Source organism: Nicotiana tomentosiformis, chromosome 4, assembly GCF_000390325.3.
Source record: "Nicotiana tomentosiformis chromosome 4, ASM39032v3, whole genome shotgun sequence".
NCBI lineage: Eukaryota > Viridiplantae > Streptophyta > Magnoliopsida > Solanales > Solanaceae > Nicotiana > Nicotiana tomentosiformis.
In genome coordinates, this window is record NC_090815.1 from 95,228,837 (window position 1) to 95,300,925 (window position 72,089).

The 72,089-nt window shown below is 37.1% G+C and overlaps 3 protein-coding genes and 1 long non-coding RNA gene across 13 annotated transcripts; 1 reads left to right on the forward strand and 3 right to left on the reverse strand.

Moving 5' to 3' along the window:
* Positions 1-24,537: 24,537 nt before the first annotated feature.
* On the reverse strand, positions 24,538-33,178 carry LOC104121198 (uncharacterized). Its single transcript, XM_009633132.4, has 3 exons — positions 32,760-33,178; positions 29,273-29,353; positions 24,538-25,278 (listed from the first exon to the last, which is right to left on the reverse strand). The coding sequence occupies exons 1-3, from the start codon at positions 32,916-32,918 to the stop codon at positions 24,883-24,885; spliced, it is 636 nt and encodes a 211-aa protein (XP_009631427.1). The 5' UTR covers positions 32,919-33,178; the 3' UTR covers positions 24,538-24,882.
* A 2,052-nt stretch (positions 33,179-35,230) lies between these two features.
* LOC104121199 (protein GIGANTEA-like) lies at positions 35,231-52,554 on the reverse strand. Of its 10 annotated transcripts, none has more exons than XM_009633137.4 (15): positions 52,335-52,554; positions 51,430-51,779; positions 50,694-50,765; positions 50,527-50,581; positions 50,234-50,394; positions 49,877-50,148; positions 48,580-48,635; positions 46,181-46,433; positions 45,954-46,104; positions 42,152-42,328; positions 40,500-42,032; positions 36,955-37,023; positions 36,360-36,578; positions 36,072-36,164; positions 35,231-35,950 (listed from the first exon to the last, which is right to left on the reverse strand). In XM_009633137.4, exons 2-15 carry the CDS (start codon positions 51,514-51,516, stop codon positions 35,651-35,653), a joined length of 3,498 nt encoding a protein of 1,165 aa, XP_009631432.1. In that variant the 5' UTR covers positions 51,517-51,779; positions 52,335-52,554; the 3' UTR covers positions 35,231-35,650. The 10 variants fall into 10 exon arrangements, with proteins under 10 accessions (XP_009631432.1, XP_070056128.1, XP_009631430.1 ...); XM_070200027.1 differs by having other exon boundaries at positions 50,234-50,418; positions 51,430-51,695; positions 52,335-52,553; XM_009633135.4 differs by having other exon boundaries at positions 50,234-50,418; positions 51,430-51,699; positions 52,335-52,553.
* LOC117273637 (uncharacterized) lies at positions 42,980-45,947 on the reverse strand. The gene is made up of 2 exons (XR_011415524.1): positions 45,014-45,947; positions 42,980-44,241 (listed from the first exon to the last, which is right to left on the reverse strand). It is a non-coding gene; the product is annotated as an uncharacterized lncRNA (long non-coding RNA).
* A 12,710-nt stretch (positions 52,555-65,264) lies between the features above and the next one.
* On the forward strand, positions 65,265-65,735 carry LOC138910176 (uncharacterized). The gene has a single exon (XM_070201397.1). It carries the CDS (start codon positions 65,265-65,267, stop codon positions 65,733-65,735), a length of 471 nt encoding a protein of 156 aa, XP_070057498.1.
* Positions 65,736-72,089: the final 6,354 nt, after the last annotated feature.

Below are 72,089 nucleotides of genomic sequence, written 5' to 3' on the forward strand. Positions count from 1 at the left end.
TTTTAGGGTAAGTTTGGTAGTTTTTTTAGGTGTAGCCGTTGTAGTTTACCACTTTTGGTAATTTGTGACCAATTTGGGTTAGAAACACATTAGTTTATCATTTTAATTTTGTATTATGGCTCTAATTAAAGTTTCTTCTTTATTTGCTTCCATATTGTTTATGAGTAGCTAGATATTTTCTAGGGTTGTAACCCAACCCTAGTGTGTAAACCTTATGGGTAATTAATCTAATACTTGTTTATTATTGGGTGTTGGTTATTTATCCTTGTTCATGATTTATTTCTAGAATTAATAGTTGCAAACATTGATTCATGCCTTTTTGATTTGGTTCTTACTTGAGAAAGATGGACCTAGTCTAGGAAAACTTGACTAACAAGAAATTGGGCTAGTTAAGGTTTTGGCTAGCTTAATTAAAGGGTTTGAATTAGAGATAAAGAAAACCCGACTTGAGCTCATATCAACTACTTGACTTGATACCCTATTGGGCTCGAGAAAGCCAATTTTAGGCAAAATCACTCTATGACTGAGGGGTATTGAGTGGGTAATTTAGAGTTGAGAGCTATAATACATCCCGATCACTAAAATAAGTGTTAACGTAATTAACCCATTAGGCTAAGACCTAGGCGAAGGTTACATCCCCAGGCCTTATACCCATTTGAAAAACAACTAAAACATTTACTCAATCTCTAGTTCTTTTCTCTAGTTAATCATTGCTAGCATAAATTGTAGATGTAAATTACAAAACCCTCTTGTTTGGAAGTGTAATTGAGCTATTTCATCTATGTTCATCAAGTGTACACCCTAACACCCATATTTAACTCCCTGAGAAAATCAACCCCGACTCATTGTTGGGTATTACTCTTGCAACGACCATTTTCACTTATTGATTGAGTGTGGATTAATTTTTGGCACCATTGTCGGGGAGTTATAACGGTGTTAGCTATATATGTAAGTGTGGTTTTTGAATTTATTCTTTCCCTTATGTGTTACTAACTTGTTGAAGAAATCATAGGTACAAACATGGCGAATAATGAGCTCGTCATATACATTTGGAGGACTTGGACGGTGAGGAGGAATAACACGATGAGGTACCTCAAGTGACACAACCTCATCGGCAAGGCCGGGTGCCACAAGATAATGTGCCCGTACCACCCCCACCTCCATCACATCCACCACAAGTGGGTAAACATCGGATATTATCCAATGAACGTTATGCTGGTGCAATAGTCCCTCCCCGTATTAGGGAGGGCAACTTTCAAATCACCAACGTGATGCTCACTTTAGTTGAGCAACGGGGTTTCTTCGCCAGTGCACCAACTCAAAATGCTTACAAATATCTGAAGGGCTTTGTGTATACATGTTGGGGATAAAGCAAACTAATGTTTCCGAGGATGCATTGAGGCTAAGGTTTTTTCCGTTCTCTCTACGGAGAAAAGCTTTAGATTGGCTAGAACATTTTCCAAACCATTCAATACACACTTGGGATGAGTTGGCGGCCAAGTTCATTGCTAAGTTTTTCTCTCCGGGGAACATGGCTACCCTTCGAGATGAAATCTTGGCATTCAAGCATGAATCAAATGAACCACTACACAAAATTTGGGAATGTTATAGAACAATGGTTAAGGAATGTCCTAACAACGATATGTCGGAGAAAATGTTGCAACAAACCTTCTATCATGGGATTAACACAACCAATCAATGTGTAGTGAATCAACTTGCCGATGGAAACTTCATGGCAATGCCTTATGCAAAGGCGTGTAACATTCTAGATAAGATGGTGGAGACGCCATCAGCTTGGCAATCCCTGGCCAATATCCTACAAGGTGATCAGAATATGATACACCTCTACAAAGAGTTGCATGACCATGGGAAAACCATAGCCGAATTGTCAACAACCATGACTCAATTAGCAAAGGCCCAACTCAATCAAGTTCAAGTTCCTAAGAAAGTTCATGAAATGAAGGGAGTTAATGTTTTGTTGAACAAAAAGAGGACCAAGGGTCCAAAAAATGCAAACCCGAGTGGAGAACTATGTGCAAGATGATGGCAGTTTTGATCAAGATGATTCTTATAATGAGAAAGAGGAGGAAGCTTAATATGTGAATAATTTTCAAGGTCAAAGAAACAACTTCCAAGGCCCAACTCAATAACAATGGCGACCACACAATAACCATGGAAATTGCAGTTTTAACAATCAAGGGAATTGGTATAGTAACAACAATCAAGGAAATTGGAGTGGAAACAACCAAGGAAATTAGAGAGGCAATAATCAAGGTGGTTGGGGAAAAAATCAAGGCAACCGGGGGTCGGGTTTTCAAAGATCCCCAATATATCAACAACCGAGCAACCCATCTATTTATCCTTCCCATGGTTCAAGTTCTTCAAATAATGAGATGAATGTATTGAAAATATGTTCAAGCAAATAATGGAAAAGAATGTCGATTGGATGCCCAACTTACCTCACACAACACATCAAACTGTAATCTAGAAGTTCAAATGAGGCAAATCTCTCAAGCTCTAAATTCTCGTTCTAAGGGTGCACTACCAAGTGACATGACGGTGAACCCAAAGGGTGGTAACAATACGGGGTATGCTATGGTGGTTATCATAAGAAGTGGAAGAGGCGTAAATGCACCCACCTCAAGTGAAATGTGACTTGTCGATGATGACCAAGTGATGCAAGAAGAAGAGATCCCAATCAATGTTGTTCAAGTAAATGAGGAAGTTCGGATGATATTGATGATAGTGTTGAAGAGACTCAGGATAAGGTGAACCTATCTAGGGAACACATCATTGACATACTGGAACCGGTAGTGCAAAAGGAAAAGGCACCATTACTTAAGCCTCTACCTTCATACCCTTAAAGACTTTCTAAACAAAATGGTGAGAATCAATTCAAGAAGTTCATTCAAATGATGAAGAGTCTTTCAATCAATGTGCCATTGGTAGACGATTTGGAACACATGCCTGGTTATGCGAAGTTTATGAAAGCTCTTGTGACAAAGAAGTGGTCGATGAATTTTGAAACTATTTAGGTCACTCATCAAGTGAGTGCAATTGTTCGTTCAATGGCTTCTAAGTTGGAAGATCCCGGTGCTTTCACGATTCCTTGTACAATTGGGAGTGCCGAGTTTACTAAAGCTCTTTGTGATCTTGGGAAAAGTATAAATTTGATTCCCTATTCGATTTTCAAGACTTTGGGAATTGGGAAACCAAGACTCACTTCTATGAGGTTGCAAATGGCCGATCGTACCATGAAGAAGCCGTTGGGTGTGATTGAAGATGTTTTGGTCTGAGTTGATATATTTATTTTTCCGACGGACTTTGTTATTCTAGATTATGAAGTTGATTATGAAGTGCCTATCATTATTGGGAGACCTTTCCTTGCTACGGTAAGGCTCTTTGTGATGTAGAAGCCGGAGAACTCACTTTCCGGGTTGGTGATGAAAAAGTGATATTCCATGTATGTAAATTCATGCGCCAACCAAATAGCAATGAGGTGTGTTCTTTCATGGACTTGGTGACCGATGTCACTGTTGATTATACAAGTACAACAATCAATGTTGGTGATATGTTGGAGGCCATTTTGCTCAATTTTGATGATAACGAAATGGATGGTTTCGTTGAATGTGTAAACTCTTTGCAAGAAATGGGTTCGTACAACTATGCACCCCGAAAATTATCTTTGGATATTGAGAATAGGAAGGCTCCTCCTACAAAACCTTCTATTTAAGAGCCCCTTACTTTGGAGTTGAAGCCAATGCCTCCACACCTTTGATATGAATTTCTTGGCCCTTGTTCTATTTTACCGGTTATTCTTTCCTCTTATTTGACTAACGTGCGGGTTGATTCCACATTGGCGATGTCACAAAAGAAGAAGGCTATTGGGTGGAATTTGGCGGATATTTGGGGTATAAGCCCCGGCTTTTGCATGCATAAGATGAAGTTTGAGGATGGTGCTAAACCATCCATTGAACATCAAAGAAGACTCAATGAGGCTATGCAAGAAGTTGTCAAAAAGGAGATTATCAAGTGTTTGGATGTCAGGGTTGTCTACCCTATCTCCGATAGTTCATGGACCCCTCCGGTTCAATGTGTCCCAAAGAAGGGGGCATGCCGGTGGTTACCAATGATAAGAATGAATTGATTCCTATAAGAACAGTGACCGGTTGGAGGGTTTGTATGGATTATCGCAAGCTCAACAAAGTTACAAAGAAGGATCATTTTACACTTCCTTTCTTAGATCAAATGCTCGATAGACTGGATGACTGTGCTTTCTATTGATTTTTTTTATGGGTTCTCGGGCTACAACCAAATTCTCATTGCTCTGAAAGATCAAGATCAAATAACATTTTCATGTCCCTATGGTACTTTTGCTTTAAAGAGGATGCCATTTGATTTGTGCAATGCACCTGTGACTTTTCAACTCTGTATGATGGCTATTTTCACGGACATGGTGTGAGACTACCTTGAAGTTTTCATCGATAACTTCTCAGTGGTTGGGGATTCTTTTGATGATTGTCTTGCCAATTTTGATAAAGTGTTGACTAGATATGAATAGACCAACTTGGTGCTCAATTGGGAGAAATGTCATTTCATGGTTTAGGAAGGTGTTCTCCTTGGCCATAAAATCTCAAGGAAAGGAATTGAAGTTAACAAGGAGAATATTGAGGTGATTTCTATGCTTCCACCCCCAACTTCGATGAAGGGTGTGCGGAGTTTCCTAGGCCATGCGGGTTCCTATCGGTGCTTTATCAAAGATTTCTCTAAGGGCTCCATGACAAGGATGCCAAGTTCAATTTCAATAATGATTGCATAAGGGCTTTTGAACTATTGAAGCTCAAGTTGACAACCACTCCTATCATTACCGCTCCAAATTGGAGTTTGCCTTTTGAACTCATATGTGATGCAAGTGACGTAGCGGTTGGGGCTATTTTGGGGTAGCGTATCAAAAAAAATTCATCATGTCTACTATGCTAGTAAGACCATGAATAGTGCCCAAGTCAATTATACTATTATGGAGAAAGAGCTCCTTGATATTGTGTTTGCAATTGAGAAGTTCCGCCCATACTTGATGGGTACCAAAGTTATTATCCATACGGACCATGCAGTGCTTCGCTTTCTTATAAGCAAAAAGGATTCCAAAGCCCGGTTGATGAGAAGGGTACTATTGTTGCAAGAATTTGATATTGATATCCAAGATATGAAAGAGAGTGAAAACCAAGTGGAGAACCCCTTGTCTTATTTGGAGGAGGAGGGGAGGCCGCATTATGGCCTTGAAATCAATGACTCATTTCTCGATGAGTAATTTTTGGTAATTTCAATGAAAGAGGTGCCATGGTTTGCGGACTTGGCAAATTTTCTTGTGAGTGAAATCATTCCAGATGAGTTCTTTTCAATCCAAAGGAAGAATCTCTAGAGAGATTGTCAAGATTATTATTGGGATAAACCATACCTTTTCCGGATTTATACGGATGGGGTGATTAAAAGGTGTGTACTGGAAGAAGAGCAAGGCGATATTCTTAGGGCTTGTCATTCTTAACCATATAGTTGTCATCATGGTGGAGAAAGAACGGCGGCCAAAGTTCTTAGTTGTGGTTTCTATTGGCTTACTCTTTACAAGGATGCTAGTGATTTAGTGAAAAAGTGTGACGAATATCAGCGGGCCGGTGGAATCTCAAAGAAAAATGAAATGGCTCTCACAACCATCTTGGAGTTTGATATTTTCGATGTTTGGGGCATGAATATATGGGACCTTTTGTGCTTTATTGTGGAAACACTTACATCTTGGTCCGGTGGATTATGTGTCCAAATAGGTTGAGGCTGTCGCCTTACCGAATAATGAGGTGAGAAGTGTAGTGTATTTCTTGAAGAAGAATATTTTTACAAGATTTGGTACTCCGCGTGCAATCATAAGTGATGGGGGGTCACACTTTTGCAACAAAGCTTTTGACACTTTACTTAGCAAGTATGGTGTTACTCACAAAGTCACAACTTCGCATCACCCATAAGCTAGTGGGCAAGTGGAAGTCTCCAACTGGGATATAAAAAATATCTTGTCTAAAATGGTGAATGCTAATCAGACGGATTGGTCTCCATACCGGTTAGTGTTCGGGAAAACTTGTCATCTTCCGGTGGAACTAGAGCACAAGGCAATGTGGGCTCTAAAAAAATTGAATCTTGATTGGGATATAGCTGCTAACTTGTGAGTTGCACACTTGAATGAATTGGATGAGTTCTGGTACCATGCATATGCGAGTTCGTCCTTGTACAAAGAAAATATGATATATCTTCATGACAAATACATTTGGAACAAAGAGCTCAAGGTGGTCGATCTTGTATTGTTGTTTCACTCAAGGTTGAGGATGTTTCCCGGGAAGCTAAACTCCAAGTGGAGTGGTCCATTTGAAATTGTTGGTGAGATACATTTCGGTGCATTAGACTTGAAGAACAAGAACAATAAAGTATTCCTAGTCAATGGTCACCGGGTGAAGTACTACTTGGGCAAGGTTGGAGATAGCCACGTGGTGGCGGTCATTTACTTTACTTGAGGATGATTTGACATTGCGGCGAGCTGCAACGTTAAATCAGGTACTTCCTGGGAGGCAATCTATGTTCTTTTTATTTTATAGTTAGATGTTATTTGTTATTCTAACTTGATTTGAGGTGTGATATATAATTGAGTGTTACATGCAAGAAGGGTGGACAAAAAATTGCTAACTGTTGATGGAACTGCGGACCACACTTTAATTGTGCAGACCACAAAATTCCGTGTGTTGCAGCAAAAGTGTATCTGTGGCCGCACATTTCACATGCGGACCACTCAATTGGAAGTTTTCCAAAGTGTCAAAATATAAACTCTCTGAAGTTTGAGTTTGTCAGTGCGAGGTTAATCTGTGACCGCAAGAAGAATTGTGCGGTCGCACTCAAAAATGTGCGGACCGCACATAAGGATCAGAAAAGTCGGGCCCAGGTGAAAGAGTGCGGACCGCACTTGGAATTGTGCAGCCGCACTCAGTCTTTTTCCCTCTCAATGACTCTAAGTATAAATAGGAGTTTTGAGTTCATTTTACACTTTTCACCCTCCTCACAATCACTATCTCTCTACAAGTTTTACTGGGAGATTTTCACTGCCCACCACATACACCTACTTGTTCTTACACACTTAGTGCACTTACTCTATCTGGTATGCTTCACTTCATGTTAATCTTTGTGTTAGTTCATGTTTTGAAATTTTTAATTTTTTTTTAGGCCATCTATTATTAGAGTTCATCCGTGTGGGGTAGATCTGTACTGGATAGTTGTTAATACATGCTTTAATGGGTTGGGTTAGTGAGATTTGATGTGTATACAATGGTTCCATGCCGATTTGTATAAGTAATTACAAAATCTAAGTGAAAAAGACTGATTGTTCATGAAATTTGTTAATCTGGGCAACTGGTGAAGGAGGGTGCTTTTGCGGTAGCATTTTAATTGTGTGGACCATAGAATTCTAAGAGGTCGCACTTAAGTCCGCATTGTCTATCAGAGGTCTACTTTTGGAGAAACCAAATGTGAGAACCACACTTTAAATCGGCAGACTGTAGATGAATTCTGCGGCCGTAGAAAGGCCATCACAATGTCTTTAGAGATGAGGCACTTGAGCCTCTACACTTTTTTGTTAGAAGCACGTCTGCACTTTCAATTGTGCGGTTCGCACTACCTTTCTGCGGCCGCACATCAGAAATGTGCAGACCAGAGTTCCCATTTTCCTGCAGCATATAATCTATAGTAACCCTACTGTGTCCACATTATTCTCCCTTGCCAACATGAGTCTTGACTGTGCTGAATGTTGACTTGTAACTAACAACCCTATTTGTTTTGATACAGATAATGGTTCGATCGCAAGGCTGCGGAGAAACTGCAAAAGGTAGAGGTGACTCTTCTATGGGTCGAGGCAGAGGTACCTTGCCCCTCAGCCAACCCAAAACTATCAATAAGAAAGCCACAACAGGAAGATGGAGGGGTGTAGACCTCTCTGAGTCTAGCTCTTATGTTCCGCCTTGGGAAGCTTCTGAGGGAAACTCTGTGTCTATTCAAAAGGAGCAGGCAGTTGCACAGCACTTCTGAGGGTTCGAAAAGTGCTATTCATGCTTCTGATCCAGCAACTATTCTAGATTCAGGTACGTAGAATGTTCAGGATGTCCCTGATGATGGTAGAGGGAGAGAGGATACATCCACTGGTGTTGAGAGGTCAAAGAAGAAGGAGATATAGGAGGGCAAATTTGTTAGTTTGACTGCTTTCACTGACTTCCCGACGTGGTGGCCAACGAGATCATTGACGCATTAGAGGCAGTTTCTTTTGAATGATCTAGATAGATACAACCTTACAGTGTTGAGACAGTTCAAATTGATGAAGGGTTGGATGGTGTTCACTGAGAGAGTAGTAGATGTCAAGGAGCACTTTGTCTGCGAGTTATATACCAATATTTCTCACATCCGCAATAGGACAAAGTGACCAAAGTATGCAACCTCAAGGTGAGGTTTGATCAGCACATGCTAAACGTGTACTTGGGGTTTGAAGAATTAGAGCCAAAGAGTACCTTGAGAAGTTGGCTTTGAAAGAAGAAGCCCGACCATGGCTTGCTGAGATCTTGACACCACCGAGACCAGCTCCACCATGGATTACTGTTGGGGTTCCCATTCAGCAGAACATACTAAGCTTTGAGGCAAAAGGCTGGAAGACATTTGTGTGTAGTAGGCTTGACCCGAGCCAGAATAAGAACATATGCATACTCCCGGTGCAGTTCTAGTGGATTCTATCATAGACGGGTACCCGATCAATGTGGGTGCCATGATGTCGGCCAATATCATATTGGAAGCGCATCAGATCATAGAGTAACTTACTGATACAGAGGTAGAGCCCGAAATATTTGATATAAAGGTGAAGCCGAAGAAGCCGTTTGAGTGGTACTTATTGAAGGATCCGACCAACCCAAAGAAGAGCGTTCAGCCTTCTACCACTACAGTCTATCTGATGAGCCATGAGTGGTAGTGTCTAACACAACTGATATTCCATCTACATCAGTTGAGCCCTCTTCTAGCACAGCTGCCATGCCCCCACCACCATCTCCAGCTCCATCCAAGCCCCCAGGGTAGCCCCTACTCGAATTTTGAGACTGGTGCCCATGCATACAGCTCTACTATATTCTCTACGAGTCTCCCAGACATTGGCGGGTCTCAACAACTGGATGCAGATGGCTACTTCAAAGCTGTCTGAGATATCTAGTACTGTTGCAGGGAATTCGTCCACACAGGCAGCAAAAGTTTCTACTGACTTTGATGAGAAATTGTGCAAGATTCTGGAAAATCAGAATTGATCATGGACACTTTGGTACAGCATGGGTCAGTTACTGAGGACTTGACCAAGAAAATGAAGAAACTGAGAAAGTCCCAGGACATCAAAAAATTAGTTGATAAGCTTAGGAAGGAGGTGATCTGACTTGCGACAGCTGGGGATTTGCTATTTGATAAACTGCTTGACCCACACCAATTTGTCCCATATACATCTGCACCGGTTGCACAAGCTAGCTAGTCTGATGAGCTATGCCTTGCTGACATAGTGCGTGCGATGTTTGCTACTCCCGGCACTCCCAGATATAATGATGATGAGATGCAGTTCGCTGAGCCAATGGGAGTTGATGCTGCTAGGGACACTGAGATGTCCGAGGATCCTTAGGGAGTTTCTTCACCCTCTCTCTTTTCACTCTTATTTTGTTAAGCATTGGGGACAATGCTCACTTTTATTCGGGGGTGGGGGTGGAGTTTATTTGATTGACACATTTGGATACATTTGGACTGTAATAATTGGATAATTTTATTTCTTTTCTTATTTATAGTCTATCTATCTTTAGTTAATTATTGCTTTCATTAACTATTTTAATTGTTTACTTTGATTTTTGTTTTGTTAGTAGCTTCTTTTTATGTTAGTAGCTTTCATGTTTTTCGTAGTAGTATAGATAATAAGCCTTTGGTTTTCTTAATGCCACGATTTTTTCCAAAGGTAGTTTTGTGTGAACCAGGTGACTCTTCACTGGGATAGATGGTGTGATAACTTTCTTAAGGGAATGAGTCTGTATTTGTGTTTAGGTAATAATAATAGTAATAGTAATGAATAAAAGCCCTAATCAAGTCATTCTCGAAAAAGAGTTATTCATGCTTCATTTGTCACCAACACACTTAACTACGTGCTTATTATTTGAAACAAGGTTTTTGAAGGAAAATAGCTCTAGTTAGTGACTTGACTTTGAGACTCTTGAATTGACTTTGGTAATCATTGAGTGGTTTATTGGACCATAGTGATCTTTAACTTGATTGTGGTTGTTGAATGCTCTCAACTCTATCCTCTTTTACAGTCTAGTTTCATGAGGGGTGAGGTGATATTTTGTTACTAGTCCAAGTATCCGTGTGAATGGTCTAGAACTTGCCTCGAATATACTTCAAGGCAAAATCCTAAGTTTGCTTGGTTTGGGAGATGATTGTAGGCTTTCCTTGGTCCGTTTGAGCTTTTTATTGCCAACCAATGTTGTTATCCCTAGTCAACCCCCTTTGATCCTTTAGCCTTTCTCATTTGGTAACCATGCTATAAACATTTACCCATTTTGTTGTTATCCTCTCTTGGCACCCAGGCATTCCTAAATACTCTTGTGATAAGTGGCTTACAGCATAAGTTTGGGGGGAGAGTTGAGGAATTTGAAAGAGGTATCAAGGCACCAAAAAGAGAAAAAAAATGATCTCTACGAAAAGAGAAAGCAAGAAAAGACAAAGAACAAAAAGAAAATGCCAAAAAGAGAATAAAAAGGGGTTGATAAAATAAAAAAGAGGTAACTATCTCTAGTATGAGCATCAAGGGAGAAATAAAATGAAATAAACAAGAAAGAGTGATGTCAAGTCTCTCTAGTCCCCCAAAAAAAGAAAATGCCTCTAAGAATTGATAAATATGAGCCAAGAAATGAAAATATGAAATATGAGCCAAGAAATGAAAATATGGAGTACTTAAGGAAGGGTGTAACCACTTACCCATATGGCATCCTACCCCAATCTAAAAGCCTTCATTACAACCAGAAAGAAGTCCTACTTGATTTTGAACCGAGTCAGCTTATATTAGTGTGATCTACATGATGGGCAAGCCTATGGTACTTGAAGCCTTACTTGTGATATTCTTTTGTGAGAGAAGAGTGAACCTTTCATTGATCTAAAGATTGAGTGCTAACTCTTGAAGTGAGCTTGGTAAATGGAAGGTAGAGGAGGAAGAGTCTAGAGTCCACCGTGATCTACAAGATAGAACAAGAGTCCTTGATAAGTAAAGTCAATTCTTGAAGCTCAAATATCACATTAGAACTATATGTGCATAATATGTAATTTGTCACCTATTTGAAAATGCATGAGTAATATAGGTAATTGTTGGTCCCAACTGAGTGTGAATGGATTATCATTGACTCTCTCAAATGACCTTTCACTCTGAGGAGGTGGGAACTAATCTATTTGCTTGAGGACAAGCAAAGACTTAAGTTAGGGGGAATTGATAAGTGTGGATTTTAACCACTTATTAGTACCTTATAGTTTTAGTTTTAGTCTGAAAGTGTTGATTTATGTTCCCAAAATTAATGAAATTGTGCAAATTGTAGAAATGTTGGAGAGTTGGACTTTAATGAAGAAATCTAACGCAAAAAAGAAGTGTTCCGGCTCATAAGGCAAGAAGGAGCGAAACATACCAAAGTGCGGTCCACATAAGTAATTTTGCGGCCGTAAAAGAAAGCGTTGACCGCATAATTCTCTCTACGACTGCAGATCTGGTGATTGATGCTCAGATATTGATTGAAGTAAAGTGCGGGCCGCACACGATTTATGCGGCCGCAAAATATAGTCGCACTGACAAGAATTCAAAAAATTCAAAGAGTTTGCAAAACGACCAAGTGTGAAGCCTTGCCAATAGTGCAGCTGCATAAGGAATAGTACGACCGCAGAAGCAGAAGTGCGGCCACATACCAAATTGTGCAGCTGCCGAAGTATTCAATGTGTAAAGTCAAGTGAATTGTGGACTGCACATGGAATTGTGCGACCGCCGAACCTCCCGAAGGGGCATTTTTGTCAGCGAATTTTGGGCCACTATAAATAGACGGGAATCACTTTTTAGGGTAAGTTTGGTAGTTTTTTGAGCTGTAGTTGTTGTAGTTTATCACTTTTGGTAATTTGTGACAAATTTGGGTTTAAAACACATTAGTTTATCATTTTAATTTTGTATTACGACTTTAATTAATATTTCTTCTTTATTTTCTTTCATTTTAATTATGAGTAGCTAGATATTTTCTAGGGTTGTAACCCAACCCTAATGTGTAAACCCTAAGGGTAATTAATCTAATACTTATTTATGATTGGTGTTGGTTATTTGGCCTTGTTCATGATTTAATTCTAGAATTAATAGTTGTAAACATTGATTCATGCCTTTTTGACTTGGTTCTTACTTGAGAAAGAAGGACCTAGTATAGGAAAATTTGGCTAACAAGAAATTGGGCTATTTAAGGTTTTGGCTTGCGTAATTAAAGGGTTTAAACTAGATATAGGAAAAACTCAACTTGAGTTCATATCAACTACTTGACTTGATACCCAATTGGACTTGAGAAAGCCAATTTTGGGCAAAATCACTTTATGACCGAGAGGTATTGAGTGAGTAATTTAGAGTTGAGGGCTATAATGCACCCCGATCACTAAAATAAGCATTAACGTTATTAACACATTAGGCTAACACCTAGGTAACTGTTACATCCCTGGGCCTTTTACCCATTTGAAAAACAACTAAAATATTTACTCAATCTCTCGTTCTTTTCTCTAGTTAATCATTGCTAGCATAAAATGTAGAAGTAAATTACAAAACCCTCTTGTTTGGAAATGTAATTGAGTTATTTCATCTATTCTCATCCAGTGTACACCCTAACAACCATATTTAACTCCCTAAGAAAATCGACCCCGACTCATTGTTGGGTACTATTCTTCCAACGACTGTTACCACTCATTGATTGAGTATAGATTGGGCGTGGATCGATAGGTCTGCCTAACATTAAGTTCAAGGAAGATAAAGTTTGTGAGGCTTGTTCAAGGGGGAAGCAGGTAAGATTCTCTTTTAAAAGCAAGAAAATGGTAAGTACTACCAGGTTGATGGAACTGATCCATATGGATCTGTTTGGGCCAATGAGGATAATGAGTAGAGGTGATAAGAGATAAGTTATGGTGCTTGTTGATGATTGCTCTAGGTTTACTTAGACAGTGTTCTTAACATCTAAATATGAAGTATTTGACATGTTCACTTCATTTGTTAGAAAAACTCAGAAACAACTAGGTATTTAACTTGCATCAATTAGGTTTGATCATGGTACTGAATTTGAGAATGCAAATTTTTATGAATTTTATGATGAGCATGGCATAGATCATAATTTTTCTGCTCCTAGATCTCCACAACAAAATGGAGTAGTTGAAAGAAAGAATAGGACATTGGAGGAAATGGCCAGGACTATGCTACCTGCTAGTAAATTGCCTCGCGGCTTATGGGCAGAAGTTGTGAACACTGCCTTTTATCATAAATAGGTGCATGACTAGACCTATTGTTGAGAGGACTCCCTATGAGTTACTTAAAGGGAGAAAGCCAAATATATCCCACCATAAGGCATTTGGATGCAAGTTCTTTGTGCACAATAATGGAAAAGATTCCTTAGGTAAGTTTGATCCCAGAAGTGATGAGAAAGTATTCTTAGGATATTCTTCACATAATAAAGCTTATACGATTTATAACAAAAGAACTATGTGTGTAGAAGAAAGTGTACATATTATTTTTGATGAAACTAACATTCTTTCTGAGAGGCACGAACCTGATTATGAAAAAATTGTTCTGGTAAGAAACTTAAATGAAGCAACAGTCCAGCCTAAAAATGCACCAGAAGAAGGTACAGGTCCTTCCACCCGGGGTAACCTGACAAGGGGAACTAAACAGGAGGAACTGATCCTCAAACCTCGAGGGAACCTGTCCATGAACGTGTTCCTCAGCAACAAAATATTGAAGGAACATCTAGAGGAAACCAATTGGTTATGAAGCCTTACAAGTATCAAAGTTCTCATCACATTGGGAACATAATTACTGATCCATCCTCTGGAATCAAAACCAGAACCTCTATGCTTTTGATGTTTTTCTATCTCTTATTGAACCTAAAAATGTTTATGAGGATTTGCAGGATGCAGACTGGGTAAATGCTATTCATGATGAACTCAACCAATTTGATAGAAGTTAAGTTTGACATCCGGTACCAAGACCCAAGGAAAGAATAATGATTGGCACTAAATGGGTCTTCAGAAATAAACTTGATGAAGATGGAACAACTACAAGGAACAAGGCAAGATTGGTGGTTCAAGGATATAGTCAAGAGGAGGGCATATACTATGATGAGACTTTTGCTCCAGTTGCAAGATTGGAAGAAATTAGACTCATTATAGCCTTTGTTGCTTACATGGAATTTACTCTCCATCATATAAATGTGAGAGTGCCTTCCTCAATGTTTATCTAAAGGAAGAAGTGTTTGTCAAGAAACCTCTTGGATTTGAGAGTAAGGAATGTTCTAATCATGTGTACAATCTTGACAAGGCACTTTATGGGTTCAAGCAGGCTCCAAGAGCATGGTATGAAAGATTGTCTAAATTTTTTCTTGAGCATGGCTACAAGAGAGGTAAAATTGATAATACTTTATTCTTGAAAGAAAAAGGTAAGGATCTCTTGGTATTTGAGATATATGTTGATGGTATAATCTTTGGAGCAACTACAGATAAATTAAGTAAAGAATTTGCTAAACCAATGGGGAGTGAATTTGAAATGAGTATGATGGGTGAGCTTAATTTCTTTTTAGGCTTACAAATTAAATAAAATTCGAATGGAACTATGATCCATCAGCAAAAGCATGTGAAAGAGTTGCTTAAAAGTTTTAAAATGGAAGATTCCAAAAATATTGACACTCATATAGCAACAACCACGAAATTGTATTTGGATGAACCTGGTTCATCTGTTGATTAGAAGATGTATAGGGGAATGATTGGCTCTCTATTATATCTCACTGCTAGTAGACCTGACATTGTTTTCAGTGTAGGCCTTTGTGCTAGATTCCAGGAAAATCCAAAGGAGACTCACTTGATTGTCAAGAGGATCTTGAGATACCTAAAAGGAACCACTAGTCTCTGCCTATGGTATCCAAAAGGTAGTAATTTCTACTTAGTGGGATATGTTGATGTTGATTATGTAGGTTTTCTTGTGGATAGAAAGAGCACTTCAGGTATGACACACTTTCTTGGCTCATGTCTTGTGTCTTGGGCCACTAAAAAGCAAAATTTTGTGGCCTTGTCTACTGCTGAAGCGAATATATGGTTGTTGCCTCATCTTATGCTCAATTGTTGTAGATCAAACAATAATTAATGGACTTTGGAATTAATGTAGGTTATATCCCAATCTTTTGTGACAACATTAGTGCAAATAGTATGACCAAGAACCCGGCTCATCACAAAAGAACTAAGTACATAGATGTTAGGCATCACTTTTTGAGGGACAACTATGAGAAGGGTTTGATCACTGTAGAATTTTGTGCTACTGACAAATAAATAGCTGACATATTCACAAAAGCTCTAAGTAGAGATCACTTTGAAAGAAGCAAGTTAGAATTAGGGATGATTAAGATCACCTAAAAGGAACCAATTCTAACTCAAAAATTGGTTAGATAATTTGTGAATTTTGTAAATAATTAGATTAGATATTGCTCAGTATCATACTTTCATTAATATACTCTTGTGCCATGTGCTAAAATATCTCACTGATCTCTAATGATATTACCCTTATTTTCTTGGATAATTCAGTCTTACACAAGAGAACTTTCACTGAAGAATCTGGTTCATCAACATTATAAGGTATGTATACTCCACTTCGCATATTTTGGAATAATTGTATTTGGATAATGATCTAAAAGAGTCCTACTTAATCCTACCTCGTTTTTGAACCAATTTGTTACCAACGAACCAGTTTCACCATAATCAATCACGCACCATAATTGCCTAAATACTTGGGGAAGAGTCCAACGTCTCTTCAAACTGATACTCCAAAGTTGATTAGACTTCTAAAGAATCCGTTACACACTCCATATGTCCCTCTTTAAATTGATTAGACCTTACCCGTTTCTTCACTCCTAATCTTTGAAAAATCAAGACTCAAGACTTCAAATTCTCTCAGCCTTCTCTCATCTCTTCTATATTTATCAAATGGCCAACCCATCTGAAAATTTCAAGATGATTGAGAATCCTTCTTCGCCACCCGAAGAACCATCACCCACACCTTCAACCACCCCTACTCACAAGAAAGGACGTGTTAAGATGCTTGCTCGTAAAACAGTTGCTGGTGGTGAACAAACCAAGAAAATAAATAAGAAGTTAAAAGCCAGTCAAGTAGAGGAACCCCAGAAATCAGATGAGTCCTTCAAATATACAACTGAGGGGGAAGAACTTGTTTCATCTGAAACAGAACAGGTAACTTCTGGGCTAAAAATATCTTCTGAGGTCGTTTCTGATATCGCTGAAAATTGGGAGAAAAGATTTATTCTTATTGGTACTATAGCTGGTGTAGAGTCCAAGTCTACTAAAAGGGGTGGAAAAATAAAAAGGGAAAAGAAAAGATGAGTGAGGGTGTAACAGGAGATGTGAGGGGAAAGGTAGAAGAAGGAGTAGTTGGATCTTCACCCACTCCTGTTGGGTTGACTGAAGAAACATGGGCAATGATGATATGGAGTGAGGAGGCTGTTTAGGAACAATAAAGTTTAAGAGAAGAAGGAGGAAGTGGGTCTGGAGATGCGAGTGTAACAGAGGGACTAGTTAGGCTGAGGAAAAGGTTTTAAGAACTTGTTCCGTCTGAGAAGGAGCCCCTCCATGACCTCATGAAAAGAGTGTCTGATAGCTATAATCTAAATAAAAAGAAGAGTCCAGGAGTTAAAATTCTTGGTACTGCTATATGAGGCAAGAAGATAAAGGTTGCATCTTTTTATCCCTATAGAGACTCATCTCCCAAGAGGAAAATCTACAAGGAGTCAGAGGAACTAGAGTGAGGCTTACCTAGAAAAGGCTTTAGCTGAGAGTAAAAAGAAAGTTGGTGCAAAAGGGAAGAAGAAAGTGGATAAACCAATTGAGACAATTGAGATTGAAGAGATGGACCTGGTCCTTCATGATAAGGACAAGGCAGAAAAAGTAGAGGTTGTGACTTCAAGTGCTCAGAAAAGAAAGACTTCTAAGAAAAATTCCCCTTCAAAGTCTGTTGATACAGAAAGCTCTGCCTTGGCAAAAAGAATCAGGTCTGCCAGGAAATCAAAAAAAGTGCAAATAGTGGAAGAAGATGAGAATGATGAAGAAAAAGACATGATGGTTAAGTTTAGAAAAATAACAATTTTGAAGGGCAGGCTCTTCAAAGTTTGGAGGAGGAAGGAATGGTGCTGCTGTTGAAAAAGCTAGAAATTCAGGGCTGGAAGGACATGGTCCTTCCGTTTGAAGGGAAATTAGCCCGAGCTGAAATTGTGGAGTTCTTTGTAAATTGTGAAATCAAGAATAAAAGGGTAAGCGGTGTAGTGAAGGTGGTGAAAGTGAGCTTTGATGATAAAGAATTAGGAGAGATTCTAGAGGTACCTGTTGAAAGGTACAACGGCTACAAAAAGTTGAAGTGGCCCAGCCTAGAAAACCTACCTACCTCACTTGTCATCACTAAGAAATTTGTTGACAAAGACTTAGAGTTACAACCCAGGGTTGTCTATAAGAGTGAAATAAAACATGCCCATAAAGTGCTTTTTGAATTTGTCAACAAGGAAGTTCTGCCTAGACAAGAAAGGAAGCATGTTGCTACCTTTATGGATCTGGTCCTTATGGAGTGTCTGGACAGTGGGAGGCAGATAAACTGGCCGGATTTATAATCCAGCTCCTTAATAGGGTGATTTCTGGCACTAAAACTCATGCCATACCCTATGGGTTCATACTCACCGATGTGCTTGATCACTTTAAGGTTCTCCTCAAGAAATGGGATGCTAACACAAGTAAAGATCATTTTGGGGCCAACACTTAGACTGATTATGACTATGAAGTCTTTACTACTCTCAAAGAACCCGATTCATCCAAGAGGGTGCCCATGAATAATAAAGTGAGAGCCTTGGAGCAAGAGAGTGGGGCTAAGGATGCTGAGATTGAGAGGCTGAAGAAGAGGCTGGCTGAAGTAGAAACTGAGAGGGGTGATCTCAGGTCTGAGCTTGCAAAGGAGAAAGAGAAGAGTGAAGGCATTCTTCAAGATATGTTGAAGCCGCTTCAGGCCAGAAACCAAGAACCTCGTCCTTCCCAACTCTAAACCCTTCCTATCCTAGTTTGTAATCATTGACCCGAGTGGGATATTTTTTAGTCCTTTTGTTCATGATTCAGTACTTTTATTTCTTTTTAAGTTTTGTGGATGAATCTTATTAATGATAATCATTGCTTTTTCTCTAATTGTTTGTTGATATTTTTTAGATGGCTAATATCCTTAGATTGAAAAGATAAACTTGAATCCATGATTGCATTTGAAGTAGCCTGAATGGACATGAGTAAGATCTGCTAAAATCTGGTTATATAACTTAATTATACAACTTTTTGATTATGCCAAAAGGGGAAAGATAGGTTGTGCTTTTGCTTTGGACTGTGATATTTATAACCTAATGAACCTGGTCCCTGATGATTTATGACTTGAAAATTAAAAGTGTTCTAACATTGTATTGATATTGAGCTTAGTTGAAACGGGTTTCATGCTTATAAAAAGCACATAGTTTGTCATCATCAAAAATGAAAAATTTGTTGGCTTGAGTAAGTTTTGTTTTGATGATTGACAAAGGAGCACATGCATGAATCAGGTCCATACACAGTGTGCACAGGGCACGGGCAGATTCAAGCACAAGACATGCACGTGAAGGAGATAAGCATAATTGGTTATATCTGTTATCTTCTGAACAAAAAGGTTGCATAATTGATAAGGAGTATGACTCCTTACTTAAAGAGAACTTTATCCTAGATAAGGGACGAGTTAGAAGTTGAAGATAATTAGAACTCTTCCACCATGGAAGAGTAAAGCATTAGAACTCTAGTTAATCCTTATTCTACTAACTCTATATATATCAGTTGTGTTCTCTTTTACAGGGGACGCAAAAACGCTGAAGTTAAGCAAGAATTGAGAGCAAAATAGCAAGGCATTTTGCAAGCAATTCTTGTATGTTTCAAGTGTGTGAACCTGAAACTACATGAACCAGATAGAAGAACCAGCTCCAAGTGTTTATCTTTTATTCTAGTTCAATTATAGTAGGGCTTTGGAGTTCTACCTTTCAGCTTTCTCTAGAAGCATTTGTACTTGGTACTTTGAGTTGTATTGTTCAGGTTAGAGTTAACTTGAAGCTGTCGTAACAGTCTGTGGCATGTGGCTGGTTGCTAAAGGGGTTAGAGGTAATCCTTAGGTTTACAAGAGTTTTGTAAACGCTGTTTGGCTCAGTGAGTTAGTGAAGTGTTTAGGAAAAATCCTACTTTCTGCATACGTGTTTTCCACGTAAAAATACGTGTATTATTTACTTTCTGCATTTATTATTCCGCAACTGTAGGGTAAGGAACTTGTAGAAGAACCAGGTCCTTATATAATCTGTGCACGTAAAAATTGGACATCACACAAATCACTCCCTCTTGTGTGGCATTGAAGTATAAAACATCAATTAAGAATCTAAATGTTGAACCCATTAAAAGTATATTCTGGATCCGCCTCTGATTTTAGACATGCTGCATTGTGCGTATTGTATTGGATCTTGATGAGGGTCCTAGAAATTAATATTACGACATTGTAACATTTCGCAAGAAGTAATGGAAGTATGGAACTAATATTCAACTAAATTATACTTTGAAAGAATGCATTTTTTTTGGGTATAATCATCTAGTATTCGATAATTTTATTGGCTTTATTAATTCATATTCGCACCGCATGAAATCCGATCCAGTAAAGAAGAAGTGCTCCTTACATGATTTTTTATATTTCTAGAGCTTAAATTTGAAACTTTTAATTAAGGATAAAAAGATCTCATCCATGCCATGTGAGTAATCCCTTACAAGTAATCCTAATTTTATGTAGAACTAATTAAGTCTCACGATTTTGAGTTTGACTAACGTCTATGAGCAAATAGCATAAGGAGAATAGAAAGGATAAGGGGACCTTAAATGAGGGGTACATATGAGATTGAGTAGAGAGTAAGTATAGAAGACTAGCTATAAGAAGATTACTTGTTGGTTGAAACAACAGTGTGAGATTTTTCCCCCACACAACCTTTTATGTTTCCTTATTACTTATCCCAATATACCATTTCATATGCTGAAGTGCACGTCTGGGAAATCTCACCAGTAAAAGATTCAGAATGTTTTAAAGTATTCAGTTGGAGGAAACTTGTGTAGAGCAAAAATAGCTAGCTGTAGGCTTTGCAGTCTTTTATCAGAACCTTGAAATTAGTATAATAAGGAATAACCATGGGAAAGAGTAAGGAGCAGCAGCACAAGCAAACTTTAGAGAATATAAATAGATAGGTATCTATTTATAAGACCCTATTATCCTCACCTAGATGTTTCAAATTTAAACATTAGGTATGAAAATAATTCTAGCGCTTCCTTATTTAATAGGTCTTACGGGGCATATGTAGTTGGATCTAATGCGACAAAAGAAATTTATATATAACTGGCACTAGATGTTAAACTAGCTAATTATGTGACTGGATTTACTAGTACGTACTACATAATTTTAGTTAATTAATGGAGTATTGGCTATGACAATGTAACTAAGAATACCAAAAAATTAAATTATTTTCTTTACTCTTATGGACGAGAACTACTCCCTCTATTCATTTTTAGTTGTCCACTTTTGATTTTGCACTCTCTTTAAGAAAAAAATGAAGCATGTATTTTATAATTTTACCCATAATAATGATAGCGTTTTCAAAAGTCTTGAAAAATGATTTGGGGAATGAGTAGTTAATGATAAGAGTAAAACATGAAATAAAGATTTTTTTTCTCTTAATTTATATAGTAGACATATTTTTAATATAGTAAATAAGTAAAATTGAGTAATAATTAAATTACATCGAAATAGTCAATAGTTTGATGTTCTCTATAAATGAACCTCAAATGTTTGAGATCCTATGGGAAACTGAAGTCTCGCTTTTACCCACGCGAGAACTAAGCTTGGACCAAATCTGAGTTATTGACAAGATCAATTCTCTAACTTATAAAATGCATAAATCCAAGAACGTCAAAATTTTCGAAGCAGTTAGTTTTTGAAGATTAAAAAGTCTTCACTCTAGAACTCCCAGATCTCTTATTTGTTTTGTTCTAGACTTAATTTGCTACGTAATATTTATGAATAACATGAAGTACATGTTACTGATGCCGTCTAGTAGCCTGTTTGGCTGAGCCGAAAAAATTAACTTATTTTGAAGTCTATTTTCTATCTTTTCGAGATGCAAAGTTGTTAATAATTTTTTATAATCAATTTTCTCTAATAATTCCTTTTCAATTGATAATATAGCCAAAACATTTAATCTATCTTGAGACATTATTAATGTCATGTAAGATTTTATCAATTATAATTTTGAAAAACTTCTTTTCTTTGAGACAATTGTTATAAAAAAACTCACTTTTGTATGAAAAGTACTAAATATTATTTTCTTAAATACCTATAAACCTATTATTTCTAAATAATGGGGCCCCCAAAATTCAGGGGCCCGACTCCTGAGGCAACGTTAGAACCGGCCCTGCCCACGATATTATAGTTGATTTTTTGCAGAATACAATGTTCAAATGTCCCATCTTTAATAAAAGTTTCTAAACAATATTTGCTTCCAAATAGTATTCTCTGCTAATTGTTATACACCACATCCAAACCTTGAAATTCATAGAAAAATGCTTTAATATGTTGTATATGGTTTCTTGAATGTAGCAACTTGCGATAGATGAGATAGGTGCAAGACAAAAGAAAATGAAAAACAAAGCTCTTCACAAATAGATAACTGATCACATAGTTTGGTCGTGTCAATTTTGCTTTTTATATTAATGTTTCCATAAATAAAAAGGTATTTGCTGGTATATTCAGATTTGCGAATTGAGGTGATAAATACTGTCTAACTAAAAAGTTTTTCAAATTATACTTCTCTAGTTAATTACTTTTCCAAATCGAGATCCGCTGATTAGAGAATATATACACATGAATATGATGTTATTATACATAGAGAGAAGAAATAAAACGAGAGGCAAAGAGAAGCATATTTTCTAGAAGTTTTACAATATTTTAAGTTGTCCATTAAAAAATTCAATTGTCTTTAAAAATGAAGCAAAATTTTGGTTCAAGTGTAAAAAGTTGGTCAAAAAATTAAAGGGATCATCAATAATTAAAAAGCCATAGCGCTTTCACTTTGTCTCAATGTACACTTTTCAAGATTGAAAATTTTGAATCTTTGTGAACCCGAAAATAGGTTATTGTCACAAGACTATCAGTGGGGCAATGCAGCATGTGACAAATGTTATTGTATTAGAATAAGTAAAGAAGTCCTACAAAATGCACATGAAGATAACCAAATTAGACACATCAATCAATTTTCATAGACTCGTAAAAGTAGCAAACAAGTTGCATGGGATTCCCTTAGTAGAACCAACTTGATTATGTGTAGGTATCTTGGATTTTTTGTTTCTCTTAGACCCTACTTGTTTATGCAATGCAAATAGGGGCGAAGCTAGGGGACGCGAGATGTCTCTATTTATGAAAAATTACACTGTATATATAAGATTAACTTTTTACGTATATATATTAAATATTGAATTTTCTTGATTTTTGTTTATTTTTCTATTATTATTATTTTTAATTTCCTTAGTAAAAATCTTGCTTCCGGTGTATGCAGATGCCATAAGATGCACCTATAGAAGTTGGAATTTGGACTGTTGGACCCCTCCATCTTTAATTTGCCTTTTCTGGCTTTAACTTTGTACAGTTGGTGCCGACATGCCCATGGATTGGATATTCTACTTTGAATGAAAGCTTCAATTCAGTTACCTGAATTTGGCTCGTCCTCTTTCAAAAACTGGATTATTAGAATAAAATAAAATAATCACTTAAGTAAATTTATTGGTCTAAAATCGTTCTGCTTCATTTATTTTTCTTTTTCGCCTTTTGATATATGAGGAAGAAATTTGTGTACAATCACCCTTTGACTTCATATACCACTCGTTCGACTTCCTCTTTAACAAGTGTTTGGTTGATGACAGACACGAACAGAACAGTGTCACATATAACAAAAAGAGAATACTGTGACAGAAGTGCTCACTCCACACTCAAAAGGCATCACAATATTCATCATAAACTAAGTACAATGAGGGAAAGTTATACTATTATTTTCACTAAGGTTAAATGAGGGCTAATTATTACCCAAAATGTCCTAAATTATTAGCAAGCTTCCAAATTTAAGATGGATGAAGTAGTTAGTAGTTACAAGTTCGTTGCTGCTTGAACTTTTCCTTGCTTTTGTAAATTAAAGCATACATAGATTATCAATTACGGAACATAGAATTCTGCGGTGATTCATGATTTCAGTGTGCAGTTTTAGGTAAAAATGTGACCCCCGCCCTCCAAACAAAATAAATAATAATAACTACAATTGCCGACCTAATCCAAAACTAAGTATCAGGTAATTGGTTGCTTGATAACTACTTGCATATTTTCCTCTTGAGGTTATAATAGTATAGGTACCTATGTTGATTGTATTAGAAGATGATTGGGATTTGTTCTAGTTATTCCCTATATTTTATCAATATTTTATGTCTTGCTTTCTATATTACGCTTTCCGATTTCAATTCTTGTTCTTCCAATTTGGTTGTCATCAACACCCCATTGTAGTTCAAGTCTCATGTTTAAATCAGGGGTAAATCAAATTTGTTTGGTGCTTATGCAAGCAAAAAGTTTAGAAGACGAAATACATAACAGTTTCAAAAATTACCGCGAAGCACTTGCTAGCTTTTTATCGACATTGTTATGTTATGACTTATGAGAGTTTTGAGAATCATTATTCTCTTAGTCATAGTCAGTTCCCAGACACTTTGTCCATATTGTTAGATTTAGGAAATTCTGAAATTTTAATATTCTGTAATGTATCGTTTGGCCAGATTAAAAAAATTCTTTACTAAAGCTTTTAAGTCAGTGTGTGTGGTCTGATACTGCTCAATTTTCCTGGAGGGGTGAGCTGAAACCCTGGTATATGGGGCAAAGTGGTCTCTAATGCTAAATTTTCCCTTTTGTACTGACGAAGTTCATTTTATTCACATTCTGACAACTTGGAGAATCACTGGAAACATGGTCTTGGCAAAGATGCCAGTATGTCAACTGAAAAAACATATGCAATCGAAGAATGTGACAAGTGAGCACAATCATATATATTTGTATTACTAAAGAAACACTTGACAATATCAATGAAGACCGAAAAGAACTAACTGGTTCAACAGAAAAGCATTGTGTTCGAGAACGAATGGTGCCCATCACATTGCGTTTTACTTGAGACCACATGTGCATCTCTACACTACGACGATATACGAGCCACAAGCGTGAACGCACCTTTCAATCTCTGCATCAAACAGCCAGTTCAACAATGCATTTCACTCCTTGATAACTGCTCAACACACGATAATCAATCAACCTGAACTTGCTGCTAGAACACCACGGTATGACAAGAAGCAGCTCCTGAAACATTTTATTTACAGACTACTTCAGTAAGTGAAATCATGACCTGGGCTATCAGAATGCATATCCATGGACGCATCAGCAGAGTTACTGCTATTGGACTCCCTATTTTGCTGCTGGACGTTCGTTTCGTTGTTTCGTGCTCCATTTAAAGGCTGAACATTGTTTAAAAGGAAACCTCCTTGAGCAATTTGATAGTTCTGCAGGCTTCGTCGAACAGGGCTTGAAAGAGCATTTGAGAAAACATAATTCTTCGATTGCAGATCATGATCTGATCGTACACCATGTCCTGGAGCTGCTACACCAATTGAGCCTGAAGAGACTGGAAAGCCTGAATTTGCAAAATGCATTGGTTGAGAGTGCTGGTTCTGCGGTGGTCTAGGCGAAATTGAATGGTCCTCTCCACTATAGTCCAGTTCCGACTGACAAGATCAGTAAATGCAGTTTTAGACACATAAAACATAGATCAAATGCAAAAAATTAATTAGAGGGTGGTGTAGGATTATTATGACCAATCATTTACTGAAGAAAGCAACCATAAAAGGACATAAAAAGGCGAACTAAGGAGTAAGGATAAAACATTTTGCAACCTCCACATAATTTTCAATTCTGTATCAGCATAGTATGAAAATAGCTTCTGCACAAAATACAGGAAACCTATCATCTTCACAGGTTGACCCCTTCAATGGTCAATTTCTCAGCCAAGGCATTTCTAACCATGGCAAAAGCATAGTTCACCACTGTCTTACTTCTATACAATCCGATAACAAACAGACCGACAAGGTGAAATTCAATTAGGGTATTATTTTCCCATTATAACAAGGACCCAGAGGTGCATGATCTTACGAATTGCTTGCAAAAAGATTTTAATAATATTATATAAGGACCATCATCTTTTCAGTATCTGATTAGAGTTTGTTCCACATTCAAACAAGATATGCACATATAATCCTCACAATATAGCTAGGCAAATGGAGAGAACTAGATGGAAGTATCTCAAAGAGAACTAGGAGCACGGAACGCCATCACAATATAGCTGAAAAGACGCTTATGTCTCTTGAAAACCAAATGATCACAATGAACATGTTATAGAAGAAATGAAATCATAAGCTAAAGCTGACACTTCCAGATCTATAATCCAGCAAATCACCTTTTTGACAACCATAATCTAGCAAACACCTTATCTCAAAAAAGCATTTCTTTGAAGTTAATTGGTTCAATAGACTGTAACATGAGCATCACATGCAGAGGCACAGAGCACATTCAAGCCCATTCAAAATTTTACAAAAGTTCTTGATAACACAAGTATATAAATCAAAACAGAAGAAAATCAGATTTAATCATAAGTAGCTTCTTATTGCTGTCTCAAATCTTCTCCAGGCCCAAATTTCCATGCCATATCAAATTCTACATGACCAGAAATCAGTAGGCTGATCTACTACAAACATATCGGTAGCACACCTATATTTCATTCCTTGAGAAATTTCATGATAGCAAGGATGGTGCCATCCAGCAAGGACGGTATCATCCATTAACGTAAAATAATACAATTTTTTTGCTCCCAGGGCTTTGGTCCAGTGGTAAAAGCGCAGCACATGATGTGCGGGTCAGACGCAAGTCACAGATCACAGATTCGAACCTAGTATTTAAGTGGACAAGGGTAGAGGACGGGCCCGCTATTGACCAAGGTTAGAACTGTGCGTCACTGGCCCTTGGAGAGTTCTTGATTATCGAAAAAAGAGATACAAATTTTTCACATAACCACAACGAACATGAAATATTCTTCAGAGTCATCTCCTAGTCATTAACCAATTAGGATGACTTAGCTTTACGCAAACTTTATGAGAAAGTTCAGATAACAAAATAAACTGCAAACATGCTGAGCTGATCAAACAGCAGGTCGAGAGCCGCTGAAACCATCTGAAGTCCTATATCTCCATTCTCATGTTTTTCTCCGACCTGGGATAATTTATGCACCCTCAAACCTTATTCATATAAGTGAGGTTGCTTGCGTTTCTAGTTTATTTTTTGGTGGGTTTTTTTTTTGGGGGGGGATGTCAGCAGGTTAGGCAGCTCTAAGGTTTTTTATATCGGCGAAGGGCCAAATATACCCCTGTACTTTCGAAAATGGTCTAAAAATACCCCTTGTTATACTATTGGGCTATATACACCCTTCCCGTCATACTTTGGAACAAATATACCCTTACTTTGGATGGAGTGTCACGTGTCAGCACCAGATGAAAATGACCCATTTCTTTTTTTTACCCGATCCGTTTTAAAAAACCCACCACCCGATCCTTTTTAAAATTCAGTTTTTTAAAAAGCATATATTTTGTAAAAACTGAAATTTTTTTTTGTAAAAGCTGAAAAAAAAAAAGGAATTTGCAAAATATATATTTTTAAGTCTTTTCAGTTTTTTTAAAGTATGTTTTTTGTAAAAACTAAAAAAAAAAAATGCTTTAAAAACTGAAAAATATATATTTTGTAAAAACTGAAAAAAAAAAGGAATTTTCAAAATATATATTTTTAAGTCTTTTCAGTTTTTTTAAAGTATTCTTTTTGTAAAAACTGAAAAAAAAATATTTTTTAAAAAAACTGGAAAAAAAAAGACTCTTCTAAAGCAGTGGACTACATATGCATTAGTTTTAAAAAAATAAAAATATTTTGCAAAATCTTTTTTTTTTCAGTTTTTACAAAAAAATAAATACTTTAAAAAACTGAAAAATATATATTTTGAAAATTCCTTTTTTTCCAGTTTTTACAGAATATATATTTTTCAGTTTTTAAAACATTTTTTAAAAAAATATTTTTTTTTCAATTTTTACAAAAACATACTTTTAAAAAGCTGAAAAGACTTAAAAATATATATTTTGCAATTTTTTTTTTTTTTCAGTTTTTACAAAATATATGCTTTAAAAAAATTGAATTTTAAAAAGGGTCGGGTGGTGGGTTTTTTAAAACGAATCGGGTAAAAAAAAGAAATGGGTCGTTTTCATCTGGTGCTAACACGTGGCACTTCATCCAAAATAAGGGTATATTTGTTCCAAAGTATGACGGGAAGGGTATATATAGCCCAATAGTATAACGAGGGGTATTTTTAGACCATTTTCGAAAGTACAGGGGTATATTTGGCCCTTTGCCGTTTTATATTCGGTGGAAGGGGGGGTAAATTTATAAAGCCTTAAGGGTTTTGCACTAGGCTGCTGCCAAAATGGCAGACTTAGCACCTAATCTACAGAGAAATACAACACTACACCAAACAAGCAAAGTAAATAAAACCATCTTGAGTTTCCATGCATACCCTTACTACCATTGACTCCGCATTGGTTCCACTTTCCTCTATCAAATCATCTCACTCCTTTCCTCCTACTCAGAATGTTCTCTTCTTTTTTCTCTTTTTTGGACGGGGAGGGGGGACTCTGGTCTAACGGCAAGAGCGTAGTTCATGATATGTGGGTTAGCCGCACGTCGCGGTTTCGAACCAATCCACACGTCATCGGTTCGAACCTTGTTGTAGACAAAAACTTGGTATTTAAGTAGTAGAAAGGCGGGCACATTATCCACCGAATTACGAATCGTGAGCCACATTCCTCGGTAGAACTCCAGAATACAAGAGGTATTCTCAATAATGCACAATAGTACAAACATAGTGTTGATTATTGTTTCGTGGGTTCTCATAACGGGTAATTTTGAATAAGATTTGAGAAGAACTACAGTAGAAGAGCTCAATTAGGACGCTAATCATGTTATATGCTCTACTAGCTGGTAGGTAACAGAATTGTGCATGAAAGGGTAAGTCGGAAGCTTTCCAAATGAATCTATTGTTACTTTTAGTGAAGAAAGATAGATCACCTAGATAAGGTGGGAGCATAAAACTGATGCATTTCAAGCATACAAACTCTCAAAAGGAGAATAGCTCAGCGGCAGCACCAGAGTGAGCAATAGTGAATTAAAGGTGTTTTGCTGATAGTGGGCAGTGAGTCACCAGATTGGCAGATTCTATGAACTGAGCGGTTTGTCAGCCAAATGAACGTTCAGGTCAGTTTGTATCTCTTTTTTTGATAAGGAGGGTCAGTTTGTATCTCTTTCCATTTCATAAAGATTTTTTTTCTCTTTTCTTATTCTAATCACTGGTTTTAGTTATGAATACCCCAAGAAAGATCAGTTTCCGGGTCTCCCCACTTTCAATGGAAAAGGAATGAATTTCCACTATAGGACCCTGAGCACAAAAAGATATTGTTGGACTAGAACATCTCAAACATCTAGATTTCATGATCATACTGCTCCCTTAACATTGAACAAAGTTCTCACGAACTATTTCCTGAGCAGATAAAGATCTCCACAGATAGACATGAAAGGCAAATCAAAGAAATCAACTAAAAGGCAGGCACAAAACTGAGAAGGTAGAAAAAGAACCTGCAGGTAGTTCATTATGTCAGCAGTTGTCACTCTGGATCCTCCATCTTGTTGTCTCAAGATCGATTGATACAGTTTCTCCTATAAAGATGTATCAGGTCAAAATCAAATGTCATGATTCATTCGAAACCAAATCCCCATAACACAAGATCATTCACTTTAAAACACAACAAACCAAAATGTCAAACATAAAAAAGCATCAGGAAACCTTAATAAGCACAAGGCATAATCAAAGCCTAGAAACGAGAAGTACTTGCACGTTCCTAGCTAGATTAAAGGCATAACTACATAGTTCAGTTTGGAAATAATTATCAGTTATCACCAAGTCCAATCTACAACAAAAATAGAACTGAGTGATTAAGACTTTGAATCCTAACTTTCTTTATGCATATATTTGAGAACAGAAAACCAGAAAATATTGTGAACAAAGGGAAACCAAAGTACCACTTTTACAGATGAGCAAGAAACAAAATGATGAATTACTTTTCTCTGACCTATTCTTTACTGACCAAGTGCATCATTATAGGAGACAAAAGTCTTGTCTAAATCAATGTATATAATTTCTTCCAGAGCTGCTATTCAATTTTGTTTATTTGTTCTCCTAGTAGGCCAACTAGGGTCGAAAATGCTATTCGACCTGTACAGATTTTCAAACAGAATTTGTGATGACTATATTTCTTTGGCTACAATCAAGTTCAATCTCTTAACTGAACTAAAGCTCAGTCCAGAGGGTGGGTTAGCAAGAGATCCGCTTTCAGGGAGCTACAAAGCATCTTTTAACATTCGAAGTTTTTGCCCCTTTCTTCTTTCTTCTTTCTTCTTCTATCACTCTTTACTCAGTACATTATTTCTTTCCACACTACCCTCTCGAGGGACCTAAAGCTTCCTTAAGAATTTAGGGTCGTTTGGTTGGAGGTACTAAGAAAATCAGCTCAGCATAAGATTCAGCATAAAATAATACAGTGGTCAATTTGAAGGATTAGAAAAAATAATCCTCGCATAACTTATGCAACGTTTGGCTGACCGTACAAGTTAAAAAAAAAGATACCCGCATAACTTAATGCAACGGTTGGTTGGAGGGATTAAATAATTCGCACTATATTATGTGGAAACTTATGCAATAATTTATGTGGGATAATGTGGAATATGAAAACGTGTAATAAACATAGATTAACAATTTTGAAGACAAAAATGCCTTTAAAGTAGGCAATACTTACATAATAATTTATACAGTATTATCCACCGCATAACAATCCTTACAATATTAGTCACCGTATAACAATCCAACAACAACAACCCAGTATAATCCCACTAGTGGGGTCTGGGGAGGGTAGTGTGTACGCAGACCTTACCCTACCCTGGGGTAGAGAGGCTGTTTCCGATAGACCCTCGGCTCCCTCCCTCCAAGAACTCCCCACCTTGCTCTTGGGGTGACTCGAACTTACAACCTCTTGGTTGAAAGTGGAGGGTGCTCACCACTAGAGCAATCCACTCTTGTCCCTTTGTTATTATTCACCGGATAAACAATCCATAAATCATAAGCCCAAACATAACTAGAATGTGAACCAAATGACCCCTCAAGGATTTTCCAAATTTTTTTCTTTTATCGCCTATCACCCATTACTTGGTGCCTTCAACAAACCATTCTTTATCCGTCTTTAACCGTTTCCGTATTACCTTCTATTCTTTGTCCTTGGAAGATCTTAACGATAACTCCTTTCGCCCTATCTTCCCGGGGATACCAGCTAAGTGCATCCTTTTTTGAGAACGGAAAGGGATAGAATGGTACAACTAAGTCATCCTTTTTTGAGTAAGAGCTTTTTAAAGTAAGACCAGCTAAGTGCCTCCTATGCATGTGAAACCTAACATACTCCTCCAACTTCTCTAAGCCTTAACCTCTTTCGGCACAAAGCATGCCTCTTCATCTATATCAACCAACCACGGCTCCTTTCCTTCTAATGCGGTTTTTTTCTCAATTGCCTATCCAAAAGCTATTGATGACAATGTTTATATTCTCCTTATTTGCATCAAAACCCTCTAATTCATGCTACCGATAAGGACTGCCTTGCATCAAAACCCTCTAATTCATGCTACCGATAAGGACTGCCGTATAACCTTAGCATTTAGGGTTTGCCCAACTTCACTCTTCTAATATCCTATCAAGGCCTTTCGCAATCCATTCTTCGTTTTCCTCTTACCTTTACCCTCTGCCTTTGCTTCTTAGATACTTCTATTTGGTTCTTTTTTTTCCCTTTTGTTTTTATAAGGACTTCCATTTGGTTCATCTCTAGCCATTTCTTTCAAGAGAACTTTCCAACTTAGCGCCTAATGATTCATGCTTTCCACTTCCATATCCTCCTCCGTATTCTCTAAAGACTCTAAAGCCTCTGCTTGTTTACGCACAAAATATACCTCCTTCATATATATCAATCACACAATGCTTTCTTTCCTTCTACTTTCCGCCTATCCAACTACTTGCTACTCTTTGCCTATCCAACCCACTATTGCCTTCTACATTCTTTCTCTCTGGTTGGTTCATCTTTTCAACTTCCTATCAATCTATTATTTTGAATAGATTATTTTCATTGTTTGCGTCAACCAATCAATGACTCTTACAGGCAAAGTCAATTACATACAACCTTCAGCGTTTAGGGCTTTTCTAACACTCCTCTTCCATCTCCTATCACCTATTACGCAGTGTCTTCAACAAGAAGTTATCCTCACACGTAGGAGTAGTCACCTTTCTTCTTTTCCATATTACCTATAATTTCTGCCTTTGCTTCCTATTATTGTCCAAAAAATAATAACTATCTAAATGCGACCAAAGGTCATTAGTTATCATCGAGAAACGCGGCTATTAGTGCAAGATTTTTACATGATAGTTGTTTAGTTGAGATTATCCAGTTAACCATTCTGATACAACAACTGCAAACAGCAATCAAGCTCCCACTAAGAAGAGTGGAGGCACCGAAAACAACTACGCAAAGAACTTGGCCCCATCATTCATACCATTCGTAAGCTCTCCACATATTAGGAAGCATTCAAAACAAAACATTTAGAGCTGAACCATCCCAGATACAAACCAGTTCACTTCTTTTAAACACCAGAATGAAGAGAAACCGAGTCCCTATTAGGATATTATTCACTTGTTAATGGTATATCAAAACAACGTTATTGTACTTAACTGAAATGAACATTTCTCGACAACTGAGGTGCCCTGGGGCTCTGGTTCAGCGTTAAGCATACAACGCAGGATATGTGGATAGGGTTTGGTATTGAGTTTTACCGCATCAAAAAAAAAAAAAATTAAAACGTATAAATTCTCTACATGAAAATCACAAGCCTCAAAAATACACAAAAACAACAAATCCTTAATATCAGCATTTACCAAACAAGTCTTTGTTACTTGTTCTTTTACTCAATTAATCAACCGTAAATGTAAATGGCTATAAAAATAAAATAAAAATATTTAACAATAAATAATTACCAAGCCGTGGCGTTCACCCGCCTGAAAGGAAAGCTTCTGTTGGTTCATAGCCTGAGTATAAAGCTGTGAAAGCGAATTCGCTCCGCTACAAAACGTCGAATACATGCTTCGATCCACCTCATCCAGCTTCGATGCCAATGACTTCCGCTTCTTCCCCATCTTAACAACGACACCGTTTTCCACGTGACTCTGCGTCTTCTCTCTCTTCGCTCTCTCTCTCTCTCTCTATAACTTATTAGTCATTCGGTCCTTTCGTTACCTTGTGAGAATCGATGAATCTCCGGCGATCGGACGGCGACTATGAGCGGTGGATGGAGGAGGCGTGGTGGGGTTGAAAGTGCTTTGAAAACTGTAATTGGAAGCTAATGTATAGCTTTCTTATAACAGCTGCTACCTCATGTTTGTTTGTTCCATTTGTGAAAGGGAGAGGGTGCATGGTAAGTTATATTGTGCTGGCACGTACCTTTTCAATATCCACGTGGGAATGGGGGTTATATTTTCGTGCCAATTGGGCTGTCGGTGAGATAGACTTTTAATATCACACTTTTAGGGTGGTGTTAACTCCGTTTGGGCAGAACTTAGGTCAAAGTTAAAAGTGTTTCTCGTGCGACAACCAACGAATATTTGTTAAATTAAAAACAAATTTTACTTCCATATACATCATATTTATTATAAATTAAATTTATTTTAAAATATTATTTTTTATAGTTATTTTTTATATTTTATAGTAAAATAGGTATTTATGATATAAACTACTATTGAGATATGAAATACGTTATTTATATTTTCCTTCGCTCTTTCTTTCAATTAATACACGATTCTCTCTCATAATTTTTCTTCTTTCTCTCTCTTCGAGCAAAATAGACCGAATCATAGATACGCAAAAGAGAAACAAATCATGAAAAAAGGCCTAAAAATCTCAAAATCATAAACATGAAAGTAAACCTATAATTAAAAAAGGAAGCGGAGATACATTGGGCGACGGAAAGATTGAAAAAAAAGAGGGATTCTTAGCATCGTAAGTAAGAGAGAAAAGAGGAAGAAGCAGTCGAATTGGAAGCGTTGTAAATTGTAATGGAAGAGGTAGTGAAGCGATACAAGGAGTCTTGGCCGGAAAATACCATCTCCGACGAACTTTCTTCTCTTCTTTGATTTTTAGTCACATACAATGATACAAATACATTGTTATTCTGTACAAATTCACTCAAACACATTGTATTTTTGTATAAATACATTTTTTTGCATGTGTTTATGTATTTCGAAGGTCTGTATTTTGTTAATACAGCTGAATACATGATATAAACATTAAAATACACTGAATACAAAACATTAAAATAGAATAGAATATTAACGGTGAATACATTTAATTTTAAAATACAGTAAAATACACTGAATACAAATAGAAATACAGTAAATACAATCGATAAAATATACTGAATATAATAGTAATAACATGTATTAGGAATAACTAAAAATATTGTTAATACAAATACATTTGAATACACTGAATATAAAATAGTGAATTCAGTAAATACATACATTTAATCTAATGAATGCAACAGTAAAAAAAATATTAAAATACTCTAAATACAAAAGTTAAATACAACTGAAAAATCATTCTAATTAATTGGGTTGATAATGAGGCATGTTAGAATTAATTTTGTTGAGTTACATTAGGAGTGTATCATGCTAATTATTTCCGTTATTAGACAACTGGACAGATCTATTTTTAAGGTGATTGTCATTACTGTATTCATGAATACATGGCACGAATACACATGTGCGTACAACTAGACTGCCCTGATTTTTAGGCGTTTTTTGCTACTGTATTCATGAATACAACAGCGCGAATACAGCAAATACACTACCGTAATAATTGAATAGTAGCTATAGGAAGTAATTATGTATATGATAGCTATAGGTAGTTAATAGCCACTAAAAATAGTGATTTCTGAAAATTTCTCAATTAAAATGTTGCCTATGCCTATGGGGTAAGGGGAAAAAGATTGAAGGGCAAAATATAAAACAAGTCGGTCAATCAAAACTAATTGCAACGACTAAAAATATACGTTCATCATAATTCAAAGGCATCTTCACCCGAATATAAGCCCAAGAATCAAAGATACATAATTTTTCTTAGTAAGGGAATAATTTGGTTGATTATGAGAATAAGTATAAATGAAAACATTTAAAGGGTTTTATTAAGCGCAGAATTCAAAGAATAATTTATCAGAGAAAGAAAAAGCAGCAAAAATGATGTGTTTCACAATCAAATTAGTAGTAAAACCCATCAGTTTCATTTGTATTCACTTTGGTCAAGATAGAGGAAAATTAAGAGAACTTGAAAAATCCACCAACCTAATGGAGGTTCGGAAAACAGTTCTTAGAAAATCATATTATGTCCTACTTTTTGGTATATTGCTTGTATACGGGAGATATATTTATTACTAATAAAATAATTTACTCTAAGGTTGAAAAGAAAAAGACCATCAACTTGCTGAATAAACTATCAAGAAACCAGACATGATTATTACAAGTAGGTCCCAAAGCGGAGCCACCCTTTTTTTAGTCACACTGAATATTAAACTAATTACGGATCTATTTTTACAATCAAGTTCATATTTCAAGTGTACATCAAACATAAACTGAACCAAAATAAAAAAAATACAACCAGAGAAGGACTATCTATATTTCCAACGTACACCAAATAATGGATGTGCGAAAGGACACTAATCTCATTTCCTGACTGTGTAACTAAAGCTCATTCATTCTATGTTTCTGCCCTTTCTCCATCCTCATGCCAATAGATAGTCACTTTCTAATCTTGTGAATTTCATGTGGCAAAGCATGGGAAGATAACTAATATAGGCCCCCATTATATTTAAGTTAGATCATATGCATATAGTACAGCCTAATTCCTTAGCAGCAATATCAAGAAATTTAGTACACATCCCATTTTCAATTCGGCTGTTAGCTTCCCACGTCAAACACTTCTCAATATCCGCTCGCCAATCAATAATGCCAATGCTTAAGTACTTATATGCAGGACCGTGGATTCCGTTTACATCTGCTCGTTTTGCACTAGATTTTAATGACCCAGCATGCATGATGACACGAAGAACTGACGTGCTGAGAGCACGTACGAGAGCACTTGGATGAGAAATACAACGAACTGTGGCTGGTAAGCGACACTGAAATGTATTGACAAAGGACTCTAGTAAGTGCTGTTACCTTAAGTAAATCTCATCTTAAAAGTGATAACAAATAGTACTCCTAGTACTTATCATTTTACTCACTTAGGACAGATATTACCTTTAACAAGTTTGACAGGCCGTCAGCGATTGCCAATCCAGATTCTCCCCACTCAAGCACTGGTTGTACTGCTCTAGCTGTCACTTCCAGAAGCTGCTCGAGAGTATTTAATAGCAAGCATGCAAGTTTAACAAGAAAAAAAAGAAATAGAATATGATGATCAATTAATTGCCATTCAGACACAACATATTACTTGGAACTTCAGAGCATATTTAAAGTCCTTGCTTACTGAATCAAATATTTACTTCAATGAGAAATGATAAATGTTTGAACTGAAGGTGTTATTACCTCTAGCTGTGGTAAGGTGCATGCTTCTCCATCGACAAGCATCCCATCTGTGGCCCGTAAAAGGAGGTCCGGTGCGCTAGCCAGAATTACCAAAGATTCTGGTGTATCATGATTCCTCATTAGTTCAGCGATCAATTTCACTATTCGTTGATTTATCCTCCACATATTCTGGCCAAGATCATCATCTTTGGCAATCCATGGTTGCAATTCCTTGTCCGCCTGACAAGCAAACGAAGCAAGGAAAGTGACTAAAAATATATGGTGAAAAAGATACAAGATGATTAAAGATGCAAGTCAGAAATTTCACAAGGCAGAGAAGTACCCCATACCAAAGAACATCTAAAATGTATATCTTCTATAAACATGTGGCCACAAATTATGATGGACATAAATACAAAATTTGAAAGTATGTATATCTGTGAAAGCCTTATGGATTCAATTAACAGAAATTGAGCTTAAAATCAGCTGCAAGAAAAAAAGTTCATTTTCTGCTTTTCTTGTTTTTGAGAGAAATAGTGAAGAATCTAACGGATCTTTCAAAAGAAAAGTTCATATTCTTGTTATCATCAAGTTCATAAAAAGCGAAAATCTGGACCTGAAGAACAATGGCTGTTGCAGCTTTTGCAGGCAATGCTGATACGACGTTGCATAGTGCGTCAACGACCTGTAAAACATGTGAAAGCTAATAAGCAACTTATATTGTATAAGGTACTATTGCAAAAGCTGCTTTTTGGTAAAAGCTACTCCGAATAAGTATAAATTTGAATGTACTCGTGCACATAATGATTTGCACCCAAAAATCTCAACTTTCTTTCCAAGTGAAATTCATGTCCAACCCCAAATAGGGAATTTAAAATAGTATTTTGTAAGTCATAATAGTGGAAGACATAATACTAGAACCATGTGTTGTCCATCTATCTTTTGAGTAGGTAACTGGGGAACTATTTTTCCATCCGTCATCCCTTTCTACAAGAGACGGTTTGGTTGGACATAGGATATAGTCATGGAAGAATTAAATTACTCATTTAGTAGGAAAATACTAAATTATAGTTTTGCATTTGAATTGTTTGATGAATTTGAATTCTTCAGACTTGCAAATTAATATACTTCAGCGTAACATATGCTAATAATATCTATAGGGAAATGTCACACACACACACAAAAAGAAAAAGGGCAAGGTACTAATTTCATGGAAGCCGATGTTTCTAACTGTTAAAGAATGAATGTAGACATAAAGAATGAATGTAGACAGATTACTTGTACTATACATAGATGGAATAAGTATTGAGATTTGATAGTAAATTTTTAGGATTTTCCTTTTACTTCTTTCCATAGTTAGGATCTTATGTGTATATATATATATATCACTTTATGGAATAAGACACCAACTTTGATTCTTCCATAACTTGTTTATCACATGGTATCAGAGCCGGTGTTGGGTTTGAAATCCGGCCGAGAAATAAACGGTATCACTGGAACTTGACTGGTTTTAGGAGAGTCCTTTGGTCTGGCGAAGTAACTCTCACCATCAATCCTTTTGATATATATGTTTCCAGAATCCGATGGCCGGATTCATTGTTTGTGAAGCCCACGCACCGGTAGAGCAATTCTGACATAATCTGCCCCGACGGCACATGAGAGATCGGTTGGAGACTTGATTCACTGTTCCTAGGTCACGTCGTTATTTTCAGCGTGTCTCTGGTGGCTTCTACTCGAACTGACCACGATTTGAGAAGGCTTTCTTGCTCCCAGAAGTGCTGCTCATTTACAGTCTCATCCGAAAGTCCCAAGTTACTGATTTCCATCTAAACTTTGTTTCTTCCATCTTGATTTGGCCCTTCGTAGCTACCTACCTATTTGGAGTCTGAAGATAATCTGGTATTTCTGAGTTCTTTTAGTGGTGGAATATACTTAATTATTCTTGGTTATATTTCCTGGTGGAGTATATTACTGGTTTGTGTGATTTATTAGTGCATCATTGGTACTTTGGTTTGGTCATATTTTTGGTGGAGTATATCTTTATTGACTATCTGCTTGGAACTTAGTTAATCTTTTCTTGAATATATTTCGTGAGTTTTATTAGAATGACTATAAACAGTAAGCAAGGAGGAAATAGTGCTACAACTCCTAGTCCAGCAATCTTGGTCTCGGATGAGTTTCATGAGTTCCTTTAATATTATAAATCAATGAAGGAATCTTCTCGAGTTACTGCTTTTGCTGGGTCAGATAAGACATGTTTTATCACCTCTTCAAATAAATGGGTGATTGATTTAGGTGCCACAAATCACATGACAGGTAATCCAAATATTTTTTCTAGCTTTCGATCACACAAAGCACCCTCTTCAGTTATTGTAGCTGATGGAACAACTTGTAGCAGTGTTGGATCTGGGACTGTTAAACCAACTTCCTCTATTACCCTGTCAAATGTGAGTCTACCAAACTTGGCCTTTAATTTGATTTCTGTTAATAAAATCACTAGAGACCTTAATTGTTGTGTAGCGTTCTTTCCCAATCATTGTTTGTTTCTAGATCTTATGACGAAGCAAATTATTGGTAAAGGATATTTATCTGGTGATCTCTATATCCTTGATGAATGGGAGCCACAACCTATTGCATGCTCCAGTATCGTGTCTCCTTTTGAAGCACATTGTCGATTGGGGCATTCCTCTCTGCCTTTGTTGAATAAGCTATGTCCTCAGTTTCAGAATATTTCTTCATTGGATTGTGAGTCATGTCGATTTACAAAACATATTGAAGTTGACTGTCACTTTATTCGTGAGAAGATTCAGGAAAACTTGATTTCTACTAGTTACGTGAAGACAGGAGAGCAATTGGCTGATTTATTCACAAAGGCGTTAAATGGAACACGAGTTAATTATCTTTGCAACAAGCTGGGCATGATCAATATCTATGCTCCAGCTTGAGAGGGAGAGTTAAAGAATAAATGTAGACATAAAGAATGAATGTAGACAAATTACTTGTACTATACATAGATAGAATAAGTATTGAGATTTGATAGTAAATTTTTAGGATTTTCCTTTCTTTCCATAGTTAGGATCCTATGTACATGTATATATATGTATCACTTTATGGAATAAGACATCAACTTTGATTCTTCCATACCTTGTTTATCACACTAACCAAAATTTTACTTAGTTCACAAGATGTCTCTTATTGTTTTTTAAGGGAGAAATGTACAGAAAAATTGATAAGCACTTTGGTGCTATAAACAATTGTAACTCAGACATAAAACATCATCTTTAATTTTCTTGGTATAAAATTCAACTCCCCCCACCCCCCCCGCTAATTCAATATTTTATACCTCCTTATAAAGATAGACCTTGCATCCTTAGTTGTCTTGAAACCATTGTTCTTTCCTTAAGTATTTTCGACACTCCATATTTTGCTCTTACAACTTTGCCCGACAATAGAGTTGGAGTTCATCTTCGACTATTATTCTCCATTTACCTTAACATGATCTTATCTATGCTTGAAAACTAGGGAAAAGATAGAAAGGAAAGCTACGAGGGAAGCATATGAGAGGATTGGGGAGAAAAAATTGGTGGGCCAAGTAAGTTATTTCTCCACCCGTTCTTCCTCCACTTCCTTTTGTCAAACCACGAGAGTGGAAAGAGTAGAACTTCTCCCCAAAGCATAAACAAGTTCTAGGAACATGAAGTTTCAATTGCCTCTCAAAACTGTTACAGTTTACAGCCAACAGATTGCAAATAGAATCTTCCTATCAAGAAAGCTCCATGCGGAAGGGGGTGAGGGGGAGGAAAAGAATGTAGCATTAAAACACATAAAGAAGGAAATTCAAACACATTTTCCAAGCTTCTAGGGTTAATGATCTCCTTAAAATGCAGCACTGTGGGTTGCCACACTCTCTTTTTTTCTGATAAGGTCAGATTTTATGGTTTGCTTATACTCCTCACACTGTCTTCAAATTTTTGATGCCAAAACTACGGACCGACCAACTATTTGAAACTCCAAGTGAAAATGGTTGTGGGATAACCAAGTTCAAAAATACCATATGATAACAAGCTCTGGCATTGCACTAACCATAAATATGCTTTCAGGTATGTTTTATTTCAACTGCTACACTATATAATCAATATCATGAAGTAATGTGGTAGATACCTGTCTCCATCCCTGCTGAGCGGAAGTGCTTTCTGCACTCGGTTGTGTTTCAGGTGATGCAATTAACTTGTGCCACAGCAATGAGATAACAGAAAAACATAGTTCTTGTTTCTCCGCGAGTACCGACTTTATAAGATCTGGTGCATTGCAATTAAATCCTATATGCCTGTCCATTGTTAGAAAGTTGGCCAAATCTGAAGCATCTATAGGGAAACTTGCGATCCCTTTACCGGTGGTGCATTGTGCAACCTTGCTTGAGTGCAGAGCTTTCTCACTCATAGTTAAAGTCTTACATTCGGTTGAGTCTTTGCACTCGAGCAACAATGACTGTTCTGCAGTTAAGCAATTACAATTGCTATATTTATTATGTTTTTTCCCATTCAAGCACGAGCTTCTTTTCTTAAGAACAGGTGCAGGTATTAGGTGTGCTTCCAATGGTTCGGCCTTGTCGACAATTGATGCAACAACTTTGCTATGAATATCAATGAGGTTATATAGTGAAGATGCTCTGGAGTGGATTTCATTATCCCACTTACACCGTATTAAGATCGAAAGAGCCTGCATGCAAGCCTTGGAACGTCTAAACAGATCAGAAATATGAGCTGCTACCATAGCTGCAGCAACTATCTCATTTGAGCTGTAACTCGAAGAAGTGCCAACAGACGATGGTTTCAAAGAGAAAAGAGCCTCCAGAATTGCCAATATCCTCCGAGTATGACAGACAGCAGAATGAATCCCGTTTCTTAACTCAATAGACGAATCATTGGCACACTTTGCAGCATTGAGGATGGTTTTTGGATCTGAATAATTAGTCCCTCTTGAAATCAAAGGGAAGAGCTGAAGTTCAAATGAAAGAGCACAGACAGCAGCAAGAACATAAGAATCAAACGTTGAAACAGGTCCTTGCTTTTTCACTTTCTTAGTTCCTTTTTCTCTCTGTTTTCCACTGGTTTCCAGTGAGTCTATCCCCATTTCAATAGGTCGGTAAGAATCTTTCCCTACAGGTCTTCTGCTCCCATTTGTTTTTGCTTCATGACTGACGCATACAGTTAAGACAACAAAAAGAAGGCGAGAAGAAAGCTCTACAGAAGCACATGACTCCAAGAATAGTGAATGAACCATTGTTCGCAATTCTGCCACGGCAAGGTTTTTGGAGGCAGAGCCAACAACATATCTGGTTTTCCTGATTTCTTCTCTGGAGGACTCAGGTGGGAACGTTCTCTGAAGAATTGCTTCAACTGTAGCAGCAAATATTTTCATGAGACAAGTTTCAGATGGACTCCCACGAGGAAGATACTCAAGAACCTTAAGTAGTGGTATATACAGGTTCCACGATAAATTGGGCGGTTGTAGAGGGGTTGCAACTATAATTTCAGGAAGATCAACAGCTGATGAACTTAAAGGAATCAAGCCATATGCAGCTTCCCATATGGTACATATTCTCCATTCAACCTCAGGCCCATGTGCACAAAGCATTGATGCAATCCCTTGCGCAGTGGCTTCAACCGTGGCTTCTGCTGCAGGCACTTCTCTCTGAAGAACAAAATTTCATGAGTGATAGGTAGTCAATATCACAAACAACTACTGGATAAATTTTGAGAATTCTGCAGAAAGAACGGAATTTTATCAACAATACATTCAAATGGATATACCTGTTCGTGTTGAACTTCAATTCCTTCAACTTGTCTTAATGGAGGAAAGAGCAGAGCAGGTTGTGAAAGTATTCGGAAAAGTAAAGCAGCTGCAGCATCTGCAGAAATGCCTGCTCTCATGGACATTGCAATTCCAATTGCACGCAAGAAATGCAAATGCATCCAATTCCTAGGAAGCTTCATCAATGCATAGAAGGTTAGAAATTCTACATGTAAACTGAAAACAATAACAATTAAGACAGGACAAACATCAGTTAGTGGAGTATTAAATCAGGTATCCTAGGATTTGATATGTAGACTTCCATAGTTAATAGAATATCTTTTGGTGGTGAACATACAAGAGTTCATAATTTATGCAAAGGACTTCATAGAAAGCTGAGAAAAAGAATTAAAAAACTGGCAATGTGCAAGAAGGTCAGTCATTACAAAATGGCTCTATGTGATGCATCTAAAGACTGTAGGGCTATTAAGCAATGACTTGGACAGATGAAAGAACAGAAACAATATCATGTCTGTTTGGTATACCTAGGACCATCCTACATGGCAAGGATCTAAAGAAATTATGGTAGACGAAAGGACTGTCAAATGATGGATACAAGGCTATGAGCCTTGAAAACAGAGACTCGAATATTCGGCCTATAAATAAAACAATACAGTATTTCTGATCCTCCAAGTCCAGCAATCAAATATTGTTCATGGCACTATTTAATTCTGAGCTCTAAGTTTTTTTTTTTTTAAATAACATATCTAATATATTTATTAAATCATCAGAACAAAATTTGTGCTGGGAGCCAGAATGTACATCATGAAGAGCTATGACAAAAACCAAAAACAAAACATCCTTGTTCTTCTCATAAGGAGTCTAAGACTTCTATGATTGAATCCTGGTCATCAATGTATTCTTATTTACACCAAAAACTAAAAAGAAGAATAAATTCATCTTAATCTTCTGTGTAGAGATTCAACAGTCAGTAAACCATTGCTTTTTTGAAATTAAATACAATGAATCCTCATTCGTTGGTTATTCTTTGGGTACTGAACATCCTCCAGATAAAGACTGCCGAAGGAACATTAGTCTGCAAGAAGAGCCTGATGTCACGACCCTTGTCTTCACTGATCTTTTCATAAACTTTTGGAGCCGAAGCACCAATTTAAAATTCTTGACATTCCAAGTTTACAAAAATGACCTATTAGCTGAAGCTGATATTGATCTAGAAATTGCAGGTATTCAAATCTGACTTAGGGCTTTACCTCCTCAGGTAACTTCAAGAAACCTCCATAACTAGCATCTAGCCCTTGAAACATGAATTCGAAGCCTCATAGCTATAGGCTCTGGGAAGTAGGGAAAGGAAGAGGGAGTAAGGCAAACAAGAAAAAGGGAAAAAATAGGAAAAAGGTGAACATAGCTATTTGTTTCCTCTGATATGCTCGAAAATGAAGTTGGAATAGTAAACTAATACTCCCTCCGTTCCAATTTATGTGAACTTATTTGACTGGGCAGGAGTTTAAGAAAGGAATGAAGAATTTTGAAACTTGTGGTCCTAAACAAAACATTTATGTGGCTATAATTCTTTTGAAACTTGTGGTGTAAACATGCCAGAGTATTTGTGTGGCTATAAAAGCTTCTCATTGAGGGTAGAATTGGAAGTTTAAGTTAAATTGTTTCCACGTAGTATTTGTTTTCCCTCTCTTAATGAGTGTAAAAAACAAGGGTGGAGCAAATACCAGGGCCTTGACCTTCTGATTTCACTTTGTTTCTTCTTTTTGATAAATAACTTCTACTAAAATGAACCTCTGAGTTCAGTCACTTACTGTGTTAGGACAAACAACTCAGACATCAGAACCGTTACTGCTAATATACCAATAAGGGTGGTGGGACCATCCAAAGGCCAATCGATAATTGTACTTTGATAAAGTTTTGTGAGATGTTTTGAGAGTGGAAGAAGATTTACTGATTCAAAAAGTGCCTGAACGCACTTCTCCGCCATTTTTTCTTTTTTGAAAAGACTTTAGCCAAACACTTATTTCCAAAAATTCTTCCATTTTTTTCAAACAATTCTCTTGTCCAAATTCCAGACACCTCCTCAATCCTTTACAAGGAAAATTAGGGTATAAACGAAGATCTGAAACTAATTACCCATAATATGGATGACCTTTTAGGATGTTCTTTGTTTGTATCACTGTATAACTAAAACAAATTGTCCTAGTGTTCCTTTTTGTTTGTCGTAGGAGAGTGAGGGAGAAAATACATGTTCTCCTCTCCTCGCCATAAAAACACACGACTTAGTGATGTAGGAACTGAAAAACAAAATAAGCAGGGTGAATTGGTTTCCTATCCATCCGTAATTATGCTCCATCTTTTCCTTCATAAACTTTCAGAGTGTTGTTTTGCCTCGCAGCATCACTAAAGTTCTCTTCCTCTGTTCCTAACCTCCTCGTATAAATTGGAAATGAGTTTTAATACTTGTTGGTAGCTTAATAAAGTTGTGCTAGACTGAGTTCTCCATAACTCTAGTAGTTCATACTTCAGTTAAGATATTTATGACACAAAGAGTTTCGTTAATTGGCAGGTTCTAGCAGGAAAAGCATAATACTAGGCCAATGCCACTTTCTAGCAAGAAAGGCATAGTACTATACCAAATGGACTATTCAGACTTCCCAAATATAGTGTGTTATGATATTTAGTTTTTATTAATTGCAGACATAATTGTCAACCAAGCTTCCTGCTCTACGTTCTCTACTCAACATCCCTCAGCCCTTCATTAGCTTTCAAGGCACTCTTATCAATCTGCTTTAAGTAAGGATAATAGGACAAAGGGATGAAATATCTCCCTTTCTTTTAATTAGTATTGACTGTTCAACTGTATGGTCACTTTATTTAAAAGCTTAAGTTATTAGAGAGGATACACTTCTATTTACTCAATTATACCTTCAACACGTCCCCTCACGTGCATGCTTTGATTTTTTTTTTTTTTTTGGGCAAAGCATGTAGAAATACTTTTTCATAATGGGGTGGTGGCACTTGAACCCGGGACTATGTTTGCATTATTAAATTGTGTGATCATCTCATCTAAAAACTTAAGCAATTAGCTAAGAAGCTTCAAGTTCATTTTCCCCTTGAGCCTCTTGTTTAGCTGAAAACTCTCTTTATTCCAGTTTATGTGAACCTATTTCCTTTTTGGTATGTTCCAAAAAGAATGGCCCCTTTTAAAATTTGGAAACAACCCTGCAGTTCCTTCTCGACTCGGACCATTATCTCGTCAATTCTAGGTTCTTCCTCAAGAACCGTATCATCATAGATCAGCTTAGGAATTTTCATGTGTAAGCTAAAGCACTACCGACTTTGGTGAGCCTAAGGTGTTTATGCTATGGGGGAGCAGAGTAAAATAAAAGATCAACTAGGATGGGATTTACGCACTTCTTGTAAACCTAGAAAAACAAGAATCCTTTGCAAAATCGATTCAAAACTGAAATTGTCTCCATAATTTTTATGGAAGTTAGTGAAGCAAAGAAAAGTCTAGATTTGCATGAAGTGTATAAACCTGCACTAGAATGGTAACATGTATAGAAGATTAATGATGCTGGTAGAAACATCACACAGTACTTAAGATGTAACACCACTCAATTCATATCGTAAACAATTCAATCCTGTGCCCAATAGATCATGCTAGTTCAAAAGTGTCAGCATACTGTACATAGAAACCTCAAAAGAAAAGCTGAGTAAATGATAAAGATGGCCAACACATTCAAATACTCACCAAGAGCTTGTTCAAACTACTCTGTTTGAAATTTTATAACATACCCGCAAGCCAGAAGCATAATCTTCAGCTGCTCGAAGAAGTTCCACTAGTTGAACAGCAGCATCAAGTGCATCTGGAGCCCATGACGGTGGAGCTTCTAAAAGTCCAAGAAGAAGCCTCTGGGTCGCACTTGGAGTAGCAATTGCATAGTATCTAGTCCAGAAAAACAAGTTAAAAGTAACTTTCCTATACCAAAAGCCCTAAAAGATAAGCTGACCAATGCTCTTACCGATGAAACAATCGTGCATACGGCTCAAGTGCTGGTAGCCCTGCAACAAGATGCTCATCCATGGGTGTTGTGGGAGGTGGAAGCAGAAGAGCAGGGACGGCCACTGCAGTCAAGGTAGCAGTCTCATAACGAGCAACTTCCTCATCACACACACTTAAAATAACACCAGCACCATTAGCAACTGCCCACCTCGGAGTTGAAGGGATTAACTGATGATGCTTTCCAGAGCCATGAGAAGAAGCTACGATAAAATCTAAAGTCAATAAAGTATATCACAATTCTAAAATATGAACATTCTTTCGGAATACTATCTCATAATTCCATATAGAAGTATATTTATTGGTGTAATAGGATGGATACTAAAAACATTGCAAAGAAAGAATGCAAATATATTATGAAACATATATAATAATTCATACAACCGGCACTGTGAACTTTCATATATGGAAAGAGGTTAGATTTTCTACCAAGAAATTGGTTGTACCCTTCTCTCTCTGAGGTACCTGATATCTTGTGTCACAAGGATAACTGGAGACGGGAAGCAAGTGTGGCCTCCAATAAACAGGAAGGAGAAAAGGATTGTTCTACATGCCCCATTAATCAGGTAACTGTTTTAGATATAACTAAAATGTGAAAAGTTACACTTGAGTGTTATACAGAGTTGCAAGTGTAAGTCTCCCATATCGAGCAAATGTAAATATACAAAATGTAAAGTGTGGCTGCTAAAGGATTCATAAGTAAGACATTTGTGTCATACATCCTTGCAATTCTCTCATACTTTTCATATGGTCGCAGAACAAATGTGAGAACTAAACTCTAGCTATGAGCTGTGCGGTCACCAATGACGTGTAAGAGAGAAAAAGATCGTCAACATGGTTTTCCAGCAATCACCAAAATGTCCAGGATCTTCTTACTTTTGTGAGTGTTGTGCATAAAATAGCACCAGCTATAGGACCAGGAGTACGAACAGAACCTGAGAAGCTGTGCAGTCACTTGAAGCTAAGTCATGTTTGGATCTCAGAAAATCTGATGCCACACTCTCCTGACATCGCAGTGTATCCTATCCTACAAGCTTCAGTCTAATTTTCTGGCTTCTTGGTGATTGACTCAGACTCTGATCTCACACAGCCCTCCAACTATGGAACCCTAGTCTGAATGAGTCAATCTCCTTTCTGCTGAAAATTTTCAAATTTCAATGATCTGTGGTTGGACTCTCTTTCACTTTGGAGCCAACTGGAGCATACAAACTGCTCTATCTAACTTTAAAAAAATTCCAGTAGGTTTTTGGTGGTTTTCTGATAGATTACTAACTTACATCCAACTCTATCTTTTCACTATTCCAATCACTTTTCAGTGAGTTTCGATCATCACTACAATTGAACCATGCTTGAGACACCACCTATTCATTTTCAGTTATTTCTGGTGTTTTCTAGCTATACTCTGAGTAGCAGTCCCAGGCAAACTTTATTTGCAAGTTGCTTGCAAACTCTCAGAAGCCTCATCTATGGACCTGCGTTTAACCCTTGATTTTTATCTTACTTATGAATGAACTAATCAATACTATACAAAATGATATTGTGTTAAATAACAAAACCAGCAAGGGGGTTATCAAGAGGTAAAAGCTATGAAGCAGCACTTAGAGAGTAAAGACTATGGAAAGTAAACGTAAAACATCACATACAACACCAACAACAAAAACAACTACGCCTCAATCCCAAACAAGTTGGGGTCGGTCGGCGATATGAATCCTCATTCCTTTCATTTAGCTCAACTCATATCATCATTGTTATCAAAATAAAATAAAAGTGCCAAAGTAAGACATTATATATCATTACAAATATATCTTCCACGGGAAGAATGACGATGGAGTGAAATTACGCGGGATTTCAGTGTCTAGAAAGCTATTGACTTGGTGTTTTCCTGTTCAAGGCCTGTTTATTGAAACTTGGGTAAATTTTTGGGCCTTTTTACATCTGATATGAATTGATACAAAATTGATGCGTTGTCACCTTAACGGAGCAATGCTAGTAGCATAGAGAGCGGGAGAGGAGACATCTTATTGGACTCCAGGATATATAGTAAGAGACTACTTAGGAATAATGCTGAAATAACATAACAGTAAACTAGAACTCCGGAATCAATATAGACTAAATTTCCAATAAGCTCCTTAAACATGAATAACGAGACAATTTAACTAGGCAATGACAATAGATGTGGTAATTAAAAGAATGTCAACAAGCTATTCTCAGGTTTTATTAGCAAGGTCTGAGAAGACTTCTAGCATTCAAGAGATACATTCATAAAACACCTTATCAGCAAGTATTCACACCAGTTGATGGCAGCTTTAGTTCAAGAAATATTTCTAGACATAAATATTTCAAGAAAGGAAGTGCACATACCAGTTGATGGCGGCTTTAATTCTCCGGCAGCATACTTCCCCATAACACCACCACACCTACATATACGCGAATCACCTTGCTACATCAACAGCAGGAAAGTGTCGTTCTAACTTCCTAATACTCATCAGTGTCTAAAAGTCTATGAGTTAGCCTAAAAACATAATTTAACATGATAAGATTCAGGTCAGAGTGACAGTGTTCCTAAAGTTCTGTAACTTGAGAAGCACCAAAAACCAGATAAAACGTTTGGTAGGATGTTTTGATCATTGAGTAGGCTAGCCCATGTAGCTTACAAGGCAGTTAAAAATGGAGACTGTCAGCAGGCTTGAAGGTGCCTAGCTTGGGAGCACCCTGCTGCTTTTCTGATTTCCAATGAAAATAGAGGTAGATAGCACTGAAATAGGAAATAGGCGGATGAGTGAAGCCCTTGTGCTGCCGGACCACTAGAATCACGGGTTGAGGAAGAATACAGTTTTGCTGGGAGTTTGGGCAGATTATCCATTCACTTGTCCCATATAGGTTTTTTTCAACAGATTATACTGATGTTGATTTAAGATTATAACTTTAACCAACTTGTTCAGGGTCAAACTACTCATTAAAGAAAGCAGAAAATACCAAGTTTTATCTGTGATGAATATGGCAAAGCTATTAAAGGTATAGGGAGATCCTTGATTTAAACTTGATCATTCAATCTTTATATTCTCACTACTAAATACAATGCACTTTTGCAGTTTCAGATTTTAAAATTTGTTTAAAATTTTTGTTAAAAACTTTAGTGATCTCTCACATATATATCTATGCTACGTGTGTAAAAATGTTGGGCTCAGTTGAACCCGTAGATTATACATAGCATTTGCCTCTGCTTAAAGGGTTTGGATTACACCGAGAAGACGAACTAGTTTTTAACCAACCATACTTGATCACAATTACAACAGCGAAAATGGAGAGGTCGACGACATATGGAGGTGTCAGATTGTTCAAATTGATTACAGTTGAAGATAAAGCCGGAAGAGCTATCAAAATTTTCTGTTAGTTTAGAGGAAGAAAGATCCGGAAAGAAGGTGCATATAATATAGGTTAGCTCATCCACAACTAAGATAAACAAGTACGGACTCAATGCCACAACTAATCTTTTAAAGAAAGCATCCGGAAGCATGGAACATTGGAAATAATAAGAACAGGAAAGTTATATTAGGTTTTAACTATTGTTAATGATTAGTCGTTCATCATGATGAATTCGAAATATAATGAAAAAGTAGAGGCATAGGCAACCATATTTGACACACTGCACACTTACCAACGGAAGTAATCACTTCTAATACCTAGAGGTGCGGCGAGCAGAATATCAGTAATCCATGGAGACAATGGCCTCAGCGGTTTCCTCTCGTGGTGCATAGAGGGCAAACGAGGTTCGCTATCAGCAAATTTACTTGTTGAAGCATGGCTTCCTCTACTGCTTCTATCTGCTCCACCTTCCTGTTGCACTACTTTGTAAATCGGGCGGTTGTAGTGTGTCAAAATTCGCAAAATCTCTCCACATGCAAGAGCCCACTGTTCTGAATATTCCTTCTGCATTTATGAGCAAGGAATTAGTTTGAAGACTCCTCTTTAGCAAGAAGTAGAATGCATTTGCTAGAAAGACCATTGTATTTACATGGCTCAATCCTTCAAATTGATAGTTCAAGATTCTGAGTACCTCACTGCTTGGGCAAACCAATGATATGAAAGAAGCAAAAGGCGGACAACTTTTGTCATAGTCCAGTGTTCCATCAATGATGCATGAAATAATTGGAAGAATTACAGCATGGCCATGCTCTGGGTGGTGAAGAACAAAAGTTGCTGGAAATTAAAAGCAATTAATCAAAAGACAGATAAAATCAATCAACCTTACAAATTGATGGGAGCAGTAATCTTAATGTTGAACTTAAAGCATGGTTATCATGATACCTAAAACATCGTCAAAAAGTCGGTTTTCCTTGGATGGATACCGGTGCCGTATCAGCTGCCAATATAATACACATTAATCCGGAAGATTGAACACATTCAGCTAGGTAGAGAAAATTATGAAGAAAGAGAGAGTTGTTGGGAGGATAGTTTCTGATGTGACTAAATACCTCAGCTATATCTTCAGGAAATTGTTCTGATGTGAATTGACCAAAGTACTCAACATAGGCAGTAATTTGAGCCTACAAAAGAGAATCAAGAAGGCTGTTATGACTGAAGATACAAATATCAGAAGATAGCAAACAAAAGAAAATACAAATATCCTTCTACAGACATTTAAATGTTCAAGATGATAATGCATTAAACACACATGACTTATTCAAATCTATACATAAAAAAATGCGGGTCATAATACAATGAGAAAGAGAAATACAATTCTCTGAGGGGTTGTATTGCACAAATGTGCACCTTAGTGACTACACTAAAATGGCGACTAAGCAAGGTGAAGCGTGCAACCTGTACGGCGCAAATGCGCACCTTAGTGACTACTAAAATGGCATCTAAGCAAGGTGAAGCGCCCAACCTGTACTGCAGGTAGCTTCACGACTTAAGTGTGTCTAAGTGCCCCTTAAATAACAAAATAAATAGGGAAAATATTTCAGGCAAATTTCCACTATGAGTAGTAGTAGACATACTTAAAACTAATGTTTCTCAGATACTGGTGCGGGCATTCTACACGTTGCGGATCAAAAAGAAACAAACGAAAAAAAAATAACTGAAAAGGAAAAAGCCTCAACAGAGCAAAATATCTGGTCTCCAAAAGTATGATAAAAAGTACTTAAACCAAACCAAAGCAATAGAAAAAATACATAAATGACTTGTAATGTTAAGAGAAAATGATCACACCTTCCGTTGCTGTGCATCTTGAGGGGGAGGCCAAAATAATGAGGAGAATTGAAGGCCATCAATCCACCTCTCGCATGTAGCAGCCATATAACTGTTGTTAATCCAAGAATTTTTATCGGTATGAGAGGCTGCTCACAAGTAAGGCCAGCAAGTACCACTACCAATCAAGGATCCACAGATTGTAATTCAACATTCTTGGATCCCAAAGCAAAGGATGGTCCAGAACTTCTAACATGCAAAACCACCCCAGAGCTTCAAGGTATCACCTGACTGAAATAATATGCAGAATATGGGAATGTAAAATTTTCCCTAATTAAATAGTAAGCAGATACTACCTACAACTATTTGTCCTGCAAAACAAAAACAAAACAAAACAAAAAACATTGTTCCTCAAACCGTTAGACAGATGCACAATGAAATAAGTATCTTCCATGAGCTAAAAAAGAAGGTTTATTAGTTGATCAAACCAATCACAGAAGTTCAGAACTTTCATAACCCCTTTTATCAATTTAAATGCAAAATTCAACAATCCTATAATTCTGCTATAAATTTCCAGATTACTAACTTTTTTAGTTCCAATAAAAAATTAAAAATGATTAAATAAACCTATTAACATCAAATATTTTCTCTTGAATATGCAGCTTAAGTCATCAAAATTGAACCTTGAATAACAGATGCTACAATTTAAGATAGAGTCACATTACTTTGCTTGAACTCTCTAATCACTGAAATAACAAAATAAAGTTCAGAACTAGTCTACCAGTACCCCTTTTATCAATTTTCACACTATTTAACCAATTCCATTATATACTGAGGCAAAAGCAAGAAATATGGAGCTAAAAATATAAAAGAAAATAAAAAAATAATAGCAGAAAAAAAAAATTTAAAGGGAAAAAAAGGAATACCTGCAATGAAAATTTTCTGAAAGTGGGTGCGTGAAAATCTTGTAAGGAATTTGAAGAAGATTGTTTCTACAGATTTTTGGGTGGAGAAGAGAAAGAAAAGAAAATAATGTGAGGAGAGAGAAAGAAAGAGAGAGAGAGAGAGAGAGACAGAGAGGAAGAGAAGAGATCTTTAGCTGAGCTCTCCCTCTTCCTTGAGATTTGCATACGTGGCTCTGATATTTTCCTTCACGCCTTAGTGCCCATAATATGAAATGAATGGCATGTCATGTCATGACATGCATATGTCTCATAACTAATCATCACATAAACAACAACAACAACAATAACTCAGTATAATCTTACTAGTGGGGTCTATGGATTATACTAATGGGGTCTAGGGAGGGTAGTGTGTACGCAGACCTTACCCCTACTCTGGGGTAGAGAGGCTGTTTCTGATAGACTCTCGGCTCCATCTCTCCAAGAACTCTCCACCTTGCTCTTGGGTGACTCGAACTCACAACTTCTTCATTGGAAGTGGAGGGTGCTTACCATTCGAGCAACCCATTACAACTTAAGTACGGTTTTAGTGTGAGATTACACCATGATTCATTTAGTAATGAGTGTAGACGTGAGTTTTGGCATTTTACTTAATACGAGATGAAGCATAAATCACGAGACAAGGGACGTCGCCACATAAATCTTTTAAATATTTTAATTTATAAATTAATAAAATTGTATGACAACACAAAAAATATAAAAAACTACATTAAATAATAATATTATTATTATTACTATATACTATATTATGTATGTAAATAATTAGTATAAAGAAAAATATTACAATATATCTTTTTGTTACTTGATTAAGGTTATTTTATATCAATCAATTTATAAATTATGATAATTTTCTCTCCTCATTAATTGGTATATTTGTTTCACTCTTCAATTTTAATTTTATCATTTTATATAGGAATTAAGTTATATATACCGACTGCATGAACACAAAAGCATTCATGCACCGATTTTCTTTTAGTGTAATTCGACATATTATATTAGGTTATTTACAATTTATTTTAGATATTAACCAATAAGTGTTACTTAATAGAATGAACCATGATTACTGTTTAAATTGATCAGAAGAAGTAAATATTTTTGAAATCGTCAATGCTCAAAACTTAAGCTATTATGTTATGTACGTTTATTTCTTTTTCTTGTTTGTGATGATAGCCAAATTAAAATTTTCACTTTGAGTTTTGGACCTCAACGTCCGATAGTCCACCACTTTATCTTTTGTGCTCTTCTTCCTATTTTTTTATATATATTTTTAATTCGTTTTTTTGTCTTAATGATTAATTTGCTATTTAAAAAGTAAATTTTGTTGTTAGTGTAAATATTTTATAAAATAAATTTTAGGGCCTCTCAATATAGTTTCGCTTTAGATACAAGATACGTTGAGCCGCCCCCGATACTAACCTCAACCTTTCACACTAGGGTACTAGTTGAAATTAGGCAAATGTCTCCGTTGATTTAGGGACCTTTGCAGATATTCTATAGCTAAGATAAAGAGACATGAGATCTCTTTGTCTTGCTTAGAATTTTTTGGTTGAGACCTCCATTAATCAACTGTGTGTAGCTCACAATTATCACACATTCGACTAACAAATTTAATAGGAAGGCCAAACTCTAAAAGAATCATTTTTAGACAATCCCGCTCTACGGAGTCATATGCTTTCTTATGTCTATCTTAATTAAGCATCTGGGTGAGATAAAAGTATAAAATATTTAGAGCCTAACAGTAAGATTCTTTACAATCAGCTCGTATAGTACAATAAGCGTGAGGTTTGAATTCCTTAACAAAAGTTGGGTTTGAAACTTTAGGTACCAACAAAACAATTGTGTATAGTGAAAAATAAACACGTGGATTTATGTCATAATGACAGGTATCATGGAAGTTAATACAACAAAGAACAGTGACGAGTTTAGAAGATATAAGCAACGCCTTCGGGGTTATTTGCGCATGCACCGTGCCCTGTTAGCCTCGATGTTAAGCATAAGAAAATTGTCATAGGACTAGTAATTAATATCATCAATAACTGCAAATAAGGAAAGGGTCGGTCAATCTCTGATTACATGCGATTTGCTATTATTATCGCAACCATTACAAATCAACCACATAGCTGGCAATCAATACAATGAACGGCGATAACTTGCAGGAGCTAAACAAAGTTTGGTTACGAATGATAATATTATTTAAACTCGCTTTCCATATCTTGTATTCCTATCTAAAATTCTACTAAATCATATTGTCGATTACGAAATTCTCTTATTGTTCTCTATTATTTGAAGGATTATTCTTTCCTTATGGAGAAAAGCTGCAATCATCAATAAGATTTCTTTTTCCTTTACTCTTTCAATTTATACTTTATCATTATTTGTTCCTTTTTCCTATCATTTTTATTTGGGAAAGTGAAATAAACTAGTTATTAGAACTCGTATTATTTTTAATTGCTTTGACTTCAAAAACTATTTGGGTTAAACAAATTGTGCAATTAATCTATTTCAGCAATCTATGAAATTGCTAATATATTGTAAACGCATATCGACATATCTTGTTACTACTAGTCAGTAAATTATCTTTTAATGATAAAAACATAGATGTAACCATCATTATAATATGATACAAAATAATACATTATAATTATAATATGATATAAAACAACAATCCAGACAGGTTGTCAAGTAGAGTCACAAAAAAGAATGAGAAAATGCTGGTTTTGCCTATTCCATAATCAAATAAGCAAGTACATGAGCCTTAAAAAACATAAAGGACTTTTCTCTATTTCAGCTTCCTGTCAAATTTGGATAATTGAAATAACATCTTCATTTGTGAATCTCAAAGGGAAATTGGATTACTTTTCCTCTAATGTTCGTTAGTCGTCTAAATCAATCCAAGAAAAATAAGAAAAAGCAAATAGTACTTCGTTTTTTTCTGCATTTGCTCATTTCTCACTTTCTTTCCTTCCCTACTTCCTAAACAATGGACAAAGAATCTTTGTCGTTTGGGCACTGAAAATGGGCTCCACATGCTGAATAGAAAACTCCAAGTTGGTTAGTGATTAAATAAAAATTGTACTACTAATGAAATGCAATTGTCCTAGATATTTTCTGGGAACTCTTGGAGCTGTCAACCTTAATTTGACTAATAAGAAAATGATTAAGGAGGCCTAATCATGTTTTAGTTTAATAATAGAGGTAACAATAATTCAAATCAGACACTATAAACAAGGGGAGAACATTGCCAAAGTGACAACTGTTAACCTTGTTTGCTTTGTCTACTTGTCCTTTCTTAAATTTACTAATTCTACTCTTTTAGTTAGTTACCTTTAAGGTGACTGTTTGTGTGAAAAAAAATTAGAGGAGTTAGATTATGTTAGCAACAATTAAATAGAATAAAATCTTGGCGACTACATCACACTTGTAGCGGGACAATATGTGGACATAAAGAATCTCTGTTTAGCATAGCTATTTAAATAGAGAAATTAAAATAATTACTTACATTATTACAGAGAAACTTTTCCCCAATTAAAAGAAACGTAGGTAGTAATTATTTATAGAAAAATAAAATAAAATACATTCTAGCTATCTAGAAGCGTGCAATTTAATGCTTCACCAATTAAACAAGTGAATCGTGCAAATAAGGAAACTTTGGTGGTGAGCATTTCCATATACTTGTTTTCTCATTCAAGCAAATTACAAGCACTAGAAGATTTTTCTTTGAACGAAATTTTTTTATATACCTTTTGGATATTTTTAATTGTTAATTAATATGATTTATAATAATTTTTATGTAATTTTTAAATATATAAATTTTATTTCAAAAAACTTAAAAATTTAATATTCGAATTCACGGTAAAAATTAAGAAATTTTACTTTAAAAAATTCTAGCTCTGCTACATAAATTGGGAAGTATATGTTAGCTGATTCCCTCTCCTCAAAATAAGCTCAACTATCAAAAGGGATATATTAGTAAACTCACTCAACCCAAGGCAAGTTGCATCAAAAGTTGACCTTTATTAGTGACTGCATATATACTTCATTATTATGGGTAAATGACCACATAAATAATAAAAGAAAACAAGTTGAGAGTGGGGTAAGCACGTTTTACTGTTGACTGTGACTACCTCACTTTCTTGCCATGGTAGGATTTAGAATTTATCCTGTTGCTTGTTTTATTTTGGATCATACGACATTTTAATTGTTAATATCATTTGTTTACTTTTTTCTTTTGGGGGAACCATGGAAAAGAGCCGTGGAAATTAAATCCACACATCATTAGTGATTGACTTCATCAATGTTATTGAGTTTAATGATCGTCGACAATTAATCTTATTCTAAGATATCATATTTTGTTTCATGTTTCTTGTTCGTGTATCAATCAATTAAAAAATTTCTTCAGCCGGTAATATTTATGCACCGGACAAACAAATAAACATTTCATAGATATTTTCTTAACCTAGTAGAGGGATTAATATTGTCAAATTTAAGGAAATCTCGGTGTTACTCCAATGTTAGTAATGCAAATTAATCCATAGAAAGTCTGCTACAAAATTATTGTATAAATACGTGCTTATAAAAAAACAATTAAACTCTAAAAGCACTCTTCACTATGGATTCCTTCAGAAGGAGTTGGGAGATCTATTATTGCATCTTGTTTATTGATAATGTTCTTTTTATTTTCGTGTCTAGCGACTTTTCAACTATTTCGCAATTTGTTTTTTTAAAATTGAGATGGTATATTCTAAAGAACTAATTGTTTCTTACCGTTTCATGTCTAGTTGATCGTTGCAGTAGTTCAATCGCCGTTGAAGTCGTAATTGAGCAATGGAAATGAAATTTAGTTTTGATGAAAAGTAGCTACTAGGACCCACTGTGGATGGCAAAATGTGGAAGCTAAAATCAGACAATTACGAATGAACTAGACACTAGTAATGTAAATTAAAGAAAATAGTAAAATATAAAAATAAAATAAAGAACGAAAGTTGTTAGTTGAATTCTCTTTGTCTTGAAAGCTTATTCACGATATTCAATAAGATTTGTATGGCTTTCATATTCTTATTTTATTGTCTTTAATTCATTCGCAATTTACTATTCGAAATGCTAATACCACATTCTTCTTAATTGTTGAATCTTTAGCATCTAGCCATCTACTAACTCCTAGTAAATTACTTTTGGTGCTCAAAACTTGAATTTGAGTCCTTGGTGTTGTTCTAGACCACCCTTTAAAAAGTAGCCAAGAAAAGATAGTGAAAAAGAGAGACAAGGGATGAGGCCTTGAGGCTAGGGATGTTCAAATTGTACGGGGTAAAATATGTTCATATTTAATGATCGCATGAGAAAGCGACATGTGGAGTCAAATAGAGAAGACAGTCAAACCCGAAGCCAACGATCTCGCTTGTCATCAGAGAGAATGATATTCATAAACAGGGGCGGCCTGACCCTAAAGCACTTGCTTTAGGCCCCAAAAATTTAAGGGCCCCAAAATTACTATTTTTCTATATATAGTAGTATATTATTTATATAATTATTTCTTATTATTGATAAATTTATTTCTTTATTGTCATATTAATTTTTAATTACTCGATTTCTTCCTTTAATTAATATAACTAAATAGTTTTCTGTCAATCTTATTTTACTTTTTTCTTAATTATATTTCTCTATTCATTAGTTGGGTCACGTAACTATATCTAATAATCTAACTTATTATTTATTTTTCTTACATAAATTATACTCTCTCCGTTCAAATTTATATGAAAGTGTTTGACTAGACATAGAGTTTATGAAATAAAAGAAGGCTTTTGAAAGTTGTAATCTTAAATAAATCATAGAAATTTATGGGCTAGAAATCATCTCATTAATGGTAAAAAAAAAAATCTAAAGTTGAATTGTTACCAAATATAGAAAGGGACTTACTAAAAAAGGAGTCACTTAAGTTGGGACGGAGGAAGTATGTTTTCTGGGTTCTCCCATTTCAGTTGTGATGCAATCAACATTAAATTCATTTAATTTTCTGTACTTTATAAAACTAAGTTCTCATTTTTTTTAATTCCACATCCTTACTTGTCTAATTTTTTAAAAAACGATGTTCATATATATATATATATATATATATATATATATATATATATATATATATATATATATATATATATATATATATAAGGCTTTGCTTTAGACCTCGGATGATGTTGGGCTGCCCCTGTTCATAAAGACAAAATAAATAATTGTCATCCGGTAGCATTCAATGAAGAATATTTTACAACATTAAGTGCATGTTCCGTTACAGAGAATATGATTTTCACTGCCCACCATTACACATTCTTCAATGGCCCTCATAATTATCATTTAAGAGGGGCTTGATCCTAGGACCTTGTTCCCTGGGCGTAACTATAAATAGTGAGTTCTACCATCATTGTAAAGGATACGAATTCTCTAACAAAAGCATACACTGTATTCTATCAAAAGCTTAATAATATTTTACTGCTTATTTATATTATTTTCAGCACCCGCGGAAGCTCTACGCACAGGACTAAAGATATTTGCCATTTTATTTCAATCTCAAGGTTAACTCTTACATTTTTATTTAATTCATCTATTATTTTTGGATCAAATCAATTTACTTGTCTATAAACCACGTATAAATTCAAATGTATCATTTTACAGGTAAACAGTTTGGCACCCACCGTGGGACATAGACAGTCGTGTAATTGAATTGATCCATGCATCTATTACTAACTTGTTTGATTTTTTGTTCTTAGCAAAAATCATTAAAAATGGCAGATATGGTGTCAACAACACACACACAATGTTGGCTCAAGAAAATTAGCCTCAGCACGAAGATTCCATCAACGATACCCGCAGTAAAGGGAATGAGGCCATGCCGATCGACGACGGCTGATATCCGCGACATGTTGGGGTGGCGACTCCTGATGATGCTAAAGACGAGCACGTCGTCGAAGCGGTAAGGATCTTGAAGGAGCAACAAGAGGCCATTATAGGCCATCTCACACGATAGGATCAGGTCATGCCGAAATTAAAACAGGCATTGTCGGGTGCCTCCAACAATGCGAATGGACAATGTGCAGTTCCTCCTGGTGCTTCCATAAATCTAACAATGCAGAGGATCGATAACAACACCCCGAGGGGCGAAGTTGGCTTTGATATGGCCGGGGGAAACGGTGGCGGACCCGGTAATAACGCTAAAAATGATCTATTTAAAACCGAACTTATGTGGTTTATGAGGAAAATAAACGCTCGAATGGATCAAATTCGGGCGCACCACCAGTACTGAAAGGACCAAATTAAAAGAAATATATACAATTGCCGTTTAAACCGAGTGCGACACCAGAATTGATCCCGAAGCGATTTAAAATGCTAGACGTGTCGAAGTATGATGTGACTTCAGATCCTCAGGAGCATATCATCACCTATACAACAACAGTAAAGGGGAACGATTTAACTCCCCACGAGATTGAGTCAGTCTTACTGAAGAAATTTGGGGAGACCCTTACGAAGGGAGCCCTAACATGGTATTCACTCTTGCCCAAGCACTCCATAGACTCCTTCGAGATGCTCGCAGACTCTTTTATCAAGGCCCATGCCGGGGCCAGAGAGGTACATGCCTAAAAGGCCGACATATTTAGGATTGCACAAAGAGAGTCTGAATTGATACGGGAGTTTATGATCAGATTCCATAAGGTAAGAATGTTGTTACCAGCCGTACCAGATGAATAGAAGGCTGAAGCGTTTACCAAAGGTTTGAAGCCAAGAAGTTCCAATGCTTTCCCGGAAGTTGAAAGAAAGTTTGCTCGAGTTCCACGCGATAACATGGGCAGATATTCACAACCGGTACGAATCAAAGATAAGAATCAAAGACGATCAGCTCGGTTTCCCGGCATCAACCAGGGGTCTAGACCGGGAGAAGAATAGAGAGAAGTTAAGAGATGATTTTGACTCAGATCGATGGTCTTCAAGGGGTCGGTTTTTACCCTACGAACGGGCCGTAGAACGCGGCAGAGGTTTTCAATCGGCGGATAGATTCGCCACCAGTAGGAGAACTGATCGCGGCTGAAATAACAGGTCATTGCAGAATAAGGAAACGTCAGGTACTAAAGATTCTTCCTACCCCAGAATTTCCGAATACAACTTTAATGCCAGTGTAGTGGAGTTGGTGTCGGCTGTGAGGAACATTAAAGAAGCACGGTTCTCGAAGCCAATGAGATCTGATCCCAGCCAAAGGGATCCTAATTTGTTGTGCGAATACCACATGACAAACGGTCACCGGACTGGGGATTGCCGGGATCTGCGTGAAGAGGTGGCGACATTGCTGAAAAATGGCCATCTCAGGGAATTTTTAAGTGACCGGGCTAAAAATAACTACGGTCGCAATTGTGATAATACAAAACTTTCAAAAGTAGGAGAATATCTCTCGTGCCTGATAATCAACATGATTTGTTTTTTTTTGGGGGGGGGGGAGGGGGAGCGGGGGGTAACATTCTCGGCGGCAAAAAAATGAAGGTACCAGTGACCCACAACAAAAGAATCCGGGAAGTCGTTGAAGACGACATTACTTTCACGGAGGAAAACGCAGATGGATTGTTGCTATCGCACAATGATGCATTGGTAATTTCTTTAAATATCTTAGATTTTAAAAATAAACGTGTTTTGGTGGACCCGGGAAGTTCGGCCAACATCATACGATGAAGGGTGTTGGAGAAAGCCAAGCTCACCGGAAGTATCATTCCGGCCACAAAACTCCTCGTCGGGTTCAGCCTAACAAGTATGACAACCTGAGAAGAGATCCCGCTGCCCACGAATGCCGAAAGGGTGATGAAGATGACCTTTTTCGAGGTGGTGGACGACAATATGGGTTACAATATCATCTTGGGGAGACCATGGTTGCACGAGATAAAGGTTGTGCCATCAACATATTATCAGTTTCTGAAATTACCAACTCCCGAGGGAGTTAAACAAATAAGAGGCGACCAACCGACAACGATAGAAATGAATGCAATCTCAGTTTCCAATAGCAGAGGGAAGGAGCATGCGGCATAGCAATTACAAGAACCGGCGCTTGCTCCGGAGCCGTGCAAAGTCAACCAGGGGGAGGAGTCATCGGAATCCTATCAGGTGCCGAGGTATTTCCAGGTACCATAATTAGACAGACACAACAAAGTCCACAACAGAAGAACTTAAACGAGTCGCATTGTTCGAAAAATTCCTAGAGAGGAAGTTCCACTTGGAGACATGATTGTACCCCGAACTCAGGTTTGGATTTATTGAATTTTTAAAATTTAATGTAGATTTTTTTGTGTGGTCATATGCAGATATGACAGGTATCCCGCCAAAAGTGGTCATACACAAGCTAAGCTTGGAACCTAACATCCCTCCGTTAAGACAGAAAAAACGTCTTATTGTCGAGGTCAGGAATAAATTCGTGAAGGAAGAGGTAACTCGTCTGCTTAATATTGGTTCAATCCGAGAGGTAAAGTATCCTAACTGGCTAGCTAGCGTAGTAGTATTTCCGAAGAAGAATAACCCGGAGGATCAGGAATTTTTTTTGTTTATAATGAACTTTGGCACATATTGTTCGGGCTAAAAATGCCGGAGCCACTTATTAACGGATCGTGAACAAAATGTTTGAAAAGCAAATAGGGAAAATCATGGAAGTTTACATAGATGATATATTTGTTAAGTCTTTGAACGCAAGTGATCATCTTAAATACTTGCAATAAATTTTTCACATCTTAAGGAAGCATAACATGAAGCTTAACCCCGAGAATTGTGTGATCGAGGTCAGCTCCGGTAAGTTCCTGGGATTCCTGGTGTCATAAAGAGGGATTGAGGTTAACCCCGATAAAATCAAAGCCATCGAAGATACCCCGGATGAGCTATCAAGCGTGAAAGAGTTTCAAAGCCTAATAGGGATACTGGTTGCATTGAGCAGATTCATTTCTTGTTCTTCAGAGAAATGCTATCATTTCTTCTCGTTACTCAAAAAGAAGAAAAACTTTGAATGGACCCCGGAATGTCACCAGGCTTTGAGGAATTTGAAAAAGTATTTTTCAAGTCCTCTGTTGCTATCAAAACCGGAGGAAGGCGAACAACTGTTGATCTACTTATCAGTCTCGGTAGTAGCGGTAAGTGTTGTTTTAGTCCATGAGGATGAAGGTACACAATATCTTATTTATTATGTTAGTAAAATTCTAACGGGAGCAGAAACTCGCTACCCACATCTGGAAAAACTGGCCCTAGCTCTCGTAGTCGCCGCTCGAAAACTTAGGCCTTATATCCAATGTCACCTGATAGCTGTGGTGACCACTTTTTTCCTGCGGAATATTCTTCATAAACCCGAACTTTCGGGTAGGCTAGCCAAGTGGGCTGTCGAAATGATTGAATTTGACATAGAATATAAGCCTATGACTGCAATTAAGTCACAAGTCTTGGCCGATTTTGTGGCATATTTCAGTCCGAGACTATTGCCTTTCCTTACCAAAGAAGCAGTGATGGTGTCAGAATCAATATCAAGAGTTTGGACCCTATTCACGGACGGAGCTTCCAATGTGAAGTGGTTCGGGCTCAGTATAGTACTAACCACGCCTTCGGGAGAAACCCTAAGGAAGGCTATAAGAATTGTTCCTCTGACTAACAATGAAGCAGAGTATGAAGCTTTGATTGCAGGGCTCGAATTGGCCCGAGGACTGGAATCCGAGGTCATAGGAATCAAATGCGACTCCCAATTGGTGGTAAATCAAGACTACGGGATCTTCAAAGCCAAAGAGGAACGCACGCAACAATACATAATGAAGGTTTAGGTCTTGCTTGCTCGGTTCTGGGAGTGGTCAATTATGCATATCCCGAGAGAAGAGAATGCAGTTTCAGATGCACTAGCTAACTGTGGCTTGTCTACGAAAATGAAAGGATCGGACTCCAAAACGACATACAGCTTATGCACTCGGTACTGGACACAGATAATTATTACGAGGTAAATGCGACTAATTTGGTATGGGACTGGAGAAATGAGATCATTGACTATCTCGAGCACGGAAAGTTGCATGAAGATCCCAAGGCATCTCGGGCTCTGCGCAATAAGGCATCACGATATAGTTTCAAAGGGACAATTGTACCGAAGATCTTTCCAAGGCCCGTTGGCCCGATGTTTGGGAGCCTGCGAAGCTAATTACATTATGTGGGAAGTCCACGAAGGGATCTGCGGAAATCATTCAGGCACAAATTCCTTAGTGTTAAAATTAATTAGGGCAGGATATGACTGGCCCCTGATGGAACATGACGCCAAGGCTTATGTTAAAAAACATGACAAATATCAGCGCTACACACCATTGGTGCATCAACCGGCAGAGCCATAGCACAAAGTTTTGTCACCATGCCCATTCATAAAGTGGTAAATAGATATCTTCGGACCATTGCCACCAGATCCTAGTAAGGTAAGGTTTCTTTTGATTTTAACAGATTATTTTTCTAAGTGGGTTGAAGCAGGTCCTTATCAGAAGATAGGTGAACGTGAGGTGGTAGATTATTTTATGGGAGAACATAATTTTCAGATTAGGGATACCAAAAAAGATAGCTTGCGACAACGGGCAACAATTTATAGGCGCAAAAATCTCAAAATTCCTTGAATACTTAAAATCAAGAGGATCACATCATTACCCTATCATCCGAGCGCAAACGGCCAAGCAGAATCAATGAACAAGGTGATTATACAAAATCTCAAAAAGAGATTGGAAGCAACTAAAGGCAAATGGCCCGAAGAGCTGCCAAGAGTACTGTGGGCGTACCGAACAATGGCCAAGTCAAGCACGGGGGAAACTCCTTTCTCTCTTGTGTATGGGGCATAAACTTTAATCCGTTAGTAGTAAGAGAACCTACCTTGAGATATTTCCGGGCAAACAAAGAAGCAAATAATGAAACAATGTTAGCAAATCTGGAGTTGCATGATGAACGCATGGGGCTTGGTGCATATAAGGATGGCAACCCAAAAGCAGAGAACAGAGAGATATTATAATCGAAGAGCCAACCTCCGTTATTTAAAGGTAGAAGATTTGGTTTTAAGGAAAGTAACTCAGAACACCCGGGAGCTCAATGCGGGGAAGCTAGGTCTAATATGGGAAGGCTCCTACCGTGTTTCAGCTATCACCGGGAAAGGGTCATACGAATTAGAAAATCAAGATGGAGAAAAGTTGCATGAAGATCCCAAGGTATCTCGGGCGCTACGCACTAAGGCAGCATGATATAGTTTCAAAGGGACAATTGTACCGAAAATCTTTCCAAGGCCCGTTGGCCCGATGTTTGTGAGCCTCCGAAGCTAATTACGTTATGTGGGAAGTCCACGAAGTGATCTACGAAAATCATTCAGGCGCAGATTCCTTAGTGTTAGAATTAATTAGGGCAGGATACTACTGGCCCCGGATGGAACAAGATGGCAAGGCCTATGTTAAAAAATGTGACAAATATTAGCGCTTCACACCATTGGTGCATCAACCGGTAGAGCCATTTCACTCAGTTTTGTCACCATGCCTGTTCATGAAGTGGGAAATGGATATCGTCGCAGCACTGCCACCAGCTCCCGGTAAGGTATGTTTTTTTTTTAACTGATTATTTTTCTAAGTGGGATGAAGCAGGTTATTAGAAGATCGGCGAACGTGAGGTGGTAGATATTTTTATAGGAGAACATAATTTGCATATTAGGAATACCAAAAGAGATAGCTTGCGACAACGGGCATCAATTTATAGTCGCAGAAATCACAAAGTTCCTTGAAGACTTAAAAATCAAGAGGATCACATCATCACCCTATCATCCAAGCGCAAACGGCCAAGCAGAATCAACGAATAAGGTGATTATACAAAATTTCAAAAAGAGATTGGAATTTTGATGTAATGGGGAAACTCCTTTCTCTCTTATGCAAATGGACCAAAGAGCTACCAAGGGTACTATGTGCATACCGAACAACTATGGGGAAATTCCTTTCTCTCTTATGTAACGGGGCAGAAACTTTGATCTCGGTGGAAGTAGGAGAACCTACCCTGAGATATTTTCAGGAAAACGAAGAAGCAAATAATGAAACAATGTTAGCAAATCTGGAGTTTCTCGATGAACGTAGGGCCTTGGCGCATATAAGGATGGCAGCTGAAAATCATAGAACAGAGAGATATTACAATCGAAGAGCCAACCTCCGTTATTTCAAGGTAGGAGATTTGGTTTTAAGAAAAGTAACTCAGAACACCCAGAAGCTTAATGCGGGGAAGCTACGTCCAATATGGGAAGGCTTCTACCGGGTTGAGACTGTCACTGGGAAAGGGTCATACGAGTTAGAAAATCAAGATGGAGAAAATTTGCCAAGCAACTAGAATGTGTCACACCTCAAGAGATACTATTGCTGATAAATATCACATGTACTGAAAGTACGTGCTGCACTCTTTTTTTCTTTGTCCAGTTTTTGTCCCAACTAGGTTTTTCTAGCAAGGTTTTTAACGAGTCAGCAATAGAAAGCATACTACGAAGGAAGCTTCAACAATAATACCTTTAAATGACAAGGCACACAAGCAAAGAACTACTACGGAGCGGTTAAATATTTTTTTGCTCGATAGCAAAGTTCCTACCAAGAAGTTAAGTTTGTTGTCGAACAGAGATTACCCGACCGTTCACAAGTGCAAGCCACTGGAGGATTGTTAGATAATCTTTGGCTCGATAGCATAAATTCCTAAGGGGAAGTGAATTTTGTTATCGAATTGAATATTATCTAGCAATTCACTAGTGGAATCCTAGAAGGTGTAAAACTTCCAGTGTTCCAATTGGCATTCTTCGCATTCGAACACTAGGGGAATGATATGAGGATACGGCAACAATGACTGCCACTTCGACCGGAATACGAAACCCAAAAATATAGTTGTATCATCGGGAGCGGGGACTGTGCGACCAACCCCGTAGAAACAAGTTGTACATGTTAGATACAAGAAATGGCAATTTTATTTTAGCACAACAAATGCTTATGTACTTTTGAAAATGGAAGGAATAAAGAAAAGTCATTTTATTTCTATCTTGTTTCTTGTCTGAATGATGAATTGATTTTATCATTTGAAAGTTAAACAAGTACTTCAAATGCTAGTGTCGTAATGAGCAGGAGACGTCTTCTTCAAGAGCATCGTAAATATAAGATGACCCTCTCTTATGAAAAACCTCACGTTAAAGGGTTGATTTCAGAAGAACTTATGCCCGAAATTCAAATGCTTTCAGAGGGAAATACACCCGAAGACTTGCACAATTAGACGCAAACAGTAAAACTTGCACAAACACTTAAACAAAAAAAAAACGCAAATAGCAAACTTGTGCAAATACTTAAACAAAAGAACGCAAGAAGAAAAACTTAGACCTGAACGAAAAAGTGTCTCTATTTACGATAAATGTTCCAAATAGCACAAGTACAAAAGTTTGAAAAAGAAAGCAAAACTAAGTTGCTGCATCTCCAGAACCCAGAAGAAGAGAAGCATCTGCGCCCCTAGGAGCAGTGGGTAGATCCGCCGCCGGTTCAATACTTTGGCCTTCATCATTTTGGCCTTCATCATCATCACCTTTCGATTCTTCTTCAGTTCTCGAGAACTCAGAACCGGAACCAGAAGAATCGGTAGCATCAAGTTGAGGCGGAAAAACCCTTTTTGCAGCTAACCTCAGCTCACAGGCCTTAGCGATTACGACATCAAGTCAATGACACTTGTTTTGGCCTCTTCCAAGATTTTTCTCCTCATATTGTACATAACATATGTTTTTTCAACATCAACGGAAACTGCTCGGCGCTAAAGTTCCTTTTTAAGTCGGTCAACCTCAACAGAGAGGTTATCCTGCACAGATCTAATGGACCATGGGCTTACATCAAGGTCATGCACAGTAGAGCTAAAAATTCTATTATGCTCAATGATCCTCTTATGCTTCTACTCCAATTGGGCATGCTTTGCCTCGGCAACAGTAACTTCTTCAGCTTTGGAGTTTAAGGCCTCCTACAAATTATTTAATATTTCAGCAGAGGCAGTCTCGCGATCGAATGCAGCAAGAACAACATTATGGACTTCAAATCATTTGGCCCTAGTCTCTTCAAATCAAGCCCTTAACGAGGCGACCTCTTGGATAAGGGTCACTACTTCTTGCTCGCTTTGCTGTAACTGAGCCTCCAACTCAGCAGCCTCAACAGCTCGTGCTTCCAGTTCCGTGAGGCGAGCAACAATTTGATTTCTCTCGACCAAAAGTTGATCCCGCTCGGAGGTAAAGTTCCTCCTTATCATGAATCAATTTTTGGATGCCTTAGGACGTAAGAAAGTTGGCATGTAAAACAAAAATGCAAAGTCAAAATCCTATTATATCAAAGATAGAAGAAATAACGGAGGAAACGAAGAATATACCACTATTGTGTTGTGCATGGCATTGTTCAACAAACACTCTCCCGATAGAGCTTGTATTTTTTCCCTATCTTTTTCTGAAGCCAAAGGCTTCAGATAGTTAGCAAGTTCTATCGGTCAGGATAACAGATGGCACCTGGTAGAAACCGAGATGGTGACACACCTCCTTCTTTGGGTATCTTCCGAGGGGGCAACATAATTTTGTCCCAGGTTCCCATGAGTTGATCCCGCTCGGAGGTAAAGTTACTCCTTATCATGAATCAATCTTTGGATGTCCTCGGAAGCAAGAAAGTTGGCCTGTACAACAAAAATACAAAGTTCCTATTATATCAAAGATAGAAGAAATAACAAAGGATAGAAGAATATATCGCTGCTGCGTTGTGCATGGCATTATTCAACAAGCACTCTCCAGAGAGAGCTTGTATCTTTTCCCTATCTTTTTCTGAAGCCAAAGGTTTCAGATAGTTAGCAAGTTCCATCGGCAGGGATAACAGATGGCACCCGATAGAAACCGAGAGGGTGGCACACCTTCTCCTTTGGGGATCTTCTGAGGGGGAAGCATAATTTTCCCCCAGGTTCCCATGAACTGGGAAGAAGAACATCCTTCTCTCGGGCAACTGCGACTGATGAAGATGATGTAGCAGTTGCTGGTGGCGAATGCAAAGTTGGTAAAGCAGGAGATGAAGCAGATGGCGTTGGAGGATGAGAAGTTGTTGCGGCAAGCGCAATGCTGGCTGTTGGTTTCTCATCAACAAAAGACGAAAGTGACCCAATACTCAGCCTCACGATACCGGGCACGACAACTGGGATTCGAAAACGGGAGTTGGTATTTTCCACCATATCATACTCGCTTCAGAGTTCTGAGGCATCGTCCTTGGTTGGTGTAACTAACTCAACAAATTGAGAATTCTATTGAGCTAAGGAAGGTCGTCATCTTCTATGTAGAGAAGCTCCCTCCTCGTTGGCTTCTCCATCATCGTCGATCAAAAAGTGTCTGTGGCAGGCTCAGGCGGGGGGCTCATCACCACGACTTCCGGAGACGACTCAGGTGCGACACTCTTTGCCTTTTTAGTTTTTCCCTCGGTCGTGGAGGAACATCTTCTTTTTGGTTTCTTGCTCTCCGTCCGGGGACTCCGAGAAGAAGCACTTGCACCAGAAGCAGGCCTGGAGATACCTATTCGAGTAAACACCTCCTGAAGCAGCCTCGTTGCATCAGTAGGATTAGCCAAAATGTACTCCTCGGGGACGATAATTGAATCTTAGGGTAGGCCTGAATTCAACAACGGGAAAAAGGTTAACCTGCTTCCTTACACGAAAGGGAAAAAACAAGATGAGTTTAACCTACCATGATTTTTGGCCTTGCACCCGTATTTAAGGTATAGTTCCTTCCACGTACGAGTCTTGAGCATAGTAACGTCCCAAATCTTTTGGACCCACTGGTCCAAACCTTCAACCTACGGTGGAACCCACCGAGTTGCTGAAATAATTAAAAGGAAAAAGAATCGATAACATCACGCAGTTATCTTTAACTAGAAGAAGAGACAAAATGATGAATTTATGAGTACAGTTCCACAACTCCGGAAAGAATGAAGCCGTGGTCGGAATGATCTCACTGGTGGCAACTGCAATGAACCGTTCCATCTACCCACGGTCGTTGTCATCATCCATGCTGGATATCAGAGCATGGTGACCACGCTTGCTAAAATTTATCATTCCTTCACGGAAAATCTTGGGGAAATAAAGATTCATTAATCGAGTTAGGGTTATCTCCTCTCCTGTCTCCTGGTACAAATGCCAAAGACAAACGACTGTCCTCCACACAAAAGGACTTACTTGTGCTAGGCATACCTGGTAGAGGATGCAGAACTCCACGATGATGGAGTAAAGCTCTCCACTCATAGAGAACGACCCAAAGTGAAGGGATACATATAAAAATACGTAAAACGCTTCTTGGGGTAAGGTTATACGCTCCGCCAGATCAAGAGCAAAAATATCTAAATCTTGACAATAACAGTCTTCCTTCATAGCAGAAATACTGGAAGGACGGATGAAAGAAGGGTACACGCCAACAACCCACGTACGAGGGTTAGTAGAAAGACACTTCTCCTCGAAGTCCTTTGTTGTGATATGACTTTTTGGGATAACGGTGCTCACTATAGGAGGTACAGCCTCATCAGTTTTACCTTTGTTGTTTGAGGAACTAGGATTTTTAGAAGAAGAAGCCATTTTTATCAGGAAAGAAGGAAAGCTTTTTCTCAAGAAGAAGGTTAAAGTTAGGTTGAAGACAAAGTACGAGTGGAGTAAAGAGAGTTTGAGAAAATTCGGAGAATTATAAAGTGTAATTGAAGAAGTTTGATACGTAAAAGTAAAGGAATATGGGGCTAAAATTGTGGCCATAATTACCTCGATAGTTAGCAAAAGTGATGTTGAATCGTGGGATGATACGTGTTCGGGTTACTAAATGCGGAGAGACGTGCGTCTAATCAACTGTCAGAAACTTTTCAGAGGGGGTCAGAGAATTTCCCGCCAAGAAAGGTATCTCTACCAACTTCCCGGTGATACAAAGTTATGCCACCGGAAAGTAGATGGACTATTTGTATGGGATAAAATATATTCATATTTAATGATCGCATGAGAAAGCGACACGTGGAGCCGAAGAGAGAAGACAGTCGAACCGAAGGCAATGATCTCACTTGTCATCAGAGAAAATGGTATTCATAAAGACAAAATAAATGTCTGTCATCCGGTAGTATTCAATGAAGAATATTCTACAGCATTAAGTGCATGAACCGTTACAGAGAAAATGGTTTTCACTACCTACCGTTACACATTCTTCAATGACCCTCATAATTGTTATTTAAGAGGGGCTTGATCCTATGGCCTTGTTCCTTAGACGTAATTATAAATAGTGAGCTCTACCATCATTGTAAATGACATAAATTTTCTGACAAAAGCATACATTGTATTCTATCAAAAGCTCAATAATATTTTATTGCTTGTTTATATTACTCTCATTGCTCTCGGAAGTTATGCACCCATGACTAAAGATATATGCTGCTTTATTTCAATCTCAAGGCTAAGTCTTACATTTTTATTTAATTCATCATTATTTTTGGATCAAATCGATTCACTTGTCTATAAACCACGTATAAATTCAACTGTACCGTTTTAGGGGTAAACACAAATCCAATCGAAAAATTGCAACAAATCGAAAAGTCAAACTTAATCGATTAATGAATTCAATTAAGTCTGATTTGATTTTGTTTGGTATTGAGTAAAATTTAAAAATCGAACCAAACCAACATATAAATATATAATTTTTATATATACTTTTACGACTTTATATAGATTTTCTTTAAGAAATGTCTAGAAATATATGGGATCCTCTTATGAGATGTAATATTTAATAAAACTATAAAGTGTAGTCATTTTTATTTACTTCAAATAATGGCTTGTACCACTTTCTTATCAAAGTGTTACTAAAATAGGTCAATCATCTCTTTGTTCTTTCATATTCATATGTCAAGATTTCTTATATCGTTTTCGAATTTAAATGGTATTTTATCGGTAATTTTGGAATTAAATAGAACGTATCATTATTTAGGTTTCATATTGATTTTTGTATTTAATTGTTACATTTGGTTAACCGAAAGCATACATTAACAAAAATTATTGTTAAACAACTAAGAAAATAACTATCACGTGTTACTAAAAAAGTTTTCATATAAGAATATTTTAATAGATCATATGTTTGTCAGTTTTTTTTTAAAAAAATTACTGAACATATATTCACTAATCAAAACTTTATTTAAACTTTTAATAAACTAAGATTGAAATAATATTCATGCAACAATTTTTTTTTAAAAACTCGATAAAATTGAACCAATCCAAACTAATATAGTTGGTCAGATTTAGTATTTTTCAAAAAAAAATTAAACCAATCCGACTTAAGTACACCCTTATTTAAGGCTATAAGAAAAAATATTAAAGCATAATTCAAAGGCAACGTGCAGGAACAAAAAACTACCCGAAGAAGACGAATAACCTGTTTGACCAAGTTTATTTTGGGCCAAAAATTGAGGTGTTTGGCCAACCTTTTAGAAGGAAAAAAAATATTTTTGAGGAGAAGCAGAAAAATTTAGCTTCTCTTCAAAAGCATTTTTCTGAGAAGCACTTTTGAGAAAAATACACTTAGAAGCAGTTTTTAAAAGTTTAGCTAAATACTAATTAATGCTCAAAAATATTTTTTAAATTAATTAACCAAACATAAATTAATTATCACCAAAAATATTTTTTTTAAAAATATTTTTCTAA

What these genes read in the sequence shown, in the direction of transcription:
- LOC104121199 (XM_070200027.1), bottom strand. Translation starts at nt 51,516, where the DNA reads ATGGCTGCTACATGCGAGAGGTGGATTGATGGCCTTCAATTCTCCTCA. An exon ending in ATTAAAGCCGCCATCAACTG is followed by an intron (nt 46,434 to 48,579) that starts GTATGTGCACTT and finishes TATTGACTTTAG; the next exon opens with ATTTTATCGTAGCTTCTTCT. An exon ending in ATTATGCTTCTGGCTTGCGG is followed by an intron (nt 42,329 to 45,953) that starts GTATGTTATAAA and finishes GCATTGATGAAG; the next exon opens with CTTCCTAGGAATTGGATGCA.
- LOC138910176 (XM_070201397.1), top strand. Translation starts at nt 65,265, where the DNA reads ATGGGGAAACTCCTTTCTCTCTTATGCAAATGGACCAAAGAGCTACCA.
- LOC104121198 (XM_009633132.4), bottom strand. Translation starts at nt 32,918, where the DNA reads ATGGGGAAGAAGCGGAAGTCATTGGCATCGAAGCTGGATGAGGTGGAT. An exon ending in CGGGTGAACGCCACGGCTTG is followed by an intron (nt 29,354 to 32,759) that starts GTAATTATTTAT and finishes ACATCTTTATAG; the next exon opens with GAGAAACTGTATCAATCGAT. An exon ending in ACATAATGAACTACCTGCAG is followed by an intron (nt 25,279 to 29,272) that starts GTTCTTTTTCTA and finishes TGATCTTGTCAG; the next exon opens with TCGGAACTGGACTATAGTGG.